This window comes from Cryptomeria japonica, chromosome 2, assembly GCF_030272615.1.
Source record: "Cryptomeria japonica chromosome 2, Sugi_1.0, whole genome shotgun sequence".
NCBI lineage: Eukaryota > Viridiplantae > Streptophyta > Pinopsida > Cupressales > Cupressaceae > Cryptomeria > Cryptomeria japonica.
In genome coordinates this window covers 221,348,802-221,420,890 of record NC_081406.1, presented here as the reverse complement: position 1 = coordinate 221,420,890, position 72,089 = coordinate 221,348,802, and the positions used below count along the sequence as shown (strand labels likewise).

The following is a 72,089-nucleotide window of genomic DNA, read 5'->3' as shown; positions in this document are numbered from 1 at the left end:
TTCAATTTTTTTTTGGGAGTAGATAATTTTCATTATGTCGTTTTAAATCTTACATATTAAGTTTATATTTTTAGTCTTAAAAGTGTTAAATACTTAGAGTTGACTGACATTTCTTAGGTTTAATATGTTTTTGATATTAAAAGCAGCTAAAACAAGGGGGCTGATCCAGGTATAACAAGAAAAACAGTGGCAAGCCAACTGTCAGCAGAGCATCAACAAAATCACAGCCCCCTAAACTTTTTCTCTATCAAAAACTTTAATCATTCTACGCATATTAACCAGGTAACCTAGGCTTAATATGTTGCTTAAAGTGTGTGGTCACAATAAGAATACACCTCTAGGTTTAAAAGTGTTAAACACTCAGAGTTGACTAACATTCTTAAGGCTTAATTCACCTCCATCACACTTTGTATTAAGCTATTTGTTGTTTCAACGTTTATGAAGGTGTTGAAATCGGCCATTTTTTATTCATCCTACTGTTTAAATCTGCAATATTTTATTTTTAAAGTTTTATGAAGGCATTGAAATCAGCCATTTTTTACTCATCCTAATGTTTAAATCTATAATATTTTATTTTTTAAGTTTTTTATTTATTTTGTTTTATCTTTTGCAAGTTGAGTGCAAGGCAGGTATACATGTTTTTCTTAGAGGCCAAATCTCTAGGCCAAATTTCCTAAGAGAACATGATTTGAATAGAATATTCTACATTAATACCTCTCTTTAATATAGATAGTAGAAAATAGAGTGAGAATAACTCTCCCCCACAAGCCAGAAGAGATGGAAGCATGAGAACTTCACAAGATGATGAATAAACTTGGACACTACATGAATCTCAATGTTGATGATGAACTATGACAAAAACTATGACTAAAATAGTCCATAGGAGTCAATACCATAAAGATTCAGGGACATGGCATTAGATTGATATGTGACCCAATGTGAATTAGACGCTAGCTTCAGAATCATTAACCATAGACTCTCGATCAAGATGTGAACTAATGTGAATCAGATGCATCACATTGACTATCATGTCTGAACAAAGAGAAATTAGAGAATCCAAATGTAACTTAGAAACCATCAAGAAGTTGATTGTATCATAGGGCATGTCATATGATTACACTTTCATGGATAACTTATTATGCTTTATAATGAAATCAAAGTAGATGCATATGCCTGAAACCCCCACAATTGAACTTTTATTGAATTTTGTTATTTACAATGCCCAAAATTTTCCTAAAATTCTAGATCTTTATCATACAACACTTGATCAACACAACTTAAAAAAAAGAAAAGAGAAAAATGCAAAGACCAAACAAAAAATGAGGATAACATAAAAAACACACACTAGAATTTAATGTTTAGATCTTGTTCCAAACTTATTGTATGAAAAAAATACAAATCACCTAGATTATTATTTTTGCTGCTAACAACATGCAATGGTGGTTTGAAAAGATAAATTGTAGAAAATAAACAAACCAACACCCAAATTCAAGAATGATTTCTATAGACATCAACAAGCATTAAGGATCCAAAATTTATTAAACTTTTAAATTCTCACAAAATATTTAGACAAACTTCTAGACAAGCTTGTAGCTCTTAAGGATAGGGTTCAATGGAGGGGAGGGGGGCTTCCTAAAAAAATTCAGTGGGTGTTGCCAAGATATTTAGGATTATTTTAAAGCAGGGGTCCCATGAAATTTGTAGTATAGTTCAAGCTTAAAATTTTAAGCTCCAAAATTTAAGAAAGTTGGTCATCTCATTCATTTTGTTATTTATCATATTCAATTCAAATGGGGAAACAAATATTAAAAATAAAAAAATAATTGATAAAAATTGAAAAACTATAGATGCTTGACAAGTGGTAGGAAAAAAGCCTAAGATTCCAATTAATCTTATATCAATTTTTTTGACTTGATGGGACCTCCTACCCTTTACAAGTACATTCCCAAGTCCCCCTCATTGGACGCCACTCTAATAATGTTAGATTGAACTAGTAAAATATAAATGAATGCAAGCACAAATGTAAAAATCAAATATTCAAAATAGAAACTTAGATTGTAAATAATGAGAATTTGTTAATCAGCTTAGGAAGGAATTACAAATATATAGCAGGAAATGAGCAATCTAGAATAGCAACTTCTATGTAAAGATTAGGTATGCAACTCCATGCAAGATTGCATGACTAAGAAACCTCATCCCTGTTAGGTCCCGAAGACAACTGAGAGGGGGGGGGTGGGGTGAATCAGTTGTCAAATAAATTCAAACTAAAAAAAAATTAACCAACTTAATGCTTAATACCGGTAAACCAGTTAAGTATGCTGGTAGATAGTTTTATCAGTTAATTGCTATACCGGTAAAGATTAATGCATGAAACATATACACAAAGTCATCCACAACATATGAAAAACCATGGTGGGAAACCTTATCCACAATCAGATGATACTACTGCAGATAGTAAGTGTACATAAATGGGGTCTGCACATGCATAAAGGCCAACAACCTAGAGCTCACCGCTCAATCACAAAATGGGAGTCACACTGACTACAATTGGATGGTTAAATCCAATAAGAATGTACTGCACAAAATAACATCTTCATATGCTGGATTCAGTACCGGTGTAATGTTGATATGCTTTCACAAAAACCTAGCTTCACCTTCAAATGATGTCTGCATGTATTGCACTACTTAATCTCGCATATACCTTCACACAATTCTTTTTCGCATTCCACACTTGATCTTACAAATAAGATCTTACATTTATACCATAACCTAAGACCAATTATAGTAGGTCGACTCTACAAGATATTACAATAAAACATTTTACAAATAATATAATATCTAATGCAATAACAGATTGAACATGTCAGCTTGATGCATTTACAACAATAATTAATCATCTCCATAGCGTGCCATGCTAATCTGGAAAAGATAAACCTGCCAGTGAAACCCTAGATAACTCTGGGCCTATTTGCTGGTAAAAGAAAATACGCAAATATGAATATGCCAATGATTAATCCATTAAGATAAGATGTCCACATGATGTCTTCGATAATACCAAGTGTCTTTCATGCCATTCCAAGTACTAGTGATCATTATATCCTACCGGTGAACCATATACCAGTAACTATGCAATAGTTACTTGCTTGCCGATAAATGCTGCTGGATCTCCAAAGTGCTAGCATTTTAGTAGGTGTTGACATCAATAACAAAACCATACCAAAATACCAACAATCCCTACAAGATAATACCCACATAGTCAATCTCATCTAGGAGAATATCCAATAATATTAAATTCTACATGAACAAGAAAGCCAACAACATTGCAATAAAACCATTGTCACAACTACAAACGGACACTAGTTGAGGGTAACATTTTGACACTATCCTTCTATAAAGTTTGGGAAATTTATTGAAGATAGAATCATCCCCTTTATTTTTTCACATCGTAAATTTTTCTTACAAAATAAAAATACACTAAAATGTACATGCATCACCAAAAGGAATATGTTCGTTGATGAGGAGAGAGAAGTAAAAAAAATTACTTAATAGTTGCATTCCATGAAACCAATTTTGAAATTACAAGAGACCATATTAATTTTATAAATAAAATTAAAATAATTTTTTTTACCTTCTTACCCCTTGATGTTTCAATATTTTATTTGTCTGTCTATGATTCCATTTTTCTTGTTCTACCTATTGATTTTCACTTGAATAGAGGCAAAATGGAGATACCAAAAGTTTGAGCATATGTTGTTGCTTTCATTTGGAAAGGATTGACAACTCAAATCCATTTCCCATATTTGTTTTATCTTGTTTCTCATCTTTACGACTCAAGATAGTGGCAAAAGGTAGTTTGAAGTTTTCATAATAGTCCAAATATGATTTAGGCTACTTTTTGGAAAAAAAATTGTTGCATAATTGTTGCCTAAATACAACTCTCTACTACTATAAATAGCCTTTTAAATGCTAATATAGGAGTTCTTTGAGTATTTTCTTCTTCAAGAAGGAGATCATATCTTTCTTTGCGTAAGGTAAATAGATTCATTTCCTTTTGAGGATTTAAACATATTTCAATTGCAATCCTTTAGTATCAACTAAAATATATTTCAAAATGATTCCATGAACATTATCTAAGGCGTAATATTATTTATCAAGAAGATAATATCTTTGTTGGTTAACTGAAATATCAAATTTGAATGTATTCTTCATCATTTTCAACTTTCTCTTGGTATATATTTTAATAGCATCTTCTATAAAACATGGGAGAGCTCACCAAATATATTAATACATTTATTCTTTATAGGTTTTTAAATAATTTCTTGTCAAACTTATTCATCTAAAGAATATAAAGAGATGTCTTAACCACTTTTCGAGTTCTAGATCACCCATAAAATCATCACCATATATGTATTCTCTAACCTCTTCCTCATTTGATTACATCTTTGATTGATATTATGCAAACTTTTTTGTATACAACTAAAGATTTTTTTTCATGCAACAACTATATTTCAATATTGTCTATCTCATAGGAAACATGATAATAGTCTTCAAATGAACTAAAATCAAAATGTTTTAACATTAAACTAAATATATTTAATAATTATCAACATCCTCTTTTTATTGACTCTGATATTTGAGTTCTGTGGCATTCTTTGTTAATATAAAATTGACAAGAAACTTAATTTGACATCTTCATTGGCTAAAAATTTGACTTAAACACCATTTGAGTGAGAAACAAAAATTTGAAATGTGGCTGACCTTTATTTTTAATAAGGGGTTTTCTTATAGGTTGATAGGATACATATTGCTATTCCTAAGTGTTTTGGAGCATGAAACTTGGGTTAGTTTAATATAAATATTGATTTTAAATCTCATTGAGCTCATGGGAAAAAATCTAATAGCATTTTTTAGTCAAATCTTTAAGATTTATCAAATCAAGCACTTACCCTTAGCACTTAGGGGTGGGTGGGTAGAGATTTGAAAATTTATACTTCAAAAAAATAATTTTTAATAGATATATGAGACAACCAGGAAGAGGATATTCTCTTGAGAAATCCATGCTTTATTAGGAAAATTTCATAGCTTCTATATAACTTATCTCAATTATAATTTCTAGATCATATGATTGAAAAAGAGATTAATCATACAGTACAACTTGAGAATGGTAATTCTCTTAAGATATCAATTAATTTTATATACAATTTTTTGGCTTCTAAAAACTCACCTCAATTGTAACAACTAGATCATATTATTTAAGAAGCGTTTTTAAAATCTTATAACTTGTACAATAACAATAATTTTAGAATTTAAAGCTCTAAAAAAAAGTAGAAATATGAAACTTATAGGTGGTCAAGTGCTGACCATATGGATCAATTTGGGAAAGGGTATTTTCTTGTGACATAAATGATTTTATAGGAAAATTCCCATCTTTTATAAAAATGATTTCAACTCTAATAAATAGATCATTTGATTGAAGAAGAGTTTGACATCTTAAAATTTGTATGATACTAACAATTTTAGAATTTAAAGCTCTAAAAAATTTAGGAATACAAAATTTATAGGTCATTAAATATTGAATAAAATATTTTTTTTGTTAGGATTCCCAAAGATACTGAGAGGGGGGAGGGGGGTGAATCAGTATCTAACAGGTTAATAGATTTTCCAACCTTATTAAATATTTTGCATTCCAAAACAATGTACTGGTAAACAAGAATTAATGCAGTAAATATGAACAATAAACACAACATAGAAAGCACACCATAACACAAGTTTTTTGGCGAGGAAGCCAAGTGTGGGAAAAACCTCGGTGGGATTTGTGACCCACGATATTCACTCACTGGCCAATGAATGGATATTACTTACAATGATGTGCCTACACATGCAGGAAGGCCAACTGCCTAGAGCTCACTGCTCAAATACAAAATAAAGTCTCATTGACTTACAAAATAGATTATGAGAATCAAATATAATGTACTGCTACAAAAAGCATCTGCTATGCTAGGTTTAGTACCGGTTGAAGCTCATACAATAACCATAAACCTTTCTACAAGATCTGCCTTAGTAATCTCTCTACATATCCATTGTATCTATCCTCTATGTTGTATCGAACAAAATGATCTACAAGATCTCATACTTATATATGAGTCTAATTACAACATGCCATGTCGGCTTACAAAAAGATATTACAATTTAATACAAAATACAATAATCAAAATCCTGTTGGCTAGGATGTCGGTAAACATTATTGTCACTACCGGTGAGCTATCTGCCGGTGTAGAGTCTGTCGATGCTGGTGCCTACCGGTGCCATAAGATTGCAAGGTTGCCATCAATGACAACACCTTCAATCACCTTTAACTACCATAGAGTGTGCAATGCCAACATTTTTATGCTTTGTCGAATCATGAGTTAAAATAATTCATGCATTTTGAAGGACATCTCTTGATTTTTATGATGTCTTGAACATGATTTATTATATCCATTATGTTGGAATTGGTAAAAGAGTTTACAAAGTTAATCCCATCTTGCAATTGAACTAGATTCAAGAGTTCTACACCATTCTTATGCTTTAATATCCTTAGGATATGAATTGAAAATTTTGAGGGCCCCAATCTAAGTAGTAATATTGTGAATATTAAATTTTTTATATCATTTTAGATATGATATATACCATAAATATATCCATCTCTATGGAAATGGGGTATTACTCCAATGCTGGTTTAGAAATCAACCACCCTTGTTGTTTTCACAACGAGATAGCAGAATCCCATGCCACAAATGTTAAATTCATTGCTAGAATATAGAGGTGTACCTAGATATTAGAGGCTATTATAGTTTATAAAAAACAACAATTTAGCGTATAAAAATACAATTTAGGATCTTTTGATAAATTAATTCAACAATGGAGGTGCTAAGATCAAGATACATTCTTCTACAAGATAATATCTTTTTTGATTTGCCACCAAAATCATAAAATATAGATCAAAATTCAAAGACATGTAGACTTAATCCTTTGAATTGCATCCCACCAAGTAAGCCTTTATTCAATTATTTGATTAACAACTTTACTTGTTCTTAAATATTTTCTAAATTAAATACATGCAAATAATTTTGGTTGGTCTTTAAGACTCATAGACAATATAGATCCTTATCTTATTTTAACTAGTTGAATTTCTACACACTTATATAAAATATCTTTCAAAGGTTGATTATACTCATCAAATATAAAATATATTTAAATAATTTTATTTCATAATTATCATTTATTTTCATGCATTCATTTTAATTAATTAGAAACATCCTCAATATATTATCTCTACATTACAATGATAATATTTTAGGTTTAATAATATATATTTATGTTATGAATTAGAAAGGAGGTGATATTCACAATAGGTCTATCTTTCAGCTCAACAATATTATAGAGAATTTTTTTTCCTTTTCAACTTGCATGAGGACTAATGTCTTCAATAGGTTGTCTCTCACAAGTTTTTGTTAATGATATCATATATCACTAGAACTTGTTAGGTTTTTTGATCTTAATTGTGTACCATAGGAAACCTAACTGTAACTTCTCCTTTCACATTTAATTCTCATCTCAAGTATTCATGGTTAAACTCATTAGACTACACATTAACCTTTGAAATATGAAAAAATTATGCTTAAAATAGGTTGAATTAGAGTTTATTTTGGTTCCAAGAATAACAATTATAGTAGTTTAAATTTGACATGCAAACAATTTATAAGAATTTATTAGAATGGTCAATTCAAGGATACCATGCAACCATATCATTTGCTCTATAATTTTTAATACAAAAAATATTATATCATCATGATGATCACCTCAAATAAAATGAGAAACATATAAAAGTGTACTATAATATTTAAATATAGTGTGATTCTTAAACATATTTTAATATTAAAATGACAAATTAATGTCCATATTATCCTATTTATGGCATTCTATTTTATTAGAACAATTAATCAAGGTGACAATATTGAGATTTCATCCTTTAGAATTCAAGGCATTTTACCATAAATAGTGTTGTAGAACCACATAGTGATTTGTTATATTTTTGATTGTTAAACTATATAATTATAGGGTTGCACCCTGATATTAATTCAAAATATATATGTTACATCTATATCAAGTTCACGCTACTATATTTGCATAATATTCAAAATCTACTCCCTACTACCTTGATATCTAATCCATATCTATATTCTACAGGCCAAACTGAATACGTATTATCTATATTCTTCCTTCCCTATACTATACTACATTTGTCCTATTACATCAATAAAAATATCACTTTATGAAATTGGAGCAACCCCAAACTATATACCCTAAATCTATTTACAAAAAACCAGACTGCACCCAACCAACATAAACTAACTATACTTGGCCACATGCCACCTTCAATGGACATTTAGGTCTGCATGCACTATAGTCCACCACTTCCACCTCCTCCGATAGAGTCTCCTGAAGGACTATGTCAATAATAGCCACCACAAGTAATTCCTCATCATCTTCTTCACTCATCAACCCCTCTAAAACTAGGTATCTTTGCAACCACCCCTCTATTGCATCACCCTTGTTTCATCCTTAGGAACTAGGATTGGGTATTTTCTCACCTCTTTTCCATGTCATCAAACTATAGAGTAATGTTTGGGCATGGGAATAATATTCCTTTCATCCATATTCTTTAGGCTATCATCAAGCTTACCCATATAGTATTTCCTAACCAACTTCTTGCACAAAGCACACACCATCTCCTTCTCCTGACCCACATCCAATAGGATTTCCATAAACATCATAGAGATATTTATGTTTACCCGATATCAATTCTTTGATTTCAAAAATTCATCCCCAATATACTTTGAATAGAATGAGTTACTATCCAATACTCGAAATTCAAAACTTGCTTCAATAGTTTCTCAGAAACATCACCTAGAAATGACATTCACCATTTTTTGTGCCTCAGTCTCATCAACGTATTCATGGTAGTATTCCTAACTTTTCTCAAATTTTTGTGGAAATAAATCCTTCTTGCCTCTAAAAATATCATTGCCACATCCTATAACAATGTGGCTCATCATTTGATGAAAATGACACCACAATCCTTGTACCTTCCCATCCTTGATTGAAGATATGTTGTACTACCACTACACCATCACACAAGTGATGCTAGGAATGTTTGCTTCCTCACCTAGCTACCACAATCATCAATCACCACCTCATTGACCATCCTACCACCGTTGCTATCATATTTGCTTTGTATGATTCACCAAAATTTCAAATTAATGCCTCACTCATCACATCAAGTCCCAATAGGAAAAAGTACCATGTTAGTCTATAGATGAGATATAATTTATCCCCATCTAAAGTCATCTATCTAACTTGGTCTTCCCCATCTTATACTAGATCAAACTAATAAGTCCCACCATCCACCTCAATATTAATATTAGCAAGCTTGTCCACATCCTGATCACCCTCCCTATAATGTGAGAAATTTTGAAGTCCTTGAGAATATTTATGATTTATTTAATCAATCTCAATCATCTACCTAGTTTCCAATTTGGAATGAAATTTTTTTCTGATTTCATTAACCATCAATAAGGAATTCTATTCTAATTGAATCTTTGATGCTCCTATTTCTCTCCCACATTTAAGGCCCATTAGTGCTACTCTGAATTCTGCTACATTGTTCATTATCACCTTGAGGTGTTTAGATCTCTCATTGAGGACTTTACCTTCATGATCCCTAGCAATGCATCTTGATCTTGTAAGCCTTGGGTTTCCTCTTGAAGCCCTATCAAAATTAACCTTAATCCATCATTCTTCTTTCTAGCTTTTCCCATAAAATGCTATCCCTGTTGGAGATTGTTGGAAGTATGTTGCAAATATGTTTATAAGAGATATTTGAGAGATGTGTTGTCATTGATGTCAACATATTTCTTTGTCTGTGACAGTGATGCAGTGAAGTTTAGTGAGTTGGTTTGCTCAGTATGGTGATAATCAGAGTATGTAAATTAAAGGGTTTGTAGAGGGTTATTTATAGATAATTCAGTACAAGTTTTAGAGGTCTGCATGAAGATTTGTTTGAGTTATGGGTATCTATGTTGTGGCTAGTTTTTCTATTGTTTAGTGGCAACAGAGTGTCAGTATTTTGACCTGCATTTTTCCGCATTGTAATATCTTGATCTGCAAATTTGGAGATATGTTTGGGACATTTATTTGTATCCTAAATTCAAGTGGTTCATAATTTGGAGCTCTGCAAGTGATTTTTACAGGTTAATAGTCATTGTAGTTTGTGTTCTTGAGGTTCGATATAGAGATAATTTGCTGATTCTAGTAATTTGTGTTGGTGTGGATGTTGTGGTGGTAATTCATGATTCCTATGGATGTTTCTAGATCATGTGACTTTTGTGTTAGTGGTCTGTATTGATCATTGTGCGTGTAATTGATGATTTTCTCTGGTGCATTACTGTTCTTCATGTTTTTGGCTGATCAGATGCTTGTAGTGTGTTGCAGATGTTAGATGTATAATTCTTGGAGGTGTAGCATGTTCAAGGTGATGATTTGGATCCATGCTATATCTTAGCCAACATTTATTGATCCACATGTGATATTGTAGTGTGTGTGATTATATTTTTGTTATTACATGGTGAGTGTTGAGCTGACCTTGATGATCTTCACAAGGTTTATGCCATGTATAATTAAATGTAATATCTTTGTAATTGTGTGTATGGATGAGAATCAAAATGTGTGTGAGCGGATAATGTATACATATTTCAAAGGTAGAGAAGAAGTCTGAAGAAGGAAGAAAAAGTTGTTATGTGCTTAACTAAAACCGTAACCAGGAATTAAGGAGATGCTATCCTTAAGTTCATGATCTTCTAGATGTGATCCAAATCTGTTTGTAAGACAGTGAGTCTTCCCTGGGTTGTAGCCCTTGTTGTTTTTGAGTAGTGAGCTCTAGGTAGTGTGCTTGAATGCATGTGCATTTCCCATTTTAATATTTATAATACTTTTAATAGAGTATCATCATATTGTGGGTAGGTTCCCATCATGGTTTTTCCCTTCACCAGATTTTCCACGTCAAAAATCTTGGTGTTATGCGTGTTCTTGATGTGTTGCTGATTTATGCCTTCATGCTTAATTATCAGATTTGAGAATAAGTTTAAATTGTGTAAGTTTTTGAGACAACTGATTCACCCCCCCCTCTTAGTTGTCCACTCTAAATCAAATCTATTTCATCAATTGGTATTAGAGAAGGTTCCTCTGAAGAAGCTTGACTTCTTGAGGTTATCTAGGATGGAAATATACAAGAAGGATAGTTCAAGATTCGATGGTACTAACTACTTTCTTTGGAAGAATCACATGGAGTGTCATTTGAGATGCACTGAGAATCTTAATGGAAAATTACCAGAGATAAGTATACCATTCCTCCGAATGGTCCTTCAACTTCAAATGAGATAAAGGAAACTGAATACAATTTTAGGGTTAAGGAAGCATTGTATAGTATTTTGACTAATTTTGAGATGACAAATGTTATGGAATTGAAGACTACTCATGAGATCTAGAAGAAGTTAGAAACTTTGTATGAAGGTGACATTTATGTGAAGATTTCCAAGTTGCAAAGCCTTAAGGATAAATATGAGATGTTGAAGATGAGCGAAAAAGAGAACATCACTTCCTTCATGAAGAAAGTGAAGGAATTTGTGTGTAATATTAGATGTGCTGGTGGAATATTGGAAGAATCTGAGATTGTTGCTAAAGTTCTTTAATCCTTACCTGCATCATATAAACACAACGTTTCTACTATTCAAGAGATCCAGACTGTGACTAGGGACATGTTGATTGGTAAGATTTCTATTGGCAATTGACACTCATCCGAGCTCATGGTGTTGTCATTGATGGAAACACACATCATTTTGGGTTGGATACTTAATTGGTACTCACTGGTATTCAAGGTTTAACATCCGACATTCAGGAAAATCGACAAACTAGGAACTGGTATTTGGAGGCCAACATAGGAGGTTAATCCCGCAGGTTAAAGCGACAACAATCATCAAGATTAATGTTTATATTTTTATCTAGGCTGACATGTAATTACTTTGTAATATGATTATAAGCTGACATAAGGTATTTATGTTTATGTATGTAAAGGGTATATAAGTCAGCCCGATTAGGTCATTTAGGGAGATAGATGTGATAGGTTATGTGATATCATGCTAGCGAGATCTTGATCGACAAAATGGGAATGTAATGATCTGTAGTCAGTCTTGGTTATTTGTTAAGAGTATTGGAAAGCGAATCAAGTTACTGGTAAGGAATGATACAATTTTAACCGATACAGACAATGCTTAAATCAGAACTCATCCAGCATATTAGATGGACATTCAAAGTTCAAAATTTTGTTTGTAATTCAGTATCTTGGATCTATAGTCAGTGAGGCTCCTTTGTGATGAGCAATGTGTTCTAGGTAGTGTGCCTTCTTGCATGTGCATGCCCCTCTTATAATATTTATTCATTTGGCCAGTGGATAGATATTGTGGGTCACCAATCCCACTGTGGTTTTTCCTCTTTGAGGTTTTCCATGTATAAATATTTGTGTTATGGTGTTGATATCTATGGTTGCATTTCTATCACTTGTTGTTATTTTCTTTTATGCATACCAGTTACTGAATTGTTTTATTAATAAGGTTAAAATTATCTCACTGGTAGAACACTGATTCACCCCCCTCTCAATGTTCTTGGATCCTAAAAATTGGTATCAGAGCTTGGTGCCTCAGAATAAGTCTAACAACTTGAGGAAGATCCTAAATCCAGAATCCATGGAGATGAGTACAGAGAAATAACTTGAAGTAGCACTTGAATACTATGATTATGAAAGATTGAAGAACATGAAGCTGCAAGATGAGCTAAATTCTACAAAAGATGAACTGAGATATGCAAAGGAATTCATCCTTACCCTGCAAGAGAGGTCGTCATACGCTCAAGCCAAGAGGAAGGAACTTTTACAAAATTAGGATGATGAAGAAAAGAAAGCCCTTAAGGAATTATGTCAAAAACTGAGCTAGGAGAATGATGTCATGAAGAATGAAATACAAGCCCTAACTGTGAGGATGTCGAAAGAGATTGAAGACTGGAAGAAGAATGAATTTTTTTTGCCAAATAGCTGAAAGATAGATCTGAAGAATGCATTAGGCTGGCACATGCGAATGATTTGTTGAGAACTGAATAGGTGCAATCCCAAAACAATAAGCAAGAGTTGGAAAGAATGGTGACAACCCTAAGAGGAGATTTGGATGCTGCAAATGAACACAAAGACACGTTTAAGGACAATTCTGCAAAGATTGATGAATTATGGAAGGATTAAAGGCACAATGGAGACACTAGAGTTCTTAGATTTGAGCATGGAGAAAGCTCCAATACTACAAATCAGGATGCAACATCTAGTTAGAAGAATAATCAGGAGAATCCACCAGTCAACCGGAACCAGAGATCATCGGTAAGGCAGCCCAATGCACACAAATTTATTGGTAGATGCTTTGCTTGCAATAACTTTGGTCATATGGAAAGTCAATGTATAAATAGAGTCAATCGAAGTAATAATTTTGGTACTGGTGAGTGTTTCAATTGCAAAAAGTATGGTCATAGAACAAAAAATTGTAGAATAAATATGAAATGTCATGCATGTGGAAAGTTTGGGCATATGACTAATCAATGTAGGTCAAGAAATGATCAAGGTTACAACAAGGCATTTCAAAAGAACAATGTCACTTGCTATGCATGCAACAAAGTAGGACACATTACTAAATTTTGCAGAAGCAAGAACCCACCGGAAAGAAATGATGAGAAGGGAAAACAAAAGGTTGATGATATCTGGAAGGAAAATGGATTAGAAAGTCTGAGGATCAAGTGGATGAAGCAGATACCCTGGTTACTCAACCGATAGAGTAGAATGTTCCTGCACCAATAGGAAACTCATCTGGTAACTAAGGCATCAGCCTTAGGGGGAGACAAATTGATGAAAAATCTTGCATTACCCTCGATAGTGGTCTGAAAGCTTGTTTCAAACTTTGGAGAAGTCATTTTGAAGGTTAATCGTCAATGAAATAATGGATCTAGGATCTGGTATGATATGTTGGCATGCATTTATGTCAAAGGGAAATTAGGGTTTCATAGAATAAAAAGGAAAATTTATTTCATTTTTGATCACACAACATTTAGAGAGAAGCAAAGCAAGTTTAAGGCGATTAAGAGCATTTTCAAGTGAGTTCTAGTGTAGTCCAAGCAGATTTTCAAAGGTTTTCACCAATGAAATTTTTTGAGGTATTTTCTCGATTTTCAAGCTATATTTTCGCAATCACAATGGCTTTTGGATCTACTCCCCCTCTGATAGATGTGGAAACTCTTATTGTGGTTGACATCAAGAATAGTCTACACCTAGTTTTTAAGAAATACCCTCAGATTGCAAAGGTTGACGATTCAATAGGTGCATTTTATAGGGTTCCTGACGGTGTTCTCTATGTCAAGGATGTCAGGGCATATATTCACTACACTTTGGAGGATCTAGGGACATCAGAGATCAAGACCATGTATATGATTGCATTGTTGGACAAGAATGACATGATCAAATTAGAATTCAAAAATATGAAGGATTAGGGTTTGAATGATATTTTGGAGGTGCCAGAGTTTGAAGATCAAATAATCTAGTATGTGCTAAACCGTGTCCATGGTGAATTTATGTGGCTAAACCAGTCTTATAAGATCACTAAGGAGGATATTTGTGTAGTCACTAGTTTACCCCAGGTTGGACAAACACTGTGAAAGAAGGAAGTTTCAAATAATGAGGTCAATAAATTAACTAGTGCTACTTTCGACAACTGGTCAATGAGAATAAGTACTATCTAGGACATGGATGTGTTATTTTCTAGTATGATCATTGGGTACAAGGTAAACTAACTGAATTCAATTTCTAGCTCTTGTATATACTGTGCTCATAAAATGGTTAAGGAAAATAAAAATTATGATCTATGCCGATGGATGTGTGATGAGTTGATTTTGAATCTTGGTAAACTAAAGGGAGAAAAGAAAGGAGTTTTCTGATCTCGTAATCTTATTGTTTGTCTGATGTTATTCTTTTTGAATGAGACCCCAGGATCCGATAAAAGGCAATGGGCCTTTGACATTCTAGTAGGAAAGCAAATTAAGGATACATTAAGAATCCTAGGTCAGGACAAATAATTCACCCTATGGGGATATTTCAAGACTTTTCAGAAGGCAATGAAGCAAAGGGAAAGAGTTCCTAAGCACATCGTTGATAGATATTCTATTGAGATCTACTTTATGGTTAAGAAAGATGAAACTCTGATGGAAGTAATGCAACAAAGAAAGGTATGGATAATTGAGATGGGCTATGAAGTTGATGCAGAGATCTTGGATCTATATGCCAAGGCACTTATAGATGCCTCGATAGATGAGTCTAAGAATTTTTGGGGACAACAAAGTAGAATGAACTTGAAGTTGAAATTAGGTTTAGTAAGAAGAAGAGGGAAGGTAAAATAAAGAAGGTAGGTTAGACTATGGAGAAAATATCAAGTAAAATGAAACAGATCATGAGGCTAGCAGATTCATCTTCTTCAACAACAGTTTAGGCCCCCTCGATAGTAGCAACCGACAAAGGTGTGATGAAAAGGAAGAAACCAAAAACCTTTATTGCCCTTGTTGCTTCTGGATCTAAAATTGAAGCCGAACCTCCTAAGATTCCCAAAGTCTACATGAGAATTCAAAGGAAGAAGATTGAGGAAAGAAAGAAGCAGAAAATCAAGGTCACCCCTCTAACAACCCCTAAGAAACCTGTAAAGGAGAGAAAGCCTATAGAGAAGAGGAAACTGGTAAAAGAGACAACTCCCACACCTAGTAAAAAGAAGAAATCTGATTTAGATGTGGTTCTCAAATCTGGTAAAAGCATTAAAGTTATCCCTCCTTTATCTATAGATGAATTAGTAGAACAAATTACAAAGGATAAAATTTTGAGTAATATAAAATATTATTATGTACATATGGATGATAAGGATCAAAAGGAGATTGAGGAAGTAGTTTTATTATACTTAGCTATATATAAGAAGGCTTTAATAGAGATAGAAAATTAAATTCCAAATGAATTGTATAATAAATTAGATGCTAAGAGACTATCTACTATTGAGGAGGATATGCATATAAAGGTTCAGGAATTGTTGACTATTTTTTGTGCTATTACTGAAGAGGAGATGCAACGGTGTCTTGATTTTGCAAATAAAAACAATTTTCTAGAGTAGACACACACATGTTAGCTTAATGGTGGGGAGAGTAAATGAAATTGTTAAAGAGACTCATGAGGCATGGGTGAAATTCTTTATTGATAAACTTGGTTTCTTTACATCACCGAAAGTCCCTCCTAAGTTTGATATTCTAGACATCCTGGTTGATGCTAAAGGGAAAGGTATATTAGGTGAAGATCCATCAGTTTTGATTATGAAGTTAACTGAGGATATTCCTTTGATAGTCACAAATGCATAGGTTGTAGAGGATAAATTGACAGATATTGAGGACAATTTTCCTCTGGTAATTGATGTAGATACAATTGAGATTCATGATGTAACAACAGAAGAAATAACTGCACCAAGTGGTGAAGCCACCGGTGCTGAGGAGAAGGTACAAGAAGAAAAGGATCAAAAGGTATAGGTAGAGGAGAAAGAACAAGAACAGATTGAAGTCAGGGTACTGACACCATCACTGGTTGTTGGTCCCTCATTGTTTGCATTTGACACATTCGGTCAAGTTGATTTTAAGCATTTTGAGAAGAAGAACATTGAATAATTATGAGTTAATGTTTGTTGCAGCTTAGAAAATTATGAAGGAAGGATCAAAGGATAAGCAAGTCATTGAGCAAGCTATTCCAATTCTACAACAACTTGCACCAGATTACAAGATAAATCAAGTAGCTAGCCCCTCCATCAAGCTTAAAGGTTTGACCAAACACATTGCAAAGGAGTTCCAAACTCCTCAACAAATGTCAAACCGCCAGTTGGTGGATAGATACAATATAGCTAGGAAGGTCACCTATGAAATATATGATCACATCAGACAAGGCTAAGCTGACAGAAGAACTGACAAGTATTGATGAAGCTCTTAATTAATGTAGCAATATTTATCGGTCTTGCACTAACACAATCAAATTAACAGCAGATCTCGAGGTGAAAATAAAAGCGGCTAAGGTCTAGTTGGAGAATCTTGAAAACAATTTTAATGGTACTCAGTCATTGACCAATGCTATTGATGGTCAAATTTTATTTACAGAATCAGAGATATCAACTTTGGAGAAGGATATGGATAGGTTAATCCAACGGGGCAAAGAATTGAGAGGTTTGGTCAGTCCCCGACTTAACATCTTATTAGTTCATAAAAGGGAATGCATAGAACAAATGAATAAACCCAGACCAACAACCCTAACAAAAGAAGAATTACATGCATACATTCTTAATGGGTTTGTATCAATTTTGGGAACATTGAAAACTGATTGGGATACTTACTTAGGATTTTTGTAGAGTTCTTATCCAGATATATTCCAGTACATCTAGATCTTGTAAACATATTTTGATTTCATTCTTTCATTCATTATTATTTGCCCCGGATTTGGTATTGTTGTCAAAGGGGTAGAGGTTGGATGTGAAAAATGTTAAGGGACATAAGAATTAATGTATATCTTAGGGGCAGCAGCCTCCTGAGATCAGTTTTGGGAAGTTTGTGGATAGGAACCGACACAACACTTTAATGATCCATTTTTCACATGAGTGTTGCCATCAATGCCAAAGGGGGAGATTGTTGGCGATTGTTGGCAATTGAAACTCATTCAGGCTCATGGTGTTGTCATTGATGGAAAACACATCATTTTGGGTTGGATACTTAACCAGTACTCACCGGTATTCAAGGTTTAACATAGACATTCAGGGAAACAATCAAACTAGAAACTAGTATTTGGAGGTCGACATAGGAGATTGATCCGACAGGCTAAAGCGACAACGATCACAAAGATGAATGTTTAGATTTTTGTCTAGGACGACATGTAATTAATTTGTAATATGATTGTAAGTCAACTTAAGGCATTTATGTTTATGTATGTAAAGGGTATATAAGTTAGTCCAGTTAGGTCATTTAGGGAGATAAATGTGATAGGTTATGTGATATCATGCAAGCGGGATTTTGATTGAAAAAATGCAGATGTAATGATTTGTAGTCGGTCTTGGTTATTTGTTAAGAGGATTAAAAAATGAATCAGGTTACCGGTAAGGAAGGATATAGTGTTAACTAGTACAAACAATGCTTAAACCAAAACTCATCTAGCATACCAGATGCACATTCAAAGTTTAGAATTTTGTTTGTAATTTAGTATCTTGGATCTGTAGTCACTGAGGCTCCTTTGTGATGAGCAGTGTGTTCGAGGTAGCATGTCTTTCTGCATGTGCAGGCCCCTCTTGTAATATTTATTAATTTTTCCAATGGATAGATATTGTGGGTCACTAATCCCACCATGGTTTTTCCTCTTTGAGGTTTTCCACATATAAATCCCGTGTTATGGTGTTGATATCTATGGTTTCATTTCTATCACTTGTTATTTTTCTTTTATGCATATCGATTACTAAATTGTTTTTAATAAGGTTAAAATTAATCTTACTGATAGAACAATTATGCAGCCCCCCTCTCAGTGTTCTTAGATTCCAACACTTTTAGCCTTTTAATTGAGTGAGTTTGGTGACTCCCTTTCTAAGACAGTCTGCATTCAAAGCCACTATTTTTGGAAAGGATAAGCAGAGATGATTTGGGAAAAAATTCTTGAAGGAGGATATCCAGCTATGAGAAAGAGATGAAGGAAATTGAAGAAGAAGAGTGAGAGCTTGAGGAGCTTGAAGTTCTTATTGCCAAAAAATTACCTAAAGGAGCTGGTAAATATGAAGGAAAATTTCCTCTTAAATGTTTTTCTTGCAATAAGAATAGGTCATTTTTCCTCAAGGTGTCTGGAAAGAGTTATTAATCCAAGACCTAATAAACCTATATTTTAGAAGAGATTTTATTATGTTGCTGATAAAGGTGTGACAGATGATGAATCTGACAAAGGTGGTTCAGGTGATAATGAATGGGTGTTTATTTCTATCAAGGAAGATGATTCAATACCTATTGATTTTGCTAGTTGTATAAATGTGGAAAGAGCTTTGGCTACACAAGTTAAAGAGAAAGATGAATGGGTGATTGACAGTGGATGCTCTCATCATATGGCAGGTGATAAGAATAAGTTTGTGAGTTTGGAAAAGTATGAAGGTGGTGTTGTAAGGTTTGGTGATAATAAAGCTGGAATAATCCATGGTAGAGGATCTATTTCTCTTGATGGTAAGCACAATATTGATGAAGTCTTATATGTAGAAATCCTAAAGCATTATATTGAGTGTTGGATAAATGGTTGACAAGGGATATGATCTTGAATTCAAGAATGGAAAATTTAGAATCTTGGGTAGCTCCAGAATAAAGATTGCATCAAGTACAAAGGCTAAAGGTAATATCTTTTACTTAAATGCTACTGGTAAAAGTTGTTTGATTTCTTAGATTGATGAAAGTTAGTTGTGGCATAGAAGGATGTGTCATGTGAATTTTGATAACATTATCAAGATAAGTTTTACTCAGGTTGTGAGAGATATTCCTAAATTGATGAAACCTACTAACCCTATATGAAAGGAATGCCACTTAGGGAAACAAACAAAAAAATATTTGAAGAGTAAGAAGCATTGTTCAAATCAATTATTAGATCTTGTGCATACTGATTTATGTGGTCCTTCTAGAGTTAGAAGCTTGTAAGGGAGATAGATCTTTCATGTTTCTAATTGATGACTACTCTAGGATGATGTGGGTTACTTTCTTGAGGGAGAAATCTAAATCTTTATTGAAGTTCAAAATTTTCAAAGCTATGGTTGAGATTGAGATAGGTTTGAAGTTGAAGTGTCTGAGATCTGATAGAGGTGGTGAATTCACTTCCAGTGAGTTTAATGCATTTTGTTAAGAGCATGGGGTAAAGAGACAGTTGTCAGCTCCTATAACTCCTCAACAAAATAGAGTTGCAGAAAGGAAGAACAAAACCATTCAAGAAGCTGCTAGAACCATGATGTTAGAGAAAAATGTTCTACATGTCTATTGGAGAGAAGCTGTGAGTACTATTGTTTACACTCTTAACTAGGTGCATATTAGAGGTGATACTGGTAAGACTCATGAAATTCGGTTTGGTCATGGTCCTATTGCTAAATATTTCAGAATTTTTGGAAGTAAATGTTATATGAAAAGAGATGAAGATCTAGGAAATTTTGATGCTAGATGTGATGAAGGAATATTTCTTGGTTATTCTACTAAAAGCAAGACATATTGGTGCTATAATAAGAGATTGAGAAAGATAGTTGAGAGTGAAAATGTCAAGGTTGGTGAAATCAAGGAAAGACAATATAGATCCTCCAGATATGATTTTGATGATCATAATGATTTCTCAGATAAAGGGAAGCAACCTCAAACTTAGAACCAAGTGTAGTTGCTGAAGAAAAGACATAAGAATTTGAAAATCAAGAAAATTCTAAGACTCCCAAGTATGTAAGATTGAATCATTATGAAAATCAGATTATAGGAGATAGAAATAAAGGTGTTCAGATAAGAAGAAGAATTGTAGAAGATCAGGTTGAATGTTGTTTGATTTCAAAGATTGAACCAAAATATGTGAATGAAGCATGTAAAGATGAACATTGGGTAAAAGCAATGAAAGAAGAATTGAATCAAATTGAAAATAATAATACATGGATTCTTGTTCCCAGACTTAAGAATAAAAATGTAATAGGAACTAAATGGGTCTTTTGGAACAAATTGACTGAGAAAGGTGAAGTTTTTAGGAACAAAGATAGAATTGTTTGTAAAGGATATTCACAAATGGAAGGAATTATTTTTGAAGAGACTTTCGCTCCAGTAGAAAGGATTGAATCTGCTAGATTATTTCTTGCTTATGTTGCTTACAAGAATTTAAATTTCTATAAGATGGATGTCAAGTTAACAATTCTAAATGGAGAATTGGAAGAAGAGGTGTACATAGAGAAACCAGATGGATTTCAATTGACTGATCAAGGAGATATGGTTTGCCAGTTGAAGAAAGAATTGTATGGATTGAAGAAAGCGACAAGATCATGGTATGATAGATTGGATAAGTATCTGCTGATGCTAGGATTCAATAAAGGCACTGCTGATAGTAATTTGTACTTCAAGATAGATCATGATAACATTATGATTGTTGAAGTTTTTGTTGATGATATTATCTTTCGAGGGATGATAATTTGTGCAAAGAGTTTGCTAATGAAATGCAGAATGAATTTGAGATGTCTATGATTGGAGAGATGAAATTATTTTTGGGATTGCAAGTTACTCAATTAGACAAAGGGACATTTATATCTTAGTCCTTGTATGTGAAAGAATAGTTGAAGAAGTTTGGTTTGGAAGATACAAAGCTAGTTGGTACTCCTAAGGTGACCAGATGTAAGTTGACTAAGGATGGTGATTCCCCTAAAGAAAATCAGATTAGATAAAGATCTATGATTGGTGGATTACTTTATTTAACTTCGACTAGACCTAATATCATGAATTCCGTTTGTCTTGTTGCTAGATTTAAACCTTCAATCCTAAGGAATATCATGTTGTAGCTGTTAAAAGAATTTTTAGATATTTGAAAGGAATAGTTGATTTTGGTTTATGGTATTATAAAGATGATGATTTTACTTTGTGTTCTTTTACTAATGCTGATTGGGTAAGAGATGTGGATGACCGAAAGAGTACTAGTGGTGGTGCGATTTTTTTGGGGAAAAGATTGGTTTCATGGTTGAGAAAAAAGCATAATTCTATTTCTTTATCTACTATGGAGGCAAAATATATTGCTAGTGCAAACAATTGTACTCAAGTGGTATGGATGAAGAAAATGTTGAAATATATCAGAGTTGAGTATGATGATCCTATTGCTATCTACTATGACAATTAAAGTGCTATTAACATGTCTAAGAATCCGGTGTTTTATTCAAATATTAAGCATATATCCATCAAATTTCACTTTTTGAGAGACAAGGTAATTGAGAATGAAGTCGGATTCGAATATGTCTCTACTAAGGAATAGATTGCAGATATTTTCACAAAGCCTTTACCTAAGGATAATTTTGAGTATCTTAGAAGCAAGTTAGGGGTGATTTCCCCTCTTGATCAAAACTAAGATGCATTTGGTATGCATCAGTCTAGTGCATTTCATAGTCATATATTGTGATCCATATTGATGATTAGTGGTTGCTACTCAGGGGGAGTAGTCACTAAGTCAGTTTTGTGAGTCAGAAGCTCATATTCAGTTTTGTGAGTTAGTATTGTGATTTGATTGCAAATATGTGTCTTTTCCATTTATGTAAAAGGGAGAGATATTCATGTGAAAAATTGTGTTGGGAGTGAGTCATGAAAGGGGGAGAGAGTAATATGAGAGAGTCGATTGATTTCTTTGTGATTGATTTTTTTTCACATCATATGTTTCCATCAATTCCAAAGGGGGAAATTGTTGGAGATTATTGGAAGTATCCTGCAAATATTTGTTTAAGAGATATTTGAGAGATGAGTTGTCATTGATGTCAACATATTTCTCTATCTGTGACAATGATGTAGTGAAGTTCAGTGAGTTGTTTTTCTCATTATGGTGATAATAAGAGTGTGTGGATTAAATTGTTTGTAGAGGGTTGTTTATAGATCATCCAGTTTAGGTTTCAGAGGTCCGCATGAAGATTTGTTCAAGTTATGGGTATCTATGTTCTGGCTGGATTTGCTATTGTTCAGTGGTGACAAAGTGTCAGTATTTTGATCTGCATTGCTCTACATTGTAATATCTTGATTTGAGGATTTGGATATATGTTTAAGACGTTTATTTGTGTCCTTAATTCAAGTAGTTCATGATTTGCAGCTCCGCATATGATTTTTCCAAGTTGAGATTCATTATAGTTTGTGTTCTTGAGGTTCGATATAGAGATAGTGATGATTTTAGTAATTTGTGTTGGTGCGAATGTTTTGGTGGTAATTCATGATGCTTGTGGATGTTTCTAGATCATGTGTCTTTTGTGTTGTTGGTCCACATTGATCATTGTGCACATAACTGATGATTTTCTCTAGTGCGGTAGTGTTCATTTTTTGGCTAACCAGATGCTTGTAGCATGTTGCGGATGTTTGATGCACAATTATTGAAGGTGTAGAATTTTCAAGGTGATGATTTGGGTCCATGCTATGTCTTAGCCGACATTTCTTGATCTAGATGTGATATTGTAGCGTGTGTGATTATATTTTGGTAATTAGGTGGCAACCTTGATGATCTTCACAAGGTTGATATCATGTATAAATAAATGTAATATCTTTGTAATTGTGTGTATGGATGAGAATCAGAATGTGTGTGAGCGAATAATGTATACATCTTTTCGAGGTAGAGAAGATGTGTGAAGAAGGAAGAGAAAGTTGTTATGTGCTTAACTAGAACTGTAACCAAACATTTAGGAGATGCTATCCTTCAGTTCATGTTCTTCTAGATACGATCCAAATCTATTTGTAAGACAATGAGTCTTCCTTGGGTCGTAGCCCTTATTGTTTTTGAGTAGTGAGCTTTAGGAAGTGTGCCTGAATGCATGTGCATTCCCCATTGTAATATTTATAATATTTCTAATAGAGTATCACCATATTGTGGCTGGGTTCCCACTGTGGTTTTTCCCTTGACTGGGTTTTCCATGTCAAAAATATTGGTGTTATGTGTGTTCTTGATGTGTTGCTGATTTATTCTTTCATGCTTAATTTTCCGATCTGAGAATAAGTTTAAATTGTGTAAGTTTTTGAGACAACTGATTCACCCCCCCTCTTAGTTGTCTACCTAGAATCAAAGCTATTTCATCAATCCTAGGAATTTGTAGGAAGATTAGCCTTCCTAACCCTATTAATTGGGGGAACCGCAAGGTGATTCTTATTTAATTATTTTAAATAAAATAATTGAGCTAAACTAAAATACATCTAGTTTCCATAATTGTAGTTATAATAATTAAAAACTAGGAAACTCTTTATACAATTTTCTCCCATAAATAAGTTTTTTGATATTATTTTTCTCTCAAATTTATATTTCCTACATTTATTTTAACACCGTTCTCTAATGATTCATTAGAAAGGAATAGCTATAATTTTTCTATGATGTGAACTTTAATTTTTAATTTCATAAATGGTATGCTTAGCATAGCGTTAGGATTTATCCTTGATATTTTACTTCTGTTTAGAAATAAATATTCAAATTTTATAGGATTATTTTCCTTATCTCTCTCATAACATCACATTTTAATAATAGATTATCCATCATAGGTTTTATGAACCCAAGATTCTTTCGATTTACCATTAGTGTAGCCCTCATTATGATTTTTTTTCTTTCTACCTTTTAGTTATATTCAAGTACATCACCAATAGTTGTAAATTTATAATGTTCACATATTGCATTAAAATTTGTCAAAAACCCAAAATTAATCTAGTTAGTCTCTTTATCAAACATTTAGTCATCATAATTAAGAATACTCATAAGTTTGTTTTACATTCAACAATGGTGTTTTTCTCCTATTGTAATATTTAAAACTTGTTACATGTTCTTTTGGCTATTAATGTAAAAGAGACACTTCTCACTTAATTTTTATTCAAATAGTTCCCATAAAATAGTTTCCATGTTTGCCTATCATTTACTTTATTTGAGCACTAGCTCCACCACATAGTGGCTTTACCATCTCATTAAAGTGTTATAATTATCAATTTATCATTTGAGTACAAACACTGTAATCCAAAATATTTCCTCAAATTGACTAAAATCCATAACCAAATTCTCAAACTTTCCTTGAGAATTTAATTAAACTTTGAATGTCATAATTTATTTAATTAATGTAAAAAAAATTCACCATGTTTGTTGTGTGCATAATTCATATGATTTAATGTTATATAAACACATCTCTACTAGAGACCATCATATCCCCTTTTATTTAATAGAATCCTTAAGTAATATTTATATATCTGTAATAATTTAATATGAAATATTCTTCATATAATCATTAGCATTTTGAGTTGTTAAATTATACTATTTGATTTCTTTCCACAACAAAGTACATATTCAATTAGAGAAACACTCTATCTTCTTAAGTAGATAGGATTCATATCATTGTGAACCTTATGGGACACTATTTTTTATTGAAATATTTTGATAAATAATATTTATTCTTCCTTTTCCCTTAATTTATACATTTGTGACATCACTTTAGGTTGTTAAGATTAACCCAGCCTAATTTGGTTTCAAATTTCACAAATACATAAATATTTGTACTTATAACATTATGTTATTTCAAGAAATCATACTCATATGACTCTTTTATCCATACAAAATAAGCAATTATATTTATTTATCTAGAAACTTAACACATCAAGGCAATTCATATCTCAATTCCTTTATTATTAGGATAAATTTCCCACTGAAACTGAATTGAGGTCAATGCTTATTAAAAACTACATACTTTAGCTTAAAGCCTTGGTAAGTGAATAGTCCTACTAGTAGTCTTCTAACTATCAAATGATTTAGTTTAAATTTTTATTTTCTTTGTTTCTTCTACTTGATAGTATTGCATGTCCATTATGATGAATTAATGATGAATAGTTAGTACCAAACCGGTACTGAGAGGGGGGGTGAATTAGTACAGGCAAAAACACTTTTCCTGAACCGATTTGACTGCTAACACTGAACTTCGACTGACAAGCACTAACACTGGTCTAAACCAGATTACTACTGGTAAAACACAGTGATAATGTGAAAGACATAAAACGGTAACCCTTAGCTTTCCATACAATCTAATACCTCATTTCCACTTCACCCTTATGCATAAATAGGTAATCTATCATCAAAATATAATGACTGCTAGTTCAACATGTTTTACTAGTTTGACATAAAACACTAAACCATCACATGAAAGACATGACACATGACACATTGATTTTTCACGTGGAAACCCAATTGGGAAAAGCCATAGTGGGGATGAATACCCACAAGCTGTTCTTGAACTCTTTTGAAGTTTTCTCTATTAGGAGCCTAGTCTGGTTAGAGACTTTTACAATAGGTTCTGCTAGGAACCGATCTTGCTAGGGATCACCCAGTTAAGGGATGGCTAAATACCCAGTTAAAGGTTAGAACCCTGTTAAAGGTTAGCTCGCAAGAGGATTTGAAGAACTCATTGAATTGAGTCACCCTGTTAAATGATTTATACAAAAGCCTGTTAAAGCTACCCAATTAAGGGATTTTCCAACCGCTAAAATGGTTAGAAGTCAATAGGTAATACACCAATCTGATAACAACACTCAATGTCAAGGCAGATCCACTTTAGCTCCTTTTCTTCTGCAATCACACTCTATAGGTATCATCACACTTCTCTGGTCTAACAAGAATCAAGTATCACTCTTTGGGATACACACATACCATTTGCCAACAACTTCAAAGTGAAAAACATCACTGACCTTATAGGAAACAGATAGGTTGGTAGCATAAACCCTAAACCCTAAACATTTAGGTTTTACAATCCAGTCGGTTCAATCCTGACTGTTAATCATACTATATAGAATACAATAGTCTTGAATAGATCTCAAGACATTATCCAACGTTCATTCTTTACTGCTTCAGGAAGCTGATAACTCATCACACACTCTCCACTATTTACAAAGACTTCGCACATTCTCGAGGTAGATAGGATCAATCTCCATGAAAGATCCTCAAGGAATCCTTCACGTGCATAAGGCTGATGTGGCAACGCTTATCTGGTCTTCATACAATGCTAACTCATCACAAGATGTCATCGGTTGAATCACACAATCTTGAAATGCGTCAACTGGAAACCTTGAAGCCGAGACTACCAACCGGTAGTCATGCCAAATGAAACCTCGATACAAAACTTCCATTTACTGGTTCTCATTCTAATACACCGGTTCACCTTGAACAAACATACTGCTTCACTTTTTCACAAATACCGGTTTACATCATCATACCGGTTCTCTTGCCAATTTGCTTACTATAACATACCGGTTCATACTTCAGCATATTGACATCAATGACAACATACAAAATCATCATGTTATCATGCTCTGCACATTTGCCAACACATTAATTGTTTTCACTAAAATCTAAGTCTAGAAATCTCTTACATTCACTTCTAGTGTACATATTTATATCAATGGGGACTAGGTGCAAAGTATATAGTTCTAGCTATTATTAATGTATATTGATTTGAACTATGAAAGTAAATACATAGCTCTTTCTAGTGACTATTTCCTTAAGATAACTCTTCACATGCTACCACCCACTAAGAAAGTAAATCCTTATGTAATGATTTGTCATACACATAAAACTATATTTTCCTTTTTCTAAGTATGCACTCTTGAGAGTGGGAAAGTGGGTTAAGTAAAAAATTATTTCCTTTGACAACTATTATAATAATTCTCTTATTTTAAATAATAAATTTTCGATTTAGCTTGAGAATGTTTTTTCTAATTTCATTTGCAATGATTAAAAACTAATGATACATCTTACATCATTATTGAAACTATTACCTGTATTAGATGCAATTTTTCAATTGTAATAGTTTTATTTATAAATATGAACCAAAGGATTTTGTGTATTGAACACAATGTTTTTTTTTATATGATTATTTATATTTGTTAAATTTCAAAAGAACAAATTAATAAAGGGATGAAATAATAAAATATACACAATTAATTAAATTAAACTTTCAACAAAAATTACAATAGTTATTTTTTCCTTAGTATATTCACCACCCTTTGATCACCAAGATCTCATGAGGGCGAGTTGAGAGTATAAGGTGAATAAATATTCTCTAGAAAATAAAGTATATGTTCTAAAATTTAAGTCTATTTATTTAGTTTGATCTCATTATAAAATAATTCAATGTATAGACTATTGATGATTTTTCTTGCTACCCTTAACCCTAAGGGAAATCATAAAACCTAAACCATGGGACCAAATAATTTAGGTTGATTACTCAAACCTATCCATAGGTTGAGGACAGGAAAACACAACACAACAAGGCTTAAACAAAACCTCTTCACTTCAAGCTCCACCAAACTTAGGAAGCTATTCCCACTTTATAGACTCGTGTGACACCACACACCCATCCTTAAGATGCAACCACAAGTTTCTAATGGTGGATAATTATTAGGCTGAAAGATAATGGATATTCATGATTAACCATTTGTCCCATTTTTTCCAGCTAATCACTGAGAATAATTAAATAATTACCATCCTAAAATTGTACCCTTTGCAATTTTGACCACATTTGGGTCTTCACCTTAGTGTCTACACCCCTTGGCTCGATTGAAGACCTGATTATCATCTTGCACACCAATTTGACCCCTCGATCCTATTTCAAAATTGAGAGAGATTTTCCTCTCCATGTCAACTCATGTTGGAAAATTAGCTAGTTTCACCAATGGGAAAGTATATAAAGAGGATTTCCCCTCTCATTTGAACATCTACCAAACACATGACAATCAAGGAAGCACACATAAGATCAAGCATTCAAGCAATTGAGCATCATCAGTCTTATTTGGCTTAAAAGAAGTAGTAAAGTCAAGTTTCAAGCATTGAAGGAGACATTATTCATCCTTTTTTGTTGAAGACTTCCTAAACCCTATTTCCATGTGGAGGTAAGCAAAACTTGACAAGGAGGTATCATAATTCAATTTTCAATCATAATTCAACATCTCCCTCAAAAGAAGATCCTTTCCTTTTAGTAATTTCAATTTCATGGTTGATTACAAAACTAGGGTTTGACCTAAGACAAACCCCTATTCCCAACACATTTCCCTTTCTTTCTGTGTGTAGGAAATAGGTACAAAGTTGTACTTGTCAGATTAGGCTTCATTCACAATGACGAATCACCTCTCTTTTGTGTGAGAAAAGTTTTGAGGATCGTTGTGATGTGCCATAGTATCGACAATTTTTAAGCAGTTTTGGGGAGTAGGTCCAATTCAAATTACATTGCTTAATTCAAGGTGCACGCAAAAATCCTACAATTGTAGCTCATTGTTTTCATGAACTTACCTTAATTTGTTAGCATTTTACCTAATTTCAGCACTTCAACTCACAAAAGAGGAAATCCCCTTCAATCCAAATTCACTTAGCATTTAGTCTTGATCTAATTCATCATTAGATCTAGTAAATTCCCTATCCTCTTTTAAATGTAAAGGCCCCAAGTGAAAAAAGATTCTCTAGTGATTTTCATTCCTTGGGTGAAAACTATAGGGAATAATTTTTCCCCTTTACAAATAATCATCTCCATTTCTATTATATAAAAGAACAAATGATAATACTCTCATAATATATTCATTTATCCTTTGATCATCCTAGAGATGTCAGAACCAAAATAACTTAAGAAAGAAAATAAAGAACACAAAGGGAAAATGATTTTGAATTTATTGAATGTTTCTGGATTAAATCTTGGAGGTTTCATAGACTAGTGCCTAACCTAAAATGCATAGTCAAATTTATACTTAGATGTAAACATCAAATAGAAATTTATTTCAACTACTGAGGCTCTATGATATTAGTGCCTAGCATTGACGTAGCCCCTTTAGTTATCAAAAAAAATATTCTTATAAATCCATGTTGTATGCCTGAATCTATTATAACTTATATGTAGGAATTTAATCTTTTCCTTACAAAGATCCCACAAACAAAATCATACATTCACAAGATTTTGCAAAGACAAATGATAAAATCCTTGATGTTATCATTCATATAAGATGGAGAAATACAATATGGAGACAATTATGAAATTGTCTTTACTTATTTTATTGAGTCCCAAATTAACTTGCAGAATACAATGAAATTGGGCCACGCTAGATAGGACTGGGAGCCTTGGCAAGGTGTTCAAACCATTTCAATGCATTTCGAGAAATTTTGAAGCTATAGCCAACTTAAGAACAAATTTGAAGCATGTGCACTTAATTCATGCCCCTAGGACATTGAATGAATGGGACCAAATACTAAGGATAAATCAGATGCTAAAGTTATTGGCTAGAAAGGGAACACTGAGACATGGGGCTGGTGGTGAATGATTAACCCATGAAAGAACAACCTAATCCAAGGTGATTGGAACAATAGGTCACTGAGCGAACATAAAATGCTCACCAAAAGGATATTTGAATGCGCTTTATAACCAAGGCAAGGTCCAAAATCAAACCTTAAGGCATTCTACAGAAGCCTTTGCAGGGGCATATAAATTTGCATGATTCTAGTTTTCACATTGGGCACCAAAATTTCTTGAAAATTTTGAGGGCACCAATAACTTATATATATAATTTTTCTAATAATTTGGCAAAAAATACTATACAAAATGTTTTTTTATCTAGGATAATAATCAACTCTCAATAAGTTAAATTTTTTTAATAGGATAATAATCAATTCTCAATAATTCCAAAGAATATAACACTTCTAAGGAAGGGTTAAAAACCAAAGTCAAGATTGTATAGACAATTAAAATTAAGTAGAGAGTGTTTTTAGTGAAAGATATAAAAAATTATCACAAAACGCAGTACTTGTCCTCCAATTTGAACAACATGATAATATAATAAAGATAGGTTTTAGAATAACTAAAGTGAGGGAGACAATTTTAACTTAGTAGGAATTTCTTCTAAGTCAGAAAATGGACCAAGCTGGATCCAAGATGCACAACCTAACAATATCTTTGAGCAAGGGCTCTCAGAGATATCATTAGCCTCTTCGTCTTAGGTCAAGTTGACTTTCTCGAAGGAAAATGAACCAAGATGGGGAAATGAAGAAGATATAAAAAAGGCTCTGGGAAAGAGTGGGACAAAGCAGGAGGAAGAAGTAATGGAGGATGAAAGAAAGAACAAGAATAAAAAAATAAATAATAATTGCAATAACAATAACACCGCCACCAGAAATACCAAAAAAAGGCTAGGGGATGTGGGGGCTCAACATACATCACCTGGAAGATATTCAAATGCAAAGAAGAGGACCATGGAAACTAGCAAGAATTTAACAAATGGTACTCAAAGAACCATCTTTGAGGCATGTATTTATAAAAAGTCATGAAGATTATCTCCTGGAATATTCGAGGATTGAATAATCCTCACAAACATGATTTAATAAAAAGTATGATTAGAGACAAAAAACTTGATATTTTTTTGATTCAGGAAACCAAAATGGCTAAAGATAAGGTTGAATGTTTGAAAATGTTTAGTAATGGTGGATTTAGTGGTGGTAGTTCAGAAGGGGCGTCTGTGGGTATTGCTACTTTCTGAAATAAAAATAATGTAAAAGGAGAAGTGTTGATTCAAGATAACAACTTGGCTTGCATAAGATTTAAGCATTTGAAAGAGGGTACTTCATGGGTCTTGACTAATGTGTATACCCCTAACACCAAGACTGGTAGAAGTGATTTCTAGAAAAGCTTATCCTCACTTAGAAGTAAGTTTGCTGAAGATAGCTGGATTATTATGGGGGATTTCAATACCCCTTTGAGGGAAAATGAGAAAAAGGGAGGAAGCCAAACCAATTTAGACAATGGATTGGATTTGATGGAGTTCATCATTAATCATGCTCTCCATGATCTAGATTTGCAAGGGGTTAAATATACCTGGACCAATAGAAGGAGTGGTGAAGACTTAATTCAGGTCAGACTCGACAGAGCTTTAATATCTCTGGATTAGTTTAATTCTCATTTTTGTTCTTTATCAGCTCATATTAGGGCCGGGTTGGATCATTATCTTATATCCTTTACAGCTGATGCCAAGAAGGGAAGAAGACATTTCCCTTATAGATTTGAGAGAATGTGGACAAAACACTCGGACCTGGAAAGAAAAATCAAGGAATGATGGCATGTTAGAATTAAAGGAAATGCTATGTATAAGGCGGTCAAAAAGTTGAAGTTTGTGAAAGATAATGTTAAAAGATGGAATAAGGAGTCCTTTGGGAACATTTTTGTCTCCAAAGCTACCATTCTCTTAGATTTGAAAGATATCTAGGATGAGATTCAGAATAATGGCTATATCAAGGTCTCTAGAGAGGTTGAAGACGAGATTCCCATGAAATATCATGACATTATAGCTAAAGAAGAAACATTACAGAAACAAAGGTCGAGAAATATTTGGTTGAAGGAAGGGGATAGAAATACCAAATACTTTCATTTGTCCACTTTGAAACACAAGTCCATCAATAGGATATCTCAGCTTAAAGTCAATGGTAGAACTATTAAAGATGAAGATTCTCTGAGGAAGATAACCCTGGAGTTCTTCTCTAACCTCTTGACTAAGGATCAAAACCTAGACCTTCAGGCTCAAAAGGATCTTACGGACTATATCCCCTCTATCTTGGATGTTGATCAGAATTCCTATCTTACTGCTATACCATCCAATGATGAAATTCTCAAAGCTGTCAACTCTTTTGATGGTAACAAGGCCCGGGGCCCAGATGGTTTCCCTATGTTCTTTTTTCAAATGTATTGGCATATTGTTGGAAGTGATGTATCTAGTGCTGTGAAAGAATTCTTTGGTGCGAGGAGAATTTTGAAAGAACTAAATGGTACTTTCATTGGTCTTATTCCCAAAAAGATAGGTGGTAATTCCATGGATCTTTTTAGACCTATCAGCTTATACAACTCTTTGTACAAGATCATCTCAAATGTTTTGACCTCTATAATCTTGACTCTGCTCCCCTCTATCATTTCATCCTAGCAAAGTGGCTTTGTCCTAGGGAGACAAATTTTGGATTTGATAATCATGTTCCATGAAAACATTCACTCTCTCTCTAGTGCTAAAAAAGAAGGCTTCTTTTTGAAGCTTGACTTATCTAAAGCCTATGATAGAGTTAACTGGGGCTTGATTATGGATGTTCTCTTTGCTGTTGGTTTCTTCTCTAGAAGTATCTGTCTTATTATGCAATTAGTTTCCTCTGCTTCTTTTTCTAGTTTGATCAATGGGTCTCCTTCCCCCTTTTCAAATCCTCAAGGGGTCTCAAACAGGGGGACCCTCTATCCCTGGTTCTTTTCATTATCATGGTGGAATGTTTGGGAAGATTTATTGGTAAACTTGTTGAGAAGGGAGATTTTTGTGGGCTGAAACCTTCATGAGCGGACCAAGTTTGCTCCCATCAGAAATTTGTGGATGACTCTATTATTATGGGGAACTCTTTAGTGAAAGACTCTAGGAGCTTAAAGAAAGATTTGGACAGTTATGGGATAGCTACTAGTCAATTGATAAATTGGTCTAATTTTTTGTCTATTTCATAAACACTTTGGAAAGAAGACAGATAAAGATTAGTAACATTTTGGGATGCCAATTGGGGAACCTTCCTACTTCCTATCTTGGGCTCCCTTTATGTCAAGTTCCACCTAATACTTTTTAAGGTGCTCTTGTGGATAAATTTCATAGGAAGTTAGCTGGATGGAAAGGCTCTTTGCTCAACCAAGCGAGTAAGGTCCAACTTTTGAAATCTACTCTTCAGAGTATTCCTCTTTATGCCATCAGTCTTTTTAGAATTCCTGCCAAGTTTGTGGAGGCTATTGAAAAAATTCAAAGAACTTTTCTGTGGACAGGGGTTGAGGAAAAGAAGAGAATGAATCTGATTGTGTGGGATAAGGTTTGTAAACCTATAAGAAAGGGATGAGTAGGCCTTAGAATAATTAGAGACATGACTGATTTTCTCATGGCTAAGAAGATATGGAGAGGTTATAACACTGAGGGAGAATGGAAATTGATATGGGACAATAAGTATAAAAGCAATTCCCAACCCTTCAAAGTTTCCTCAATGCTGAAGATATCCCAATTGGTTATAGCATCTGGAAAAATGTTACAAGAACTAGAGATCTAATTGCTAAAGGTGTGAAATGGAATTTGGGGAAAGGTAATCTCATTAAATTTTGGGAAGACTCTTGGTTGTTTGACTCCCCGTTGAGTGATAGTCCTAATTGGGGAAAGTTTCAGGAATAGTGTAAGGAAAAATATGGTACTATGGTGGGTGCCTACTAGAATGTTGAAAAGTGGAAGGAATTATCCCCAATTGATCCTTCCCTTGGTAATTTGAACAAAATTATGAATTGCATGGTGGTGGTGGATGATGATGACGAGCTAATATGGAAACTTACTGCAAATGGTAAATTTTCTGTCGCCTCTCTCTATAATCAACAATTCTCTAATTTAGAGAGTCCTTGCTGGGCTAAGGCTTGGGTGAAAGTCCTTATTCCTAAAATTAATATCTTTTTTTGGACTGTCATTCAAAATAAAATTTAGACTATTGATAATCTCAAAACTAGAGGATTTTGTATACCTAGTGTTTGTCTTCTTTGTTTGCAGAATGAGGAAACCATTAATCACTTGTTTTTCTACTATCCCTTCTCTGCTGACATCTGGGTTAGATGTCTGGATAACTTCAATATCAATTGGGTTTTTTCTAAATCTGTCCAAGATGTTTTTAATTCCTGGCATCACCCTTCAAGGAATAAGTCTATAATTCTGTTATGGAGATTGGCTTTACCTCATATTTGCTGGGGAATATGGAAAGAGAGAAATGAAAGAGTGTTCAGAGATAAGGCATCAAAAGCTCAAATAATTTTTGAGAAAATCAAATGACATATGGTGGAGAATATCTACATCATGGGTGGAATAGGAAACCCCAAAGATCAGGATGATCATATCATTTTCAAGAATTGGAGATTAAAGGGAAGTGAAATCTTTTAGGCTAACCCTAGAGAAGATGTGAAATGGGAAAGCCCTCCTCATGGATGGATGAAAATTAACTTCGATGGCGCTTCCAAGGGTAACCCTGGGAATGCAGGGTGTGGTGTTGTTTTCAGGGATGAATGGGGAAAATGCAAAACCATTAAATGTATTCCTATTGGTAGTCAAACTAATAATGTTGCTGAGGCCATTGTTGCTTATAATGGGCTTGTTCTAGGTAAGGAAGCCAATTGTACTAGAGTTTGGTGTGAAGGTGACTCTTTGAACATTATAAACTATTTGAATAATGTTTTCTCACCCTCTTAGTCTATACACAATGCAATCAAAGTTGCGAAGGTAATTAGTGAAACCTTTGATATGTGTGTTTTCACACATGTTTACATGGAAGCTAACACGTGTGCTAACTAGGCTGCCAACCTGGCCTACAGTTCTAAGAAAATCATTACCATTTATGGTGAGAGTAATCTTGCATGTGAGGTGAAATCCTTGTTTGAACTAGACCATATCTAGATGAAGCAACATGGCATCATTAATCATAATTCTTAATGCCTTTCCCCCTTTTTTCAATGACCGATCACAACGACGGTGTTGATTATTTATTTAATAGTTATATCATAAATTAATAGGGCACAGATTTTGGGTTGTTTTTCAGAGCAATAACTAAAACCAGAGAGGAAATATCAGAGCCTAGATTAGGAATTCCAGTGATTTTGAGAGAAATATGGCAGGAAAAAAGAGAGGTTTGAACCAACTTCTTGCTCAGATTGGAAGAAGAATAATGAGGTATAGGAGATTCTTCAAGATGGAGGCTTGAGTGTTTTCATGGAGAGGCTCTATGGCAAAGACCCTATAGTTACCAAACATTTCATAAAGAATTGGAAGAATGGAAAGGTTTTGGTTGGCACCCAGATGATGATGGTGGATGAAGATATCATTGCTAAAGCTACAGGGATGGTAAAATATGGTATTAAATTTTATAGAGATTGAAGTGTTTTTGATAAGGCGATAGATAGATTTCCTATCACAGATCATGAAAAATGGAAATTGGTGAAGGTGGATAACTCCTACCAATCCCCTAAGCGTATTTGTAGGTCATGGAGGTTTGTACTATTTTCTACCATTAGCTATGTTACTCTGGATGGAAGATTCACGAGGGCTTACAAACACCATTTTGTGTTGCTTAACCACTTCCGCCATGGTGAAAAGGTAAGCTTGCCCTATTATTTAGCTTGTTCTATGGATCATACCATTAAAGAAATGTAGAAAGACCCTCAGGGTGACCATGCTCTTCATCAGGGTCTTATGGTTTTAGTTTACAAATTGTTGAAAGGGAAATCCATTGAGAAACCCATTAGAGGTAAAAATACCAGGGATGATGACATGAAAAGTGAGTATAGTGGTTTCAACTTTGACTCTAAAACTAAAGGTGAGTTTGAGGATATCAGCAAAAAGGGGAGGACTAAGGGGAAAAGAAAGAGGACTGTTGTTGATTCTGGCCTCTCAGACTCCGAGGATGAGTCCTTTGATGATAAATTCATCAAAAGAAAGAAATGAAAGGGAATGGTAAAACAAACCCAGAGGAACAAGAATACCCATAGGGGGACTAACAAGGTAAAAAGGCAGATATTGATTGCTTGTGATGAGGATGTAGAGGAGGATAAAAATGACAATATAAAGGGTAAGGAGGAGGATGAGATTATAGATGTGGATCATGGTGAGGACATGAGTACTCAAGGATTGCAGAATGAGGGCCAAGAGAATAAAATGGGAAATCCTAGTGACTGTCATGGGGATAATGATAGTATTAAGGGATTTTGTGAAACTATCAGCAAAATTGTGAAAGATACCAACAACCTGAAGAATGATATTAATGTTATAAAAAATGCAACGATAGGCGAGAAGCCTCTTTCTAAAAATGTTAAAGAATTAGTGGTTGCTATCAACAATGCTGAAGCTATTGAGGCCATGGTCGATAAAATTATTGAAACATAAAATAAGGTAAGGAAATGGAAGGGAATAGAGAGGCGAATGGGCTGGAAACTATCATGAACAACTTGGTCAATAGAGTCAACAAGATGGAATTAACTATGAAGAGGATTGCCGAACAAAATTTATAGATTCTTACAGTCTCTGTGGATAATATGAATATTCTGATAAACAAATTTGATAACATTAAAGACAAGGAGGGCAACAAGGACCAGATGGAGAAAAAGGGTCATGAGAAGAGAACTAGGGCCAACACCAGGAATCAGGGTGATATCAAGGGACGAGAGCTGGATGAATTGAAGAACTCTACGAACAACATGAAGCAGATGGCGGTTTATGTAGAAGATATTATGAAAAATATTTATCTGTCTCTATCTCTATCTTTGTCTTTGTGTTGTCCTTTTGCTATCCTTTAGTTGTCTTTGTGCGGCTTTCTGTGTTTTGAGTTCCCTTTTTGTTGTGGTTGGGATCTATTTTTTGTTTGGGTGATCATGCATGGTTTTCTTCCGCTTTAAAGCTTTATCATTCTCTTGATATGTATTAAGGTTTGGGTTCCTTTCAAAAACCTATTTTTACTTAATCAAAACTAAAGTGAACAAATGAGACTAGCATGTATCAAGCTTATTCATGGATATAATTATATTTTTGAAACCACTGCATTGGTTGACATTTATAGGACATATAGATGCATACACATAAAATGTGAGCTAATATTTATAATGTATCTCAAAATAAAAAAACTTCTAGGAACACCTAAGTGGATAGATGAAAAAGTAAATGGTTTGATTGAAAGAAAAAAAGAGGAATTTAATTTTTAATTAAGAAGGAATAAGAATAAATGGGTTCTTAGATTTTGTTTCATTTGATCATAAATTTTTATTGAAATGGTCAATTGTAGACATGCATAAAATTTTTTATTTTTATTTTTGGAATTGTAGAAGATTTGGACTCAACACCATCTAGCTACCTACATTATGAACTTTTTGATTAAATCAAGTAACCTTTGACACAAATAAAATATTTAATGATCATATTTACAATATCTAGAATGACTGTATGGTTAGTCCCCATACCTGTTCACTGGTTTATTATTTTTCAACATAATTTTAATTAAATAAAAAATAATATATCAAAAAATAACAACAATGTATTCACAATAGTTCAAAATAATAAAAATATGGAAGAGGGGCCTAGAGTGAGGTTAAAAAAAAATAGCCTAACATCTATAACATTAGCCTCTATAATAATACTATAGAAAAAAAGACTCAATATTTTTGTAATTATAGTTTATTTGGTTAAATTAACTAGGTGCTAAATAGCATTGTAACCCATCATAGAAATATACATCAACTAAATTAAAATAAATATTAGTTGCATTTTAATTCATATATTCTCCTTATTTTTCAATCTATCAAACATCTTGAGTAGGTTTTAATACTTGATATACTAAACTTGATAAGAGTTCTAAAAATATATATAAACTAATTCATAGTCCTCACATCTAATTGATGGATGTATATTGGGTGGCCAACAAGTTGGATCTTTACAACATTAAGTTGATACTTTTAATTGATAATGTTAATATTTAATTTGTCCAATATAAATAAAGGTTTAATTTTTGAAATTAAGACTTTCTTTTGTAGCTAAGGGTTATTGTGTAGTAAGAAGATTATCTTAGGCGGCAAAAAAAATGATTTTGTAATGATGCAATGTGTCTTCCACACCAACTAGTAACCCTTGCTTGTCAATTTGGATCTCTTGTAAAACCGTTAATAATATCTCATGTGAATAATAAGATCATAAATAAAATTTTATATATAAATATAGAATTTTTTTCTTATCACTGAAATATGTCTTTTTCAAGTTACTTGGTAATGGTTCAATTTTCTCTTCTTGCTAACTTTTTAATTCATAATAGTTGTTTAGAGTTTGAAAAAATAGTATTCTTAAGGATGATAGGTTTAAAAAAATAAGCATCATTTTGAAATTGTGTTTGAAATTCATAACATAAGAGTTTAGATAAAGAGGAATAAAACCATGTTGGCATATTGGCATAACTATTGATTCTATTGATTAACTGATATAAGTATTGTTAGTGATGATATAATTGAGATGTTGTTTGATGACTTGATGATTTGTTAAATGTGCTGTCATTGATGGAAAAATATGGATATATTATTCTATTATGTTATCCAAGTCGTCTATGATTGACCGAAAAGTTATGGAATGGATTTGACAGTTAACAGACAAATAGGACTTTAACTAGTAAATGTGAAACTGTGTTATGCTTAAGTTATTGGATCTAGAGATTGATGAAGGATCTTCATCTGGTGTTGTTGTTTGGAATATGTGTTTGAGACATGGTAATGAGGTTATGACTAGAACCACATAATGTTTTGGTTACTAGAAGTCATGTTTGTAATTGGTTGATGTATTTTTCTGTAGGGTTTTAGTAGGGTTTAAGAACCGGTATTCAAATCTTATAACTAGTAATGATTTTGAGTTTGGTGGTGTATCACATTATGTTTGAAAGTTGGTGATGATGTGGATGGAACTGCGTGAAGTGTTTAAATGATGTTTTGACGTGATTGAAGATGGAATCTCTTGGGATATATCGAATAACATAGAACAAAGTTTTAAGGGTTTGACTACTTATTAGATTGAAGTGCAATGATGATTCATGGTCATTCAATGACTGTAATTGATTTGTAATATTTTGTAATGATCTGTAATTATTTGTAAAGATCTGTGATTATCTATGATGTAAATATTAGTATGAGGTTAGGGTTTTGTAACGGACTAAGATGTAAAGTCTATTTAGAGTAAGTCTATGATGATTTACTATGTTGATGATCAAAAGAAAAGTTTATGGTCGAACTAGTGTGGATCTTTGCATGAGAGAAGCATATTGGAGCTAAAGTGGATTTGAACAAGCAAGCAGAGAGTGCTATTTCTAGATCATTCATCTGTTGTTCCCTAATAGTTGTAGCAAACTCAAAACCTCTTAATCAGGTAGGTCTTGACAGGCCTGATTGTATAAATCTCTTCACTGGGTGACTCATTAGTTTGAGTTCTAGAATCTAAATCCTTTTACAAGGTTATTCCTAACAGAGTAAAGCTCCTAATAGGGTTGAGGTAAATCCCTTAACTGGGGGACTCCTAACAGGGTTTGCTCCTAACCAGGTATAAATTTGTAAGCTCCTAACCAGGGTAGGCTCCTAACAGGGCGCATTTCAAAATAGTGTAGAATCTTGTGGGTACCTATTCCCATCATGGTTTTTCCCATTTGGGTTTCCACGTGAAAATCCTAGTGTTCATGTGTTGATTGATTTCTTATGTGTTGAGTTGATATCTTTCTATTACATGCATATTGATAGACACTCAAATGTGTAGTTTTGATAAATTTGATTTGCAGTATGAATTCAATTATTACCGGTACTGTTTATAAGTTGTTTTGAAAAAGTTTTTGCTGATTGGAAAAGTTTTTAAGTTTATTGTAATTACTGATTCATCCCCCCTCTCAGTAATTATTGGATCCTCACAAACAACAAACCATTGAGAAAAAACACTTAAATAGAGGTTACAACTACTATACAATAATATAATATCCTCAAAGTAGTTGAAATAATCATATAACAAGTGCCACGTAGTGGCCAATACTTGTCCTATTACAGTAATAGTAACAAATTTAATTTAATAAGTATGTTTTTAGAATATTTTGATTTAAGAATATGTATGGTTGTTTGAAGTAGTTTCTTAGTAGTGTATTTGTAAATCATTGTAAAGGTGAGATAATAAGATTGATATTGTATATTTTGAATTAGAAATAGTTAAATTGTAATTTTTAGTTTTAAATTGATTTTATAAGATGTATAATTTTGAAATTATAACTTTAATTCGATTGAAGATTATATTTAAATTAAATTAGCTTATTATAATAATATATTATTGAGAATGGATGTTGCTTTTTCTACATTGAGTCTTATTTTCTATATGACTATGTCAAATATATTCATGAATTACTAGATTGTTAATTATAAAATTAAATTAAATTAAAATAATAAAAATTTATAAAGTGATATAACTTAATGGAATAAAATATAATTTTGCAAGGACAATATTTTTAATAGTAAAATACTAATATTGAATAATAAATTAAAAATATTATCATTATTATTAAACTTATCACGATTTGAATAAAAAAATATTAATTAAAAAATATAAACAATAAAATGATATTAAATGAATTTAACGTGAGCAATTTAGTTGAGTAAGGTTTTTGTAAGATTTTTTATGTTTTTAATGTTTGTTTATCATGTCATTGTGGTAGTAAATTCCACACCTATTTCATCTAAACATTATTATTGGAAATATTTGATATGACCAGAAATTTCATACAAAACAAAGATAAATATTACTATTTTTTAAATTATTATTTTAAATTATTATATGATTAATATATTATAATTATATTATAATATTATTGTATAAAATTATATATATATCTATTATTATGCTTTTATTTATTTGTTTATTATTATAAATATTAGTATTATATTATCAATAACATTATTTTATTATCAAAATTTTATAATATTAAATTGCATGAGAATAACTAAAATAATATTGTTAATTTATATATATATATTTTATTATATATATGTTTATTTATTTGTATAATATAAAAATTTAAAAAGTGTAGATATAGATTCTAAATAATTTTTTAAATATTTGTTGATTGGATTTGCAAAATAAATTTGAAAATAAAATTTCAATGTATTAAAGATTATGTTAATATACCTAAAACACTACCTAAAAAAAATCATTTAGATAGTGGATCCGTGAAATCTGGTAATAAGATGTAAATATTTTGGCCAATTAGATTGGAGAAAAATAATTTATGTAATTTAGAAACTTAAATATCATTCATATTAACTTTTTAAAAATTGAAAATAGTATCAAATGAAAAAATTCATAGTTCTAATTGGTGGAAAAGAAATCAAATAATAACGAGTTAACCAAATTGAGTGTAGCCAATTGCAATAGTAATAGCCTAATGACAAGTAGTAATAACTCATCTCTAAATCTAATAATATCATAGTCAGAAGTAGAAAAAAAGTTAAGCGCCTATAGTATCCATATGAGATGATGATAAAGTATAATAAATATGTATGACATGATTGTGTGAGATATATCCATGTGAAAATATATCACAACCATCCACTATGTTCATTTAATGTATACAAGAATGATCATGAAGAAACATGCAATCATGTACAAATAAGGCATTGGATGAAAAGAACACTGCTCTATGAACACATAAATATCATACCATGTATTGGGAATATTAGCACAAGTTTCAATAATGTCATGAACAATTAAAGGATATTTATGTTCATGAAGTAATGTATCATGTAAAGAAATTGCAGATATATGTATGTATCGTCTAACATATAGTTTTATAAAAAAATTAATGATGTGTTCAAGTAAGATCCTTAAAATTAATATGTATAATTAGAATTAATCACACAACTTTCAGTACTCATAGAAGTATGAAACATGTGATAATTGTTGGTGACTGTTGTAATAATATCCTAATTGTAAAAAAAATTAATAACTAGATCTCTATAGGAAGAAAATGTACAAATATGATGATACAATACATCCATAGATAATTATTGCTATTTGTGTGGTAGAATTTTGTGAATGCATAAAAAAATTAGTGATCACACTTTATAAAGTGTATATTAATTCTAAAATGAATGATGGAATAGTGAATATGTGTTGATATTAGAAATATATAAGCATCTATAATGTAAAAATAAGGATCTCTAATGAGAAATGAAGTGTTTAGAAAATTACACAATAAAGAAACAAACCTTAATACAATAAAATGAGATGTATTGAAATGACTCACTATCTATTACTAATAAAAACATTAGTCTTAAATCATATAGAAAACACACATAAAATGTAATTAATAAAACCAATGGAAGGTTAGGTGGGGTTAATGAAATATAGGAGATGTAATTAGGTGTACCAAATCTTAAAATAGTGATACATCAATGAATCTGAATAAAAAGTACATCAAGTCTAGAAATATTTAATACTATAAAACTTATAGATATTTGAAACATATTATTGATGATAAATCTAGAGGGAAGCTAGGTTGTGCACTTTGGTAGATGGGTTCACTATAATATAAAAAAATTAATCCCAACACAATAGTAACCCTTCCCTAAAATTAATCTAGGCTAATATGATAATCTATGCATATACTTAGGCATAAACTGGCCTAAACCAATATATGATCAATGCAGGAGTGAAAAATAAAATAATTAATGCAACACTAGAAAATTACATGTAAAGGAGAAATGGTGCACTTAGGTCTAGAACCACAAAAGAATAATTTTTACATATTATTAAAATTTGAAGGTCCTAGGTCTAGAAATGGTCTATACCCTACCTTGGATTCAAAACTATCATCGTACATTGTGGTAAGTTGACTCTTTAGATCCGAATTGCTTCTTCAAGTGTAGATCTAAATCTCTAACCATAAATTTAATCTAGTATAGTACACAGTGGTTTCCTAGTTCACTCATCTCTTTTTTTTCTACTCTACTTTTGAGGACTAATAATATTTAAGCATATCTCTAGAGGATTGTTAGATCACTAAGGTTCATGTTCTTTTAGGAAAAATATCAACTTTGAAGTCTTGTTAATAATGAAAGGTAAAAAGATTAGAAAATGCAAGCAATTGTAGGATGTTTATGTAAATTCTAATTCATTCTAGTGCACTAAAGAAAGTATTCCTATGACTATCATTTTTGATAAGGATAAAGGAAAGCAATTGAATTAATTTAAAATGCTAGAACATATCAATAAATCAAGGCAAATATGTACCCAATTAGGTCAATCAGGGAAGCAAATGGGTAATGAGTCATTTATATTTATAATTATAATTTACATTTACAAAATGGTGCTAAAATGAAGCTAAAAATTGAGTAACTTGGAACAAGAATATGGATATGTATAATAAATGGATAATCAAGATGAATATATTAAAATCTAGTCGAGTGTCAATAAATTTAAGATAAATGTATAAAAATGTGTGTGTAATGGGGCCAATAATTCTATGTGAGAATGTGCTTGAATTTGCACAAAAATGTACTATTTGTCAATATGTAAATGTATCATGTCATTCTCTCAAAATAGACATAAAACTAAATGTAAAATTTCACAATTTTACTTTAAATTAATTGTATTCAAGATATTTATACTAGTTTATTTATTTTTTTAAATATGTAAACATTTTTTGATTCTTGACAAAAGACAACAACACTCATTAATCAATAATTGAATCGAAAACCATTTACTCAATAAAAATAATCCATAATAATGATACATATCTTTTCATTCCAATATATTAATTACTAAATCTTATACAAAAGTCAGTTTTTCATCTTTATTGTTCTAGAAAGAGTAAACCATATCATCCATATTATTCCATGTTTTATTTTATTTTGATAAATAAATGTCTATTATCACTTTAGAAAAGAGAGACCAAATGTATTATTATCTCTTAGAATCACGATCTTTCTAGAAAGTGATATTTGATGCGTGAAAAGCTCTCGAGCTTTGGCGTTATCAATTATTTTTGTCACATATCCATCAAGCACATGTAATGGCGGGGACAAATGAGTACGCGTGCATTCTCCTTCTATGCTTTTTAGAATCTTTGCTTCACAAGAGCTTTCACTATGCCTATCATTGAAAACCACCTCTAACAAACAAATTCCTTACAATTACAGACTCCATTAATTTAATCAATCTACATAATTTCAAAATATTAATGCTCTTGATGTTCCACTTGTGAGAATAATTTGAGTAACAGGGTCTTAAATTTGATAGTTTTAGGGTTATATGAAACTATTGTTATTACAAAGTATAATTAAAAATTAAAGAAGTGATAAATATGTTGATCATTAAATTTAATCCTGGAGTAAAATGAATGATATCTTTCAGAAAATGATTTAAAAATTAACTTACATGGTAGTGGAACTTACAATTGAATTAAAATCTATAATCTTAATGATATCAGATTTCTCCAATTCATAGTTTCAGTCACTGTAGTTTCTACATTAGATTGTGTAAGATTTTGATCATACACTGTGATCCATCATCAGAATAATAGAGAGCTGAAAAGAACAACAATCGATAGTTTTAATTACTGTAGTTTCTAGATTAGATTGTGTAAGACTTTTTTGCATCAATGTTTCCCACTCACATTCCATAATCCATCATCAGAATAGTAGAGAAGAGCTAAAGAGAACAACAATCCAAAGTTTTAGTCACTATGGTTTCTAAATTAGATTGTGTAAGATTTTTTCACATCAGTGTTTCGAATCATTGATACATCTTCACGATGGTAGAGAACTAAAGATAACAACAAATGATTATTAAACTTGATTTGAAACATAATTTATATACTGAACAAAATGGACCAACAAATTTAAACCTCGATCAAGATCAATAACACCACACTAAACCTGGTTTTTAGTAACGTTTCTAAAGATACAGAAACAAAAGAAGGTCAATATATTAACTTGCTAATTACCATCGTTTTTGTACAATGATAAGCATTAACAGTAAACTGTAAACTAACAAAACTGTAGTAGAGTCCTCAGGCTTCTGCAGTCCAATTGAATGATGTCTCTAAAACATCAGATTTAGTGCTCTCAAGAAAACACCATGTTATACACAAAATCTCTATATTTTCCACCCAAGTTTCCAGAATCATCATCAGACCCACTCATAAACAAACCAGCAAGTTACTTAACACAGCAGACAACCAAACAAAACACCCAGTAATTCAACAGAGCAGAGAGACATCTCAAGCAATAGAACTTTCCTGCAAAAGAGATGAAGAAATACTCCTAACATCTGCATCCTTACAGCTTATAATAACCACCTCTTTCTCTTCTTCATACCCTTCATTCTTCACAATCTTCTCAAAAACTGCCATTTCACAGGGGATTGTAAGAACACCTTGATAATCAAACCCAAATTCTTCTTCTGCCTGGTCAAGAAGTCTTCTGAAAGCAGGGCGGCTTAAAAAACTGGTAGGAATTATGAAGCGCCTCATCTCCTCCTTCCCAACGTATACAGCCAGATAACCCTCGGGCACGTCCGCCGGCGGCGGCGGCAGGCTGCGGCAGCACTCTTCATCGGAGTCACACGATGAACGGATTCTGCCAGAAAGTGCGCACCCGTTAACCGTAGACACTTTGCGGCTGAGAGCCAGAGTACGCCATTTGTTCATGACTTGTCTCAGCTGGACTATTTGACGAATTCGAGAGCTATTCATGTCTTATCACACAAACTATATATAAAACCCTTTTGCTTGGGGACTGAAATTCTAAGGCTATTCAAACGATAAAACAAATTTATCTGTGTCAGGAAGCCCACCTGATCAACTGTGAAGATAAACCTGAAAGTGTCGAGAAAGTACTGTCAGATAGCAGTTCATGCGAATCTCATGGTGTTTGTTTATACAGAAGGGATGATATAAAATCTCATTCTTTTGTTTAGGTTAAATGCCACTTGCCCTTCAACTTGTATATGACGAGATTCCCCAGAAAGGAGTGGTGAAGATCGAAGGTCAGCGCATGTGGAAAGGGCTAGAATTTTTTTTCAAGCCATGTGAATGCACATGAACACGTTGAGGTGTTTGGTTAGGAAATGATTTTCATTTTCTTCTAGGGTTTTTCTTTGAGGGGGACATCCTTTTGATAACAATTTCGGGTACATGGCAATCATGAGTGGGGGGCATTTGTGAAGAAGTAAAATGTTAAGTTAATTCTCATTTTGATATCTTTTAGAAAATGTAGCATGACTATTTGTCTTAAGATTTCTCGTTGTCTAGAACTTTGATTTTGGTCTAGCATATATGGAATTTTGATCTCTGTATGGATTCTCCTTGTCTAGGACTCTAATTTTGATCTAGCATATAGGGAATTTTGATCTGGTGTATGGATTCTCCTTGTCTAGGACTCTGATTTTGATCTAGCATATAGGGAATTTTGATTGTATTTTATTTGGTGTATGGGTTTCCTTTTAATTTTATTTTTTGATTATATTTTATTCGGTGTATGGGTTTCTTTCTAATTTTGTTTTTACTAAATTTAATTTAAGTCTTTATTATTTCAATTGATGAGTTGATTATGGATTCTTTTGTTCTTTAGTATTTTGAACTTTATAATATGTTAATAATTATTAGTTTAGAAAATAAAGTTTATATTAATTCATTGTGTTTTTTATTCACATAGTTTCAAACATGAATTTCTCATCACAAGTTTTTGGCTCATTCATTTGTAAACTAGTTTGTTTTTGGAGATAGCTAGGAGAACATTTGTTAAGCTAGAGAGGAACCATCTGGAAGACTTAGTAATGAATGTTCATAAGGGCCACGTTTCAGGTTCAAAATACAACCTTATTATAAATAATAAATATCATTTCATATTCGTTATATATATTTTTTTTGATTTTTTAGTAAGTATTGTGATCAACATGGTTGCACTCATTCCATGAAATGTAGTGTGATATAATTTGACTAGATATATTTTTAAACAACCTTGATCAAAATTTTAACATATTTGCATGAGTGAAATTGTTAATATACATGCCTCAAGGTGATTGTAATATGCCTATTTAGCCTACCTAGGGCTCATATTCACCCTACCAAGGGCTAACAAATACAACCCCTCTATGAATACAGATAGTTTCCATGATCAATTTCAAGATGAATGTTATGAAATGTAGTGTTGTAGATCTCATAAAAAAGATTTAAAATAGCATTTTCATACAATAAAAAATGATATTATTTTTTATTAAATAAAGTGCGAGAGGGCTCGAACTCTTACATAAAAGACATACAACAGATGAAAGGGGTCTCATAAGGTGTGAGAAAACCTAGCATTAAGACCAACAACCACAATAAAACACCAAAACTAGATGAAAACTAAACAAAAAAAGATACTAGACTGAAACCAACCATAATAAAAAATAATCCTAAGAGACATGAACAAAAGGTCTACAACCTAGGGGTTTTAATAGCTTGCCACCCTTGGTTGAGCTCCTTTAGTTTCTCTTGAAAAGAGTTTTTATCTTATCTCTAGTAGGAGTAAAAGAAGGAGACTCAAAATAAGTCTTAATAGTATTACTAGATGACTCCAAAGCACTACTAGAAGGAGCAAACTCTATGGACCGTTACCTCTTGACATGTCTTCATTCAAGCTCAAAAAAGATAAATTTTTTTATTATCATTTAGTATTTAATGTAGTGTCGTAAATTGTACACATTTATTAGTGTGTCCAATTTCACACTCTCCTAGCACCTATTTTAGTATTTCTTGTTCCTCTATGCATTATAGGACCTTTATCATAATTAATTAATATTTAAATTAAATTTTACAGGTCTTATTCCACTTTATTACTATTGGGAAATTTGTTGGAATGATGTGTTGTCATTGATTTCAACATATTCTTCTTTGTATTCCAGTGTGGTAGTGAGATTAAGTGAGTTAGTTTGGCCAGTGTGTTGTAATTGAGCTATTGCGGTTTAATGGGTTTTGTGATGCCCATCTCTAGTTGATTCAACAAAATTTTTAGTGGTCTACATGATATTTTGATCAAGTTGTTTGATTCGGTATTAAGGATGTTATTCAATTGTTCGTGTTATTCGGTATTTTGGTTTGTGCTCCGCATTGTTCTAGAATTGCTATATCTTGGTTTGAGGATTTGATAGAGTGTTTGGGATGTTCATATTTGTCCTCGATTTAGATGGTTAGTGATTTGGAAGCCCACAAGTGAACCTTTTAGTTTTACAGTCAATTCAGTGTATGTTCTTGAAGTTTAGTATATTGATGATGGAAATTCTAGTAAGTTATGATGTTGCAGTTATTTCTAGTGCGATTCATGTTGCTTGTGGATGTTTCTAGATCGGGTCCTATTCATGTTGATGGTCCACATTGATCATTGAGTGTGTTATTCATCATTTTCTTGATCCGGTGGTGCTCTTCACCTTATGTGACATTCTTGGTGATTGTATTGTATTGTGGATGTTCGAGGCATAATTGTTGGAGGTTTTGCATGTTTGGGGTATTGATTTGGATCTAGACCATGTCTTAGCGAACATTGTTTTGATCCGCATGTATTGTTGTAGTGCGCGAGGTTGTTATTTTGTAATTTGTGTTGAGGGTTTAGCCAACCTTGAAATATAGGTTGATGATTTGTATAAATACATATAATACTCATTTGTGAGATATGTCTGCATGTGTGAACATTGAATTGATCTTTCAGTAGCAAAGATGAAGTACGAATAAGTGAGGAGTGTGAAGAAGTAAGAGCCAAGTTTGAGTATTTGTGCTTAACTGGAACTATAACCAGGTATTGGGAAATGTTATTTTCACAGTTCACGTAATCTAGATTGTTGTCCAAATATTTATAAGAGAGTGAGTCTTCCTCAGGGTTGTAGCCCTTCTTGTATTTGAAAAATGAGATCTAGCGAGTGTGTCTGAATGCATGTGCATTCCCCATTGTAATATTTACATTTACTCCTAATAGGGTATTATCTCATTGTGGGTAGGTTTCCACCGTGGTTTTTCCCTTAACCGAGTTTTCCACATCAAAAATATTGGTGTTATGTGTGTTATTGATATGGTGATGGTTTATGTTTTCATGGCTAATAATCATATCTAAATTTAAGTTTGAGTTGTGTTGAATTTGAGAGAAAACTGATTCAGCCCCCCTCTCAGTTTGTTGCATTGTTGTCGACAATTGGTATCAGAGCTAGATCCTCAGGAATAAGCTTGATCACTTGAGGAGATCTGAGATGTCAACCTTTTCTTTTAAGAAGGATGGTCCGAGATTTGATGGAATGAATTATACTCTCTGGAAGAACTAGATGGAATGTCATTTGAGATGCATCGGTGAAGACTATTGGAAGATTACTAAGAATGTATATAATGCTCCTCAGAATGGTCCTACTACTTCGGATGAGATTAAGGAAGCTAAATTCAATATTAGAGCTAAGGAAGCATTGTTGAGTGCCTTGTCTAATTCTGAGATGAATAATGTGATGGATTTGTCAATTGCTCATGAGATATGGAAGAAGATAGAGACTTTGTATGAAGGTGATAGCCATGTGAATGTTGCTAAGTTACAGAGGTTGAAGGGAAAATATGAGATGTTGAAGATGGGTGAAGATGAGAACATTACCTCCTTTTATGCAGGAAGTAAATGAGCTTGTATTGAACATCAGATGTGCTAGTGGAGTATTGGAAGAGTCTTAGATTGTTGCTAAGGTGCTGAGATCCTGTCCTCCTTACAAGCATAAGGCTACTGCTATTGAAGAGATCTAGACTATGATAGATGTGACTAGAGATATGCTGATTGGTAAACTTCTTTCTTTTGAATTGAGCAAATTTGGTGAAGCCCCTCCAAAATCTGAATTTGCATTTAAAGCTAATGTTTCTGAGAAACATAAATATGATCAGGGAGAAATTTCTACAAGAGTATCCAGATATGAGAAGGAGATGAGTGAGCTTGAAGAAGATGAAAGATTGCTTGAAGCACTGATTGCTAGAAGATTTCCTAAAGGTGCCAGTAAGTATGAAGGAAAGTTGCCTCTTAAATATTTTTCATGCAATAAGATAGGACATTCTGCCTCAAGGTGTTTGAAAAGAAATATAAATCCTAAGAAGCCATTTAAGCCCTATAAGCCTAAATATCAGAAGAAGTGTTACTTTTCTACTGATGAAGGTCTGACAAATGATGAGTCTGAAAAAATAAATTCAGGAGATGAATGGGTGTTCATTGCTATCAATGAAGATGATCCGATGACTGTTGATTCTACTAGCTGCATTATTGAAGAGAAATATTTAGCTACCAAAGTTGAAGAGAAAGATGAATGGGTTATTAACAGTGGTTTCTCTCATCATATGATAGGTGATAAGTGTAAATTTGTGAGTATGGAAAAATATGATGGTGGTGTAGTAAGATTTGGAGATGACAAAGATGGTATAATCCATGGTAGAGGTGTTATTTCTCTTGATGGTAAGCATAACACCGATGATGTCTTGTATGTTGAAGGTCTAAAACATAATCTTTTGAGTGTTGGAAAGATGGTTGATAAGGGATATGCCTAGCAATTCAAGGATGGTAGATGTAAGATCTTGAGTAGCTTCAAAACTAAAATTGCATCAGGTACAAAGACTAAAGGTAATATCTTTTATTTGAATGCTAGTGGTAAAAGTTGTTTGATTGCTCAAGTTGATGAAAGTTGGTTATGGCATAGAGATATGTGTCAAGTAAATTTTGATTGCATGGTTCAGATAAGTTCCACTCAAGTTGTAAGAGATCTGCCTAAGATTGTAAAGCCTTCTAATCCAGTATGTAAGGAATGTTAATTAGGGAAGCAGACAAGAATTTCTTTCAAAAGAAAATAGTATACCTCTAATGGGATATTAGATCTTATTTATACTGATTTGTGTGGTCCCTCTAGAGTAAGAAGCATGCAGGGTGATAGGTATGTCATGTTGATTAATGACTGTAGTCACATAAATCTGTCCACTTAATTAAATGAATATTTAGTATTTATTTGATTATTTAACCATCAATCAATAATTAATTAAATTAATATTTAATTAATTCATCTTAACCCTCTTCTCCTATTAATTAAATAAATTATTCAATTTATTTGATTTAATTCACTTAACCAAATTCAAACCATTAATTAAATAAATAAATCATATTTGTTTAATTAAATCTTCTCTCACATTTAAATAAATTAATATTTATTTAAATCCCCCAAAATCTCATCTCTCACATTTAAATAAATTAACATTTATTTAAATCACCTTTATCCTCCACCCACTTGCATTTTCCTACAAATGCAAGTTGCACAACTATTTTAAATAAATTATTTATTTAAAATCCTATTTATCCTCACCCACTTGAAACCTTTAATGGTTTCCCTTGAAGTCTTCAAACTTAATGGCTTCCTTCTAGAGTCTTCTCAAGCCTTTAATGGTTTCCCTTAAAGTCTTCAAACTTAATGGCTTCCTTCTAGAGTCTTCTTAAGCCTTTAAAGGTTTCCCTTTAAGTCTTCAAGCATTTAATGCTTTATCTTCCTTTTTCTCATTTAAATAAATTAATATTTATTTAAATACCTATCCAAATGCAAATTACACTATTTAATTGAAATAAATGATTTTATTTTAATTGAAAATCCCAAAATTCCCCCCCACTTGCATTCTCCTACAAAATCCACTTGCATGCCTAAATCTCTTCTAGATTCTTCTAACTCCTTCTAATTAGCCTAATTCACCCGCTATATATTGTCACATTCCTAAGCAACTTGGAGTCACTTCTCAAAGCCCTCAAAGTCTTTGAAAGGCATTTAAGGCTTTAAGTCTTCAAATGGTTAACCTCTAAAGTCTTCCAAACCATTAAAGGCTCTTACATAACCATTTATGGTTAACTCACCTTTTACCTTTGGTTAGAGACTTTCCTCTAACTTAACCATCATTTTGACTCATGGGTCTCTTCAAAGAATTTATTTCTTTGACTAAGGTAACCATTTAACCCTGGCACATTCATTTATCCCTTGGATAAAAGGAATATCCATTAATGTAACCCTAACCCAACCCCCTAGGGTAACCATCATGTCCCCTCAAGCATTTAATGCTCCTTATCTTTTCTCTCAAGCCTCCTCATGGTGACACTTGTCAACATGGGATTGGGTTGAAAGTCTCACATGGATTGAATATCTTTCAATCCTAACCCTTGTTAAGATTGCTCACTCTTAACCATTCATTTCCCCATTTCTTCTATAAATAGAACCCTTCTCCTCAAGCAAAGAAGGAAGAATTAGAGTATTGTTGTTATATTGGTATTAGCATAGAGCTTTTTCATAGCATCAGTATCTACACTTGCATAGCATTTGTTTATCATATTCAACCATCTTGAATCTCCATATGGCATCCATGGCTAGTGCTAAAAGCTGAGAGCTACACTCGTGGAACTTGGAGAGGAGAGGAACAAGGGAGGAGCAACTATGAGCATCTTGATTAGCATTTGGAGGAGTATAGTTTATCTATTCTATGTTTGTATGCTTTCTATTTCATGCTTAATATCTCTCTTGATATGCTTGTTTAGGATAATCTTTTGTTGCTAACACTAACGTTTGTTTCTTGTGCTCTTGTGTGTGTTGTCATCAAATAGATTTTCTAATCCTTTTTGCAGAGCATCATTTGGTGAACCTGACGTGAATCCAACACAAGATTTCTCTACAAAACTACTAACTTTTTTTTGTTTAAATTGTCACACAAGTTGTGCTTTTGTGCTTTCGTGTTAAATAGAGCTTCTTTGTTTACACAAAGTGGCGCTATTGTAACAGAGAGTTGTAATTTCCTATTGTAAACGAAAATCAAAACCTAGGCTTGTAGAAGCCCACCAATACCTCATTTTATTTTATTTTTTGGACTAACTGTTTGTTTGTTTATGCAGGATTGGATGAGTTAGATTAGAAAGCATTGAATTATTTCTTTCACTTTGTTTTCAAAGTTGGATTAAAACAAATTCATTGTCTCTTTTGGCTTAAAAATTGAACCTCACATTTTCATTTTGGATCATAAAAAGAATCACATCTTTAGTTTTGGTTTGTAAAAAAACCCCACTTACAAATTAAAAAGAACCACAAAATTCAAAGTTTATTTGCAAGTTAGGAACAATCTTTATTTTGGTGCTTAAAATAAACAACACAACTGTCATTTCTTGCATCAACTTAAGGAAATTCACAATCAACATTTCATTTTGGGGCCAACTAAAAAGAACAAGCCATTTTTTTTCTTCAAAGTTCAAAAGCGATTTTACTTCAAGCAAAAATGTGTTTTTCAATTCAGTTGACTAGGATTTCAAGTTCCTAGTTTACAACACATTTTGCTTTTGAAAGTTAAAAAGAACACCATGATTGTTGGAGCAACATCTCCAAATAGTTAGATCACATTGCAATGAAAATCAATTAAAAAGAACAAGTGCTTTTCGTGATTGGCACACTTGTGCAAAGTTTGTCGAGTGGTCCTACTTCTAACACACACTATCCTCTCCCTTGGCTTTCATGGTCCTAGGTACAAAAGAAAAGTGTTAGTAACACTCATATTTTATATTTTTAAGAGAGGCATGCCAAGAGACACATCACTCTTGGGAATGACCTCGCGCAGTAAATCCTTCGAGCCGCTATAGAAATCAGGTGTGAGCGAAAGTTGTAACCTTGGGTATAGCTGTTCCTACAGTGTAACTTTTTGAAAGGACAAATGGGCCCCACCACAAGTTACAAGGCTCTTAAGTGAGCCACTGCAGAATAAACTTATGTCCAAAAACATCGAAATATACTAAACACCTTTAAGTAGTAGCCCACCCGTTCTATTGATTGAGGATATTTGTGATAAATTCAGTGCAAGAACATAGAAGGTTTTGCTCCCAAGACACTCACCATACATATTTCCTTGAGTAGAAACATAACTTTTTGAAAGGTTACTTGTAGCCCGATAAAAGTGGTGACTCCCCCATCATAGGGATCATCTATTTGTTATGCTCGTGCAAGACTTAGTATATCACATCCTTACCTGCCACAACGAGATTCATAAGGTATGTAGTACCAAAGTCGAAGAAATATCAAGATGTGGGCTGAACTTATCACAACTAGCCATTTGACCTTAGCGATAAAGAGTGTTTGAAGTGTTTTTTTTTGAGTCAAGACCAGTGCAAATTGAGCCAACTTTAGGCTTTGGAAAAAACCTAAAATACATTTGAAGGAAAGGGTCATAAAAGTCCAAGGATTGGGTTGATCTAGATCCACACTTATTTGTACCTTTTTTAGGCGACATTCTTGTGTTTGTGTGCTTGCTTTGATTTCTTGTCAAAGAAAAATAAAAAATCAATTTCGAAACAAGTATTCATCCAACACAAACATTTTTCAAAAACCAACAAAGGATCAAAATCAAACAACAAAAATATCAAACTATATGACCATTCTTCACATGAGAAAGAAGAATCTTCATCAACACATCAACTTGAAGAAAAGACCATTGAGCTCAAAGACTCTTATCAAAAGGACGAAATTCTTCTATCTTAATAGACAAATCTTTGTCTATAATAGAGTTTTTCTATGTCACATGCGTCTCTATCTTCAAGGGAAATCAAACGAGTTTGATCAATAGTCATTAAACCACTGAGCTTTTATGCAATATCACGCTTTGAGTTATCACAAAAACAAAGGGGCCAAGATCAATCCTGACTTCTTTCCAGATATTTGCATCACATATAACATAGCTCGGGAAGAACCACCAACTCCCGAAAGAGAAGAAGAAGAATTTGTCCCATATGTGACACAAAGCTTTTATTGAAGTTAACATTTCATCCATTACCACACTCACATCTCATCAAATCCATTCCAACTCTCAAAACATTAAAGAGGTTTTTGTCCTAAGTTTTATTTTGATATTGCTTGAATCAAACACAATACATCACTTTTTAGAGTGTCTCGACATCTAGGATGAACTCATCCTAAAGAGGCATTTATACGTAGGTTAAAACTAGTCTTTGAGTAAATCCTCTCATTACTAGGTAGTTGAATCTGTAACACATCTCAGATCCCTCTGAACCTTATCACACCAAACTTTGTCCATCAAACACAACAAGCAAATCAAGAAAGAACTTTGGCAACATCTACCTTTAGTGCTAGAGATCCATATGCAAAACACCCCACCAAACATAAATATCTCATTTCATCAACAACTCATCATCATTTTCACCCAACTTCAACAAAAACTTGTAAACAAAATGGCTCAAACCAGATCTAGAACAAGACAAATAGAAATTGAAGAAGAAAAGGAAGACAATATCAATGAATTCCAAGAAGCCATGGGAGGAAACATAAATGACGAAAATCCAAGTACTCCTACTCCTGCGGCAATAGAAAGGGCACAACACAACCCTCTTTAATCGACTATTTGATGAAATACTCAGGAGCAATGTTGATGCTCACTTTTTAAGACTTGCTCAAGAAGGAGACAAACTACCCTCTAACTTTGATGTTGCACAACTAAGGCAAGCATCAGAACGACAAAGTCGCAATGAGGAAGAAAGAGGTTGAGATCCCATTAGATACAACCTTCATCAAGGTAATCCACCTCCTCCTCCTCCTCCAAATGAAATAGAGATGTTGAGGCAACAAGTTGAAAATCTCGCCCAACAACTTCATAGTGGTGTGAAAAATAATCAATTTTCACTCAATGACATTTGTCCCTATCACTTTGATAAGGAATCTTCATATGCCACCTTTTCCATGAGGGTTTGAAACACCGAAGTTCGAAAAGTATAGAGGAAAAGGAGATCCTCATGATCATGTTTTGAGAATTCCATTCAGCTTGCCTCGAAGTGGCATATGAGGATACGTACCTAATGCGCCTTTTTTCCCAAAGATTGGGAGGAACAACCACATCATGGTTTTCCCGATTACCAGGGGGCATTAGGACATTTGAAGAACTCATCCAGAAATTCCTGGCACATTACTCACACCACATTGAACGTGATATCACAGTGGCTGATCTATGTAACACTACACAAAAACTAGGTGAACTATTTTCAATCTTTCTGCAATGATGGCGTGGAATGTCTAGCAGACGTTCTCTTCAGTTACCTGAACAAGAACTAGTGGAAATATTTATTTCCAACTTAAACGGAGAAATGGAATTTCACCTAGACGTAAAAGACACAGATTCTTTTAATGATATGATCACCAAAGGTTTAAAATGTGAGCGGGCTCTCATCAAGAAAGGACTTATCAAAATCTGCAATGAGCCAAAGGATGGCCCTTATCCCCGCTTCAATAGTGACAAGCCTAACTTCTGGAACAAAAACAAAAATATCATCAACGATGGTGTTGTAGATGCAAGAACTATAAAAAATGCACAACCTGTGGTTCGATTTGCAGGACAGAATCCCCCACCTAAGAATAACACGGTTGCTCCTCTGAATCAAGGCCGCAACACATCTCAAGAGGAACCCAGACAATGTCAATAAAATTTTAAACCAAAATGAACATACACTCCCTTAGTGGAAACCATCGAAATAGTGTTACGTCAGTTGGTTTCTCAAAATCTAGCGATTTTACCCAAAACATCAAATTATGAACCTCAAGTCAAACCTTCATGGTGGAGGGATACTGAACATTGCAATTTCCATCAAGGGAAAGGGCATAAGACAAGCAATTGTCATAGATTGAAAGATATTATTGATTGAAGTCATATCGAATTTGAAGGACATGACCCAAAGACAACAAATAATGATCATCTAATGTTCAAAAATCTGCTTCCATCACATGATCAAAGGGGTCCTTCCACTTTAGGGAGATACACAGATACTACCGATTATACGCAAGCCACGTATAATTACACTATGAATCACCTATACAATGCCAATGAACAAATTGCAACTATAACCATAAAAAATCCCAGTTCCACTTGCAATGTTGCTACACATCGCGGCAAGATTACCATAAAAGCAGCTCCACAAGGCACCCCATCTATCCCAAAGCAGTATAACCTTGTGGAATAGTTAGACAAAACGCCTGTTCTAATATCTATCTTAGAGCTATTTCTCCTATCTCCATCCCCTAAAACAATTTTAGATCAAGCTCTCCAAGAGGCGTCAGTCCCTGCAAACCTAAATATAGATCAGTTCCAAGCTATGGTTGGAAACCTAAGATCATCACCTTCTCTCACTTTCTTTGAAAGTGACAACTCATCCTTCCAGCAACCTCACAACGCCTCACTCCACATTGAAGGGTTTATCAACCAACATAGGATCAAGCGAGTCTTGATCGATAATGGAGCAGTCCTGAATATCTGTATACTACAATTAGTCATATCTTTGGGATATGCAATTGAATCAGTGGATCCCCGCAAGAAGATAACAATCAAAGCCTATGATGATGCAGAGCGTTCATCCAAAGGAGCTGTTGTTTTACCAATCTGAGTGGGCCCTGTGGTGAAACACATCATATGTCAGGTTTTGGATTTTCCTCTACCATACAATTTGTTGTTGGGCAAACCTTGGATACATGTCATGCAAGCCATTCTATCCACCTACCATCAGTGTATCAAGTTCCCACATAATGGTGTAGAAATCATGATCCTGGGCGATGCAAACCCCTTTGCATATTTTCATAACATAAGTCATCAACCAGAGATTACCATTCCCAACAATAGAGAAGCCATCTCCTCCACATCATACGTAAGTCCAGCCTCTCTTTTCAATTCAAACACCACTATACCCAAGCAAAAAAATCTCAAGATGAAAATAGTAGAGGAAGGTCCTGGGGAATATAATTTGAGCCAACTCTTTTGTGTGGGACAAATGCCTACTTCTCCTAGAACACATGGCAAACCGCAATAATTACTTCAAATGCCACTGCACAAGCCAGCATGTCCTTTGACACCATTCATCTTGGGAAAGAGTCAAGAAGAAGAAACACGAGATGAGGACTTAGCAGAATGGATCTATAAAGATCCCATCACCACCGATATTTCGCAAGCTAAGCTTCCTATAGATCAGTATGGCAAAGGCCTTCTCATTATGAAAAGAATAGGTTATGATGGTTAGAGTGCTTTGGGACCTTGCAAGCAAGGAAGACATGAACCGCTGCAGTTGAAATTAAAGCCCAAGGATAATACAGGCTTAGGCTTTCAAAAGGAAATCCTTCCTAAGCTTAGATTCAAAGGAAAACTCAGCCAACCTCTATATTAGCCTAATACAAAGAGGTCACCTTTGATTATAAAAGCAGCACCGTGCACCATAACAATTGCCCCATTGAGGCTAAAAATCATCCCACCAAACAAACTAGTAACCCCATCAACAACAACAATAACATTAAAAGCACCCTTAACAGCAACAACTGTATCAAAACCCACAACAGTATCTATGACATCAGCAATTCCAGCAGAAGCAACAGAATCAACGTTATCGATACTCCTCGTATCGGATTCATTGATCCCCATAATCCTTCCTGTAGCACCAATCATTTCATCTACAAAACCAGTCACACTTGCAGTGTTTAACTCAAAGGACATCCCAGTATGGTATAGCAATTGGATACTAGAAAGTGACTCAGAGACCGACTCACATGAGTGGGATTTTGATTCAGTACATCTGAATACTTCAGATGAGGAAGACACATCACCTCTTCCACCTCACAAAGACATCCCTGTTTATGGAGAAGCCTAGATTAAAACCTCTTGGGTTCCTGAACTGGAAACATCTTTCACAGACCCTACGTCACATCCTACGCCCGATTTGGACAGGGAGAGTACCATCAATGACCTTAACCACAATGTCTTAAACCTCACTGACACATCTAATGAACTTAACCTAATTGATGAGGTAATGCCCATTATCCATCTTGAACTCATCAAATGGAACCAACCTAATCCCCCATGCCTTGACCACTTCCAAAATGATGAGGCGATCATTGACTTTTTGGAATTACGGGATAACATACCAAGCGGGGATCACAAAGCTAGATTTTCCATAGAACTTAATAGTGCATCATACTTTGGGGTGGATGCCAAACCTTTTAGCTGCAAAAATATAACAATAAAACATGGATCTTCCAGTGAAAACCACACTGTGGCACTGTTTGATCCCATAAAAGTAAAAATAAAGAGTGTATCCAATGGTGAAAACCTCTTTGAGGTGCCTGAGGATGAAAGGTTTGACATCCTCCCCTCTAGTGCATAGTAGGAATGATCAATGATTCTCATTGAGGAAACAAAAGAATACAATGTGGGGACTCCTGAAACTCCTCACCACATACATCTGGCATCTCTTTTGACTTCAGAAGAACAACCCAAGTTTGTTGAATTCTTCCAGAAATGCCAGATCAACTTTGCATGGTCATATGCAGACATGCCTAGTCTTGATCTAGATTTAGTCATGCATCACCTCACCATAGTAGAAGGAGCCAAGCCTGTTAAATAGAAACTTCACAAGATGCATCCCCAGATTGCAGTACTAGTCAAAGCAGAACTTAAGAAACTCCTAGATGTTGGTTTCATTCGACCAATGGATTATGCAGATTGGATATCCAACATTGTCCCCATTAGAAAACCAAATGGGGGCATCCGTATCTGTACTAACTTTAGAGATCTAAACAAAGCATGTCCTAAAGATGACTTCCCCCTACCAAATATCGACATAATAGTGGACCTAACAGCAGGACATGCCATGCTTTCTCTCATGGATGGCTTTTCATGATATAATCAGATAAAGATCGCACCAGAGGATCAACATAAGATGGCCTTCACATGTCCATGGGGAACATACTATTGGAATGTAATGCCTTTCGATCTAAAGAATGTAGGAGCGGCCTATCAATGAGCAATGACCACTATCTTCCATGATATGATGCATACCATAATGGAAGATTATGTTGATGACTTATTGGCAAAATCACTAACAAGAGAAGGTCATCTGGAAATATTAGAGAAAATCTTTGATAGATTGGAACAATATCATGTTCGACTCAATCCAAAGAAATGTGTCTTTGGAGTAACCTCAGGGAAGCTTCTAGGGTACATTCTCTCAAGCAAAGGCATTGAGGTTGATTTTGCGTAGGTCAAAGCAATCATGGACATGCTACCTCCCAAGAATATTAGTCAGCTAAGGACATTACAAGGATGGCTACAATCCATCTGAAGATTCATTGCACAACTGGCAGATAAGTGTCACCCATTTACACACCTACTACACAAAAACATCCACTTTCAATCGGATACCAGATGCCAGCAAGCATCCCAGATGCTTAAAGACTATCTCATGAATACACCATTGCTAGTCCCACCAGATCCGAGTAGACCTTTATTACTCTATATCTCAACAACTAATACAACATTAGGTGTACTACTGGCACAACATAATGCAAAAGGGAAAGAGTGTGCTATTTACTACATGTCTCGCACACTAGTTGGCTATGAACTCAATTACACCCCTATTGAGAGAGCTTGCCTAGTAGTAATCTTGGCAACCACTAAACTGAGGCACTATCTGTTAACACACAAGGTACAACTCATTGCAAATATTGATCCACTCAAGTACTTACTTAGCAAAGCAGCATTGACAGGCCGCTTGCCCAAATGGGTGATGATTCTAAGTGAATTTGACATCGAGTATATGGACCGTAAAGCTATCAAAGGACAAGTCATTGCAGATCAGTTGGTCAATGCACCACTCATAGGTGATCATCCCCTCATTTCCAATTTTCTAGATGAAGAGATATTCATGATCATGGCAGCACAACCATGGAAACTATACTTTGATGGTTCATACACTAGGCATGGCTCGAGGGCAGGCATTCTATTTATCACACCTCAAGGTGACAACATCCCGAAATCTTACAGACTCACATTTCCATGCACAAACAACATAGCTGAATATGAGGCCTTGATCACAGGACTCAAGCTAGCCATACAATGGAAGTTACAAGAACTACAAGTATATGGAAACTCCCACCTGGTCATTCGACAAGCAACTGATGAATATCAGACAAAGGATGACAAACTCATGTCGTACAAACAAATGGTGGACAAATTAAAGGCATCATTCACTACTATCACCTTTGAACAGATACCCAAAGATCAGAATCGAGCTGCTGACGCTATGGCTACCATTACATCTCTCCTAGATCTTCCACAGAATTCAACATGCTACAAGTTCTTGGTAGAGCAACTTTGGATTCCCGCTTATGATGTCCCCAAATCTGAGATGATATGTCACCTTTTCGATTTTGAATCCCCATGGTACGGTGAGTTCTACACCTACCTCCATGATCACACACTTCCTCCTAACCAATCGAATAACCAACATAAAACTTTCATTCGCCAAACCGCTCGATATACCATTATTGCTAAAATCCTATACCGATGCAGTCTTGATGGTACTCTGCTTTGATGTCTAGAACATGATGAGATAGAAAAGGCCTTGGACGAAGTACATGAAGGAATTTGTGGAACTCATGCAAGCGGTCCGTCACTAGCCAAGAAACTCCTGTGCATTGGATACTATTGGCCATCCATGGACAAAGACTCCTACTACTTTGTCAAAAAGTGCAAGAAATGCCAAGTTCATGGAGACCTAATACATGCACCAACACAGGAATTGCAACCAATCACAACACCATGGCCTTTTTGTCAATGGGGTCTTGACCTTGTGGGTAAAATCCATCCATCTTGATCCAACGGCCACAAGTTCATTATTACCGCCACTAAATACTTCACAAAGTGGATCGAAGTTGTTCCACTTAGCCAAGTCACTGACAAGCAGATCATCTCATTCATCCTTAATTACATCATCTGTCAGTATGGTGTACCCCTGTCCATCATCACAGATAACGGTCTTCCTTTCAAATTTCAAGATGTCCGTGAACTTTGTGAGAAATTTCACATCCAACACCGCTTTTCCACTCCCTATTACCCACAAGGCAATGGTCAGGCCAAAGCATCAAACAAAAACATATTAAGAATCCTCAAGAAAACAGTCAATAATGTCGGTCGTGATTGGCACGTTCAATTGAATCCAGCACTATGGGCATATTGAACTAGCATTCGAACCCCTACAAGTGCAACTCCCTACTCATTGGTCTATGGTGCAGAAGCTATTTTACCTATTGAGGTTGAGATACCATCACTACGGGTTTCCTTGCACAATCTCATTGATGATGAAGCATACAGAGTATCTTGTCTCCAAGACTTAAAGCTACTTGATGAGAAATGACAAGCTGCATACAATCACCTCAAAGCCTATCAATAGCGCATGAGCAAAAGCTATAATCATTGAGTTCGACCTCATACATTTGAGGTAGGCGATCTTTTTCTTCGAGAGAATCCTCGTAACCAACCAAATCGAGAACATTAGGGAAAGTTTGAATCGAATTGGCTAGGTCCATATGTTATCACTGCTGTATTTGAGTCTGGGGCATATCAGTTGGCTACTTCTAAAGGAGAACCGCTAGCAGATCCAATCAATAGCATGCACCTCAAACGGTTGTATACCTAAAAGCTGTACAGAAAAACACCAAAAACATTGAGAAAAATGTCTTGAAGAAAATACAAAAACATCAAAATAGTAAAGAAAAATCATGCATCCAAATGGTGAACAACCACTTCGGTGGCACCTTGGGTAAGTGTGATGGTGAAAACTTGGCAAACAGGCACCACTTGTAAAGGCTATGGCTCCATTGTCTTTCAGACTTGTTGTGATCACATTCATTACATCCATTCATCCATTTGTCCAAAGTCATGGCTTGTTATTGATCTACAATCAAGGAGAGTACTTCATGCATTTGACATCCCACTTTTTCATAGTCATGTCTAAACTGGGGGCAAAACCCTTAATCTAGTTTGATGGAAGCGGATACTACATTGTTTTGTGATTCACTGAGTTTTTCATTAAAAACTATCTCACAAAATACCAAAAACATTAAAAAACAATCACAAAATACCCAAAACATTCAAAACTATCTCACAAAATCCAAAAACATGATAAAACATCAAACAAACAAAAACATGGCAACACACTATACATATGTTTTTTTCAAAACAGATACCAAACAAAACATTGTGAAATACTCCAATGATGACCACTTATCACATCGACCAAACAATCAACATCAAACATGCAAACTGTCTAAACAAGGATACATCCTTGCTTACCAAAAACAAAGACAAGATGACATTTTCTTTGACAAGAAAATTTTGTTTAAGCTATCAAGTACTTGGTTGATTTGTAGGTTATTCATTCATTTATATATATATATCAGGTTCCTACAACATTGTTTGTGTATCTTTTGCGAATTATTCTGATGAAGTACTGGGGCATGTATTAATGGTGTCTATGTGGGAAGTTCACTAAGCTATGTGATCATATGCAAAATACAGTTATGGATCACTATGGCTTACTGACTACATCATATACCTCGACCATATGAGCATGAACCATTATCGAGGGTCCATATTCTTTATTCTTTATATATGATGTTTGCTTATAGGTACAATGCTCCATCTTTGGTTCCTACTGCCTCATCCACGCTCGATAATGATTATCTCTTACTATGGTATGAACTTGTCTTAGGATATGATCGGCAAAAGATCAAGGAGGACATTCCAAGTCATGCATGAAAGGAGATAATCCTTGTCTATTCTGCAAGCAATACTCAGGTCAACTTGATCCATTATATCAAGTTGCTTGTATTAACTTGCTATATCAAAATCCATGAAAGGAATACTCAGGTCATCTTGAATCATTATGTCAAGTTGCTTGTATTTTTCTTACAACATTTTAAAGCTCAATGATGAAAAATAAAGTACTATGGATCGTCATTCCATCTCATCTATATATATTGCATTTCGTTGCATTCCATCCATCCATACATTCATAAATAGCTGCATATCATTCATACATAGTAATGACAATGGATACTCTATTTTCCTCTTCTTCCATAGGAATGTGTCATAGGTCCTCCATTTATTCTATCTAACATCAAACCCCAACCTCACCCTCCCCATCTTGGTAATCAACATCACATACCCTACATCATCTCCCATCAACCCAATCAAGCCAATTACTCTGTCTGCATAGGTACATCGACTCACACACACCTAGACTCTCTACAGACACTCTGATCAAGTATCTTCAGGTCTCAATAGGTAATCGATCATGGTAATCCTAGACTACATCAGGCATTTATCATAATGACCTAGTCTCAACAGGGCTGCTATGATTCACCACAACCATCCATCACACGCACACACTATCAATTGATCAACCAATCAAACACAATCATAACAGACAATTACATCAATTGTTTAAGTCTCAACGAGTATTTTTCTTCAAATACCTTGACTTCATCGGGAAATTACATCAATTGTCTAAGTCACCAACAGGTCACTTTGATTCACTTACTCAGACTTTATCATGTCCAAGTGAACAACTGACATCAACTGTCATGCTTTGACTCGACCGGGGCAGTTTAACCAATTGCACCAGATTGTCCAACAATTTTGATCAATTATATAGCATCAATCAAAAGCACAACAACACATTTACACTGTATCTCCTGCATAACCTACGGGTACTCACTAGCTTGCCATTTCTCCGTATTCACTATGTTTTCTTCCATTTTTTCACCGTTATTGCTAATTTCTTTTATTCTACCTCCCCTCCACTTCTTTCTCTTTTTCGAGAGATCGCTCGATTTTTTGAAATTTTTCAACCCATCTCTCGAGGGGGCATACCACCCACTAAATTAACATTTATGGGGTATATTTCTTCACACCTATTTTTCTTTCTTTGAAACGACGCAATAAAACCGCACCGTCTCAAAGAGGGGCAAATGTAGTCACATAAATCTATCCACTTAATTAAACGAATATTTAGTATTTATTTGATTATTTAACAATCAATCAATAATTAATTAAATTAATATTTAATTAATTCATCTTAACCCTCTTCTCCTATTAATTAAATAAATTATTCAATTTATTTGATTTAATTCACTTAACCAAATTCAGACCATTAATTAAATAAATAAATCATATTTGTTTAATTAAATCTTCTCTCACATTTAAATAAATTAATAAATTAATATTTATTTAAATCCCCCAAAATCTCATCTCTCATAAATTAACATTTATTTAAATCACCTTTATCCTCCACCCACTTGCATTTTCCTACAAATGCAAGTTGCACAACTATTTTAAATAAATTATTTATTTAAAATCCTATTTATCCTCACCCACTTGAAACCTTTAATGGTTTCCTTTAAAGTCTTCAAACTTAATGGCTTCCTTCTAGAGTCTTCTCAAGCCTTTCATGGTTTCCCTTAAAGTCTTCAAACTTAATGGCTTCCTTCTAGAGTCTTATTAAGCCTTTAAAGGTTTCCCTTAAAGTCTTCAAGCATTTAATGCTTTATCTTCCTTTTTCTCATTTAAATAAATTAATATTTATTTAAATACCTATCCAAATGCAAATTACACTATTTAATTGAAATAAATGATTTTATTTTAATTGAAAATCCCAAAATTCACCCCCACTTGCATTCTCCTACAAAATCCACTTGCATGCCTAAATCTCTTCTAGATTCTTCTAACTCCTTCTAATTAGCCTAATTCACCACCTAAATATTGTCACATTCCTAAGCAACTTGGAGTCACTTCTCAAAGCCCTCAAAGTCTTTGAAAGGCATTTAAGGCTTTAAGTCTTCAAATGGTTAACCTCTAAAGTCTTCCAAACCATTAAAGGCTCTTACATAAACATTTATAGTTAACTCACCTTTTACATTTGGTTAGAGACTTTCCTCTAACTTAACCATCCTTTTGACTCATGGGTCTCTTCAAAGAATTTATTTCTTTGACTAAGGTAACCATTTAACCCTGGCACATTCATTTATCCCTTGGATAAAAGGAATATCCATTAATGTAACCCTAACCCAACCCCCTAGGGTAACCGTCATGTCCCCTCAAGCATTTAATGCTCCTTATCTTTCCTCTCAAGCCTCCTCATGGTGACAACATGGGATTGGGTTGAAAGTCTCACATGGATTGAATATCTTTCAATCCTAACCCTTGTTAAGATTGCTCAATCTTAACCATTCATTTCCCCATTTCTTCTCTAATAGAACCCTTCTCCTCAAGCAAAGAAGGAAGAATTAGAGTATTGTTGTTATACTGGTATTAGCATAGAGCTTTTTCATAGCATCAGTATCTACACTTGCATAGCATTTGTTTATCATATTGAACCATCTTGAATCTCCATATGACATCCATGGCTAGTGCTAAAAGCTGAGAGCTGCACTCATGTGGAACTTGGAGAGGAGAGGAACAAGGGAGGAGCAACTATGAGAATCTTGATTAGCATTTGGAGTATAGTTTATCTATTCTATGTTTGTATGCTTTCTATTTCATGCTGAATATCTCTCTCGATATGCCTGTTTAGGATAATCTTTTGTTGCTAACACTAACATTTGTTTCTTGTGCTCTTGTGTGTGTTGCCATCAAACATATTTTCTAATAATTTTTGCAGAGCATCAATGACTATTAAAGGATGACATGGATTACTTTCTTAAGGAAGAAGTTTGAAGTATTGGAGAAGTTCAAGATTTCCAAAGCTATGGTTGAGACATGTTAGACACAATGCACCACTGAGAGGGGGGTGAATCAGTGGTTCTTAAAATTTTCCCTTTTGCTACGCTATATATGTATACTGGTTATTAGAACTAACTGAATGCAAACTTCCTGGTTAGAAGGGAGACTAACTCAAAAGCACTCACACATAAAGGAGACATCACATAACACCAGCATATATGATGAAAACCCAAGATGGTAAAAAAATCGATGAGAAATGCTGCTGGAGACTACTACTCCAATCTAGCCTCACAATTAGTCTTTGATTACAATGTTTATGGCACCAACCCAAGGAGAACCAACCCCTAATTTTAGGGCACCAACCCAAGGAGCACCAACCCCTAATTTAGGGCACCAACCCAAGGAGCTACAACCCCTGTACCGAGATCCAAATCAGTGAATACAAAACATTATCATTTGCAAGTTAATATCCTTGTTACAAATGGATTTTGTAACTCTTCTTCAAATATCTCTACTGGATCTTCTATCTAGTTCACTACCAGTTCTCTCTCTCTCACCCTCTCATTGCTCCAACCTTATCGGTTCAGCCTTTTCTCCTTCTCTTTTAGTTCTTCTCTTTGCTACACCCATGCTCTCCACTAGTACTACACTCTACCGGTTCTATGCCCTCCTTCTCTGCAGTCTCCTTCACTTCTTCGTTGCCGGTTCTGCACTTCTCTGTCAGACTCAGTGTGACTACCAGTTTCTTCATTGATTCCGGATGACCACTTCAAACTTGTTCTTCCTCACACTTAGTCTCTTCTTCTTCTTCTTGGTGAGAACTTGTTTGATTTATCCTTAAGCAACAATACTCTCTCATCCAGTGGTAACCTTCAATGATTTTGGCTTGCATATTTATAAGTTGGTTTTCTTGCCAAAAGCCAGTTCAAATTTTGCGCAGTTAGGGTTTCCTCGTCGACCTCGAGGCAAACCAAATCCAATCAAATTTCATCCAATCTAATCACCTAGACTGATGGACTGTAACTCATCAATCAATTCCGCCATTGTCATGCCTTTCGAATTACGCATCTTATTTTTGGTTTAGTTTTAACCTGTCAACAAATTTCTTGGTCGATCACTAAGATTGGTTTTCCGGTTTCCTTCACCTGCCTCAATCTCCTCAATCAATTTGATTTGGATCTCTATTATCCTCCTAACCTCGAGCCACAAACCTCTGTAGTGCATCCTATGAATCTCATAGTTGACATAAATATCAACCTATCACCATCTACCTCTCCACCTAACACTTCACCGACTCAACACACTGACCTATGCATGCATGCCACTTCATCTCCATGTGGAAACTGTGATGACATCCACCTTGGCTTGAACATCTATGTCAGTATGGATTGGATCACTGACCAACTCTATTACTAGGTTCCTCTACTGGGTTACTATCCCTACCAGTTAAAACATTAACCGGTCTAATTTCAACCTTGCACTCTTCTTCTCTTCTGGTGGAACACTCAACCAGTCAGCATGCTTACTAACCTACATTATGCACATCTTCATCAGATGGAAGTCTTCTGCATCTACACTTTGTCCATATTATCGGTGGACATACATACCGATAAACACCTTGATGACACCATGTCATCAACCTTCAACTGACCCCATTCTTCAATTAAGCCATTGTCCTTTGTCTGCAGCTGCTCAACCTTGCCTTCTTCTTTATTATCCTAGACCATTATCTCAACCGGTTTGTCAAAGTGACAAACCCATCACACTTTATTTGTCCCAGCAACTCAATATGCCTTCTTTGTTGGTCAGTGCATATCCCTGGTTTCATGCACTTGAGGCATTCCTTTGATTCACCAATAGATCTGGTGTCAGCCTTCAAACATATTCCTTTACCTCTTCTTCCTTATCTCATAGAACTAAGATGTACACTTTGCATAATAGGAGATAAGCACCACTTACCGGTGGGAGTGAGTCCTTGTTATCTGCATCCTGTAATGTACTCATGATCTGATGTGAGTACATTCACTGTCAGTCATCTCTTCACATGGTGACTACATCTCTATCCGATGGGAGTCCTGCATCCACACAACATACCGGTGACCTATACATCTTTCTCCTCCTGTGTTGATGTGATTTAGGTAATATTATGCCTCTTCATCACAAAAAATAGCTCAAGCACCTTGCTCATCCTTCTTGTACACTGGTCATAAGCTTGTCAGTTGGCAACTACTCACTGTCAACATAACTCTTACCAGTTGACATTCTTTCCTTACCAGTGAAAGACTGTACCGGTAACCTATCTATTTCATCCACACAAGTCAAACTCTAACTTGTGTACTGATGACTCCAGAGGTCATTCATTTGAATGACATGCTCATGCATATCGATAATATTCCCATACTGGTTGTCTTTCTATACCGGTTGACATCAATGACAACACAATGCCAACACTCTCCCCCTTTGGCATTGATGTCAACACATGTAGTATTTGGCATACTACATAATCTCTCTCCTCCTTTGTGTGATCCATATCTTCCCCTTTCTATAATCCATGGATTCTCACACATGTAGTATGCAGTATACTACAAAATGTTTCTCCCCCTTTGACAACAATGGCAAAGGGCACTATGAGGATATCATTCCTATTTGTATTTACCGATCATTGACAGAAATATTTCTCCCCCTTTATCTTTATCAGATGCATCTCCTCTTTTGATACCAATTGGTACAATTTCTCAAGTTACAACTCTTGAGATGGAGGACTCAACCATCAACTGACACCAATTGAGCATGTAAATATGATAAAAAATGTTAAAGCACTCAATTGCAGAAGGATGTGTCAGTGAATATGATAAAAAATGTTAAAGCATTCAATTGCAGAAGGATGTGTCAATTGCAGAAGGATGTATCTACTCCTTGATACAATTTTCTCATTTGCATGATATCTATGAGATCCTAGACTGTTACTTATAGATCCCTTTCTACATTCTTCTGCCCTATGACCATGACGATTACATGCAAAGCAATAACTAGAGAAGGAAGATTTATAACTGACAAATTTATTCTGCCATGCATGGGGAGATCTTACTAGTTTAGAATCTCCATTTCTACTTCTCCGAGGATGGATCCTGGATTATCCATGCTCTACAACTCTTCCATCTATTTTCTTCTTCTCCCACATTTGCTTTGTCCTATGGGTGGTAGCATTCCTTTATCCTCTACTGGTAGGAGGTCTTCTGATGTTCTTTCTTCCAGTGAAGCCGTCTTCTCCCATTTTCCCTTTTCCTTTGGGATTTGCATTGTTCCTCCTTCTTTCAGCACCAGTCTTCATTCTTGTCTGCAAGTCTTTACCGATTGTATTTAGATCAACCTTCTTCCAGGGAGCATATCTAACTATAAAGGTCTGTCCCTTATTTTCTCCATTTGAGGAGACAAACAGAATGTCATTGTGGGGGACATTATTTCTAGTGGAGCATTCACCAACACCACTTCCTAATCCTTTGGTATCCTTGGAATGATTTTATTTCCTCAATATCTTGTCCAAGGCATCACTGCTACCATCAAACCAGATTCTTTCCTTGAGCTCATCTTGACATTTCTTAAGGTCTATTTGGAGAACCTCTATTTCTCCAATCAGCTGTTGATGTTCTTTATCTTTTACCTCTAGCTCAGATGCTAGGTCTTTACACCAACACTCCTTGGTGTCTTCTTTTTGAGACTTCAACTCTGAGATGCATTTCTCAGATTCTTCAAGGCAATTTATCAACTGGTTTTGCTCCATTATAGCAGCATTCTTGAATAGCTTGTATTAATTTCTTACTCTTCTGAGCTCTTCAAGTGCATTCACAAGATCACCTTCAAGATCAACTTATGCTTCCTCTTCTTCTTCACCTTCACTATCATTGCCAAACACATCTTGCCAGTAGGAGTGATCTACATGATCATTCTCAGATGTGTGTCTCTCATCCTCTGATTATTGAGCCACAAAGAGGTGGGTTCCTTCATCATCATTGTTGTAGCTGCAAGCAAATTTGCCTTCATCATCTACAGATACATGAGATGTATTTCTCATCCTATCATCATAAGTCATTTCTGTAGTTTTAGGCTCACTTCCATAGAGCTTCTTCAATCTTTCCCATACGATTTTTGCCAATCTGCATCTATCCACCTGTGAGGAGACATCATCTATTAACCCATAGAGTATAGCCTTCATTACTACTTCATTGCACTAATTTCTTCTTTATGCATCTGAATCGGTGGGAGGTCTGACTTTACTAGGGCAGCCATTTACAACAGACATCCACACATCAAACCCTAGAGAGGACAAGTAGGCTTCCATTCTACAACTCCAAATGGAATAGTTTGAACCATCAAAAAATGGAGTAGGGATTGAAACTAAACAAACCATTATGTCCTTAAGCCAGATTCTACCAAAGCTAGAAAAATCTTATCAACCGGGAACCTATGCTCTGATACCAATTGTTAGACACAATGCACCAGTGAGAGGGGGGTGAATAAGTGGTTCTCAAAATTTTCCCTTTTTCTACCCTATGTGTGTATACCAGTTATCAGATCTAACTGAATGCAAACTTACTGGTTAGAAGGGAGACTAACTCAAAAGCATTCATAAATAAAGGAGGCATCACATAAAACCAACATATATGAGGAAAACCCAAGATGGAAAAAACCTCGGTGACAAATGTTGTTGGAGACTACTGGTCCAATCCAGCATCACAATGAATCTTTGATTACAACGTTTAGGGCATCAACCCAAGGAGCACCCACCCCTAATTTTAGGGCACCAACCCAAGGAGCACCAACCCCTAATTTAGGGCACCAACACAAGGAGCTACAACCCCTGCACCGAGCTCCAACTCAGTGAATATAAAACATTATCATTTGTAAGTTAATAGCCCTATTACAAATGGATTTTGTAACTCTTCTTCAA

General features: G+C 34.1%; 1 protein-coding gene across 1 annotated transcript; it reads right to left on the bottom strand.

Moving 5' to 3' along the window:
* Positions 1 to 45,450: 45,450 nt before the first annotated feature.
* On the bottom strand, positions 45,451 to 46,608 carry LOC131037121 (protein SMALL AUXIN UP-REGULATED RNA 12). Its single transcript, XM_057969159.1, has one exon. The coding sequence runs from the start codon at positions 46,250 to 46,252 to the stop codon at positions 45,779 to 45,781; it is 474 nt and encodes a 157-aa protein (XP_057825142.1). The 5' UTR covers positions 46,253 to 46,608; the 3' UTR covers positions 45,451 to 45,778.
* Positions 46,609 to 72,089: the final 25,481 nt, after the last annotated feature.

What these genes read in the sequence shown, in the direction of transcription:
- LOC131037121 (XM_057969159.1), bottom strand. Translation starts at nt 46,252, where the DNA reads ATGAATAGCTCTCGAATTCGTCAAATAGTCCAGCTGAGACAAGTCATG.